Source organism: Bactrocera neohumeralis, chromosome 4, assembly GCF_024586455.1.
Source record: "Bactrocera neohumeralis isolate Rockhampton chromosome 4, APGP_CSIRO_Bneo_wtdbg2-racon-allhic-juicebox.fasta_v2, whole genome shotgun sequence".
Classification (NCBI taxonomy): domain Eukaryota; kingdom Metazoa; phylum Arthropoda; class Insecta; order Diptera; family Tephritidae; genus Bactrocera; species Bactrocera neohumeralis.
In genome coordinates, this window is record NC_065921.1 from 81,577,959 (window position 1) to 81,638,906 (window position 60,948).

Genomic DNA, 60,948 nt, shown 5'->3' on the forward strand with positions numbered 1-60,948 from the left:
TATTACGGGGAAAGGCGTGTTTCAGTAGGGGAAAGGCGAGTTTCAGTAGTGGGACCACTCGTCGGATTTTCCACATATCTAGTAGAATGGGACTAATTGAAGACCTTTCGGAGAATTAACCGTCCAGTCTAGGTGCTTGAGCATTAACAGGTTTAAGCTGTTTGAACCGATGGATTTAGACGATTTGGTCTTAATGGCTGTTACAAGATGTGAATGAATCATTTAACTGTTAAGTAATTGGTTTTACGGTTCTTTGAGCGTAACTACCACTGACTATCACAGGAAGTGTTGATCGAGATGCTAAAAAAATGGGCTGTTACGACTGAATTTTATGTACGATAAGCGGAAAGGGTGTGAGTTATAGTATAGTGTAAATTTCATTTCATCAAGCTACCACAACCGAACATTGCTAAAGCTTTATTATTTTACAAAAAAATAACTTGGCGCTTTGACAAAGTATTTCACTAGTGTTATACCAGAAAGAAGTTCCACAGCTGTGTATAACGGCTATAATGGCAATGTTGCGTGCAACTTCAGTGTATGTACATAACAAGTTATATGTATGTATACACCTACATATATAACCTAACCTAACATTTTATATATGTATGTTTGTACAACGTATGTAGGCCGTTAAAAGTTTCACTTTCTTACTGTAAAACATTGCAACCCTCACCAACAAACACATAGACGTAGCCTTTCGAGTGTACGCTGAAATACTCTGAAATACCCACGCATGGTAGCTATTAAAATGTGGTGAAAATATGAAAAGCTAATAAAGCTCTACTGTGGTGTGTTTTGTCTCGCTACCCAGCTGCTTGTGGCGTTTGCTGTCGAGGCCAACACGAAGAAAACACACACTCACACACCAATACAGAGCACGCCGTCACGTTGATAGTATTTAGTTGGTGCAAAGCTTTTACCGCGTACTTATAAAAGTGTAAAAGCACAACAAATATGTTGAAATTCTCGATCGCAGAAAACACACACCGTATGCGATCGTTGAAGAATGGTAGGAAAGAGATACATTAAGACCAACTGTATATGAAAATTGCAAGCAAGTGAAAGGGACGGTCTACTGCAACGGTTCGTTTTATATAAATATATACATATAGATAGGTTTTCATAAGTATTCGTAAAGTTTGAGTAGGTAAATATGTATGTATGAATGGGTGATAAGTTTGTGTCTATCGACCACATTTAGTAATATGTTGGAAATGTGTACTCAGTACGTGAAATGATAGTTAGTAAAACACATCTGAGAGATTCACTCTGCAGTCGTCGGATTTATTTAAGTTTAATTTTTGTATTATTTCGTAATAACACTATTGCAACAATATTGCTTTAAGCAAAGAAAAAATAATACTAATTTTACAGCAACAGCAACAACAACAATAATATTAATTATAACAAAAATAAAGCTAGAGAATATCACGTACATGAACATTGCGCAAACGGAGTAAACAAACTGTTTTTGTTTTTTTATACATAAATGTATGTATATTTTTTTGTTCTGTTCTACGCCAATTCGCGCTTTGTTCCACATAAATATCAGCTAAATTAAAAACAAAAACATAAAAACAAAAAAAGCGAAAAACATAACAAAGTTTTCACAAAACAAAAAAGTTTCAAGAAAGTGCAGTTGCAGTGCATTAAAAGTGTAGATACAAGCTTCCATGCAACGTGTGTGCCCAATGAAAATTTATGGAACTGTGTTAAGTGTGCACTAAATAGTAATATGTGTACAGCTATTCGTATATACATATAATAAAATATAGATATAACATATATGCATAAATAAATACATACATATGTACATGTGTGTATATTGTATGTGCACATACATAAATTTTTTATTGTACACCAAAAGTTTATAACACTGTTTTGGATTAAAGTATTGCAATTGCCACTTCATGCGACAGGTAAACATTAATTACGAATTTATTAATATTTAAATACTACAACAAACATTTATATTATATTAATGTATACATGCATATATACATACATAAAAATATACATATACGATAAAAAAAAATCATACACACATACTTAACAGCATGCTGCATACACGCTTTGCAAGCATTCATATAACATTATGCAAAAGTAAAGTAAGAAACGGTAAAAACATGACCAGTCTCATTATGTGAATATGTATGTAAATATATGTGTGTATGCATGCGTGTTTATTATATTTATTTCGTTGTTATTTATGATGCGAGAGTTCGAGTCAAAGACGCCTAGAAATTACGCTCTACAATAATAATGGCCATTAATGTATTAGAAAGGCTTGTACGTGTGTATGACCTTCAAGCCAAGCATATTTCCAACAATTTACACATTTTTAACGTCGTTGTCGATTTATACTTAGCCAAAGCCGTACTAATAGTAAATACATACATATGTACATATGTATGTAGCTCTAGCCGTGGCCAATATGACCAACGTTTAATGCTATTGTGTCTCAGCTTTAGCTCATTTGCCCGTTTTGTTAGTTAACTATGCATAAGAAATGCTGTAGTTAGTGGCTAAAACAAATACAACAACCACAAAAACAAAGTTAAAAACAAAATCTACGAAATACGAAATAATACAAAAACAATACAATAAAAATTGAAACGAAAAGACAAAAGTGTTTTCACTATGCGCGCTGTGCTCTCCTCTCTATGTATGCCATTTGTATGCATGTGTGTGTGTGTGTATGTGCGCTGTGCTCGGCTTGTGTTGTTTGTGAAGGAGTTGAGCTGTTTTATTAACTATGGTGAATGGATTTCATTTACATATGTACATATATACTATGTATGTATATATTTTTTACATACATACATATATACATGCATAAGCATATAAAAGCAAACAAAACTACATACATACATACATATTTATGACTATTCGTATATGCAAGAGCTTGAAGGCTTCTTGCTTTTTTGAAGAGATTAAACAATGCGCTGCAAGTTGATTTGAAACAAAAAAAAAACGAAGCAACAACTACAAAAAAGAAAATATTTACCACTACACGCTAGAGATTATGCATGTTTATCTGCATGTGTGCGTGTGTCTGTGTATTTTGTTTTTGCAACTAATGCAATCTCGCGCTTTAGCTTTTGCTACGACTTTATACGCTGCCATTTGGTAAAAACTCGAAACTCGAAAGTGATCGCGCTGGTGTGGAAAATGTTGAATTTCGTGCGCGGCGGAAAAAGTCATTGAAGTGGTCGCTCGTCTGTAAGTCGACGTCGTCGTCGGTTGGTTAGTTGGTCGCTTGGTTGGTTGGCTGGCTGGCTGACTGATCGTTGGACGAGTTGAAATACAAAAAGCAATAAAAACACAAAACACATTAAAAAAGCAACTATATGTAGCAACAACAACAACAACTAAAACAAAAATAAAAAACGCGGCTGCTGTTTGCTTAGTTGCTGGCTTGCAGCGTTTTCACTCCAACACATTGCCATTATCTCTCACGCATACACATATTTTTTAGGTCAGTAAGAAGCTTTAAAAAGTTTCATAAACTGGCAGCAGCGCTACATATAGCAAGCAACAAACGACTAAACAACTGGCGCTGGAGCTTTTTGTGAAAGGGAGTGTATTTTGTATGCTTGACTGTGTGTTTATGTGAATGTACATATGTATGTATGTAGGTTTGTAAGTATGCATATTCGTGTGTATGCTTGTATATGTATTGTACAAGGAGAAATATATTGAAAACTTACTATGATTTTCATTTCCCTTTTTGTTTATTAAAACTCCAATTCAAGTTTTGTCTTTTTTTTTTTAATTTACTGTTTTTTCTGTGTATGTGTCTGTGTGTCATGTGGCCCCATACAATTGTATCGCAGTTACGTACGACATATGTATGTATCTACGTATTAATATTTATTTATGTTGTACATACGCACTTACCTTAGTTAACTTTTATGTTATTTAGCATTTTCTTCAAACAAACAACAACAGCAACATTTATGCTGAAAAGTAACATAGTCAATATGATTTCATTATATCTGCTTGTTGAACAAGCAAAAGTATTTTTCTTAACTTTTAATAATTATGTTTTACACATACATACATATGTCTACCTGCATGTCAAATTGCTTGCATGTGTGCGTGCTTGAAATGGCACGGAAAAGGTGAATTCTGCATGTTGGCGCATATCACACGACCACTCCACTCTCCACACCAGTCTATACAACTTTATTTCATGCTTTTTGTATGTACATATGTACATATATGTTTGTATGTTCGTATGTATGCATTAAGATAGCAGTAAGCGTAAGCGAATTTTTGTGAAAGGGATATTTCTTTATAACGTCATATCTACTTACTACTTGTACTGTATTATATAGGTGAATGTAGTAACATATGTATGTATGTACATACACACATGTAGATAAACAGATATGCCTTATTTACATACATACATGTGCTTGTAAATATGCGGAGATCGTTATAAAAACGAGGTTTTCTGTCGTGTGAATGAAAAACTTAAAGATATTTGTATGTGGAAAAAAATTTCTGTGAATACTTTTAGTAAATTTATTTCAAAATAAATTTTTTTAATTTCTGTTTAAGAATAAAATATTGTAATACAGTGAAATTCCCCATTATGGACAGTACTTATGACCGGATCTCTCCCATAACCGAACAGTGCTTATGACCGGTCACCTCCCATAATCGGACAAATTTCATGTACACAATGTTTTCATTAAAATTTTCATACAAAAATAATTCCTATAACCGACATGAGAACTCTCCAACTCTCCTCCGGATATGTGCACTATTTTAGCAATATTTCGTGCAAATTATCGCTGATAAGGAAAAGTTTCATAAAATGTGTCAGAAAATGGTGTACAAATGTTCTTACCATATAATCCATAATCCATTTCCATATAGTAAGTATATACGCTAGAGCGGTTTGATCCGTAGGGAGCCAAAAAAAAGGAAAAATCGCTGGAACCCGGTATTAAAGCCATAGTTTCTTAGGCAAAGTTGTTCAGAATGATCCGTAGAACATTTTCCGCATGCCCGATGTTATAGGAAAAATTCGGTACGCTCTAGTGTACATATGTATGTACATATCTGTATTGTAATTAGACCCCAACTGTATGTATACATTTGTCTTTCCTAAACACAAATAATTTTATAAAATATGCAACATTCATAGCCCCTATAGCCGAACAAAAACACTGCGACTGTAAGTGTCCGGTTGTTTATAAAAATATGAAATCTCTTTATTGTAAGGTCGGCCGAAAGTTAAAATATACTATATAAAAGACCCCAACTTAAGCTATGTTATGTATACATATATACGAACTAGTACCTCAGTTTTTGAGAAATCGATATGGAATTTCGCAAACGTACTTTTCTCCCCGTCGAGCTGCTCATTTGTCGGAATGGCCGATAACGGATCACTATAACTTATAGCTGCCGTACAACATGAACGATCAGAATAAAGTGCTTGTATGGAAAGCTTATTCATTTGACAAGATATCTTAAAGAAACTTGGCGTGGATTATTGCCTAAGGCAATGGTGCAATCTCCGAAGTAATGATTCAGATCGGAACACTACAGCATATACCTGCCATACAAACTGAAAGAACGGAATTAAGTTCTCGTAAGGAACCTTTTGTATTTGTGAAGGGTGTTATAATTTCAGTGCAGCCAAAGTTAATGATTTTTCTAGCTTTATTTTACTATAATGCAGACTTTTCCTGATGCTTCTAATGCCATTACTTCAGAATTTTATCATTTTATTTTCAATAATATTTATATATCCCACTAATATTGGGTAAAATGACTATTTTTAGTCACTTTTATAGAAAAAATGCGCATTGTTTTTCTAAGAATTACTTCGCAGAATTCTTGATATTGCCTAAAAGTTACTTGCTGTAAAAGAGAAAGCACCATTGCTATGAATGTATATATTTTTTTAATATTTTTTCTTTATAAATCAAACATCAACCGGCGTGGAACCAAGGGAAAGGCAAGAAAAGTTCAATAAGCGGTTTCACAATAGGCTTATCAATCTAAATGTGGCCTCTTTTCTTATCAAGCGTCGCGTAACCATAACATAACCTAACTTAAAATTTTTAATTTTAATTACAATTCTTGAAAGGCTTTTCTTAGTTTCATCTAAATGTGGGCTCCTCTTATTGAGTTCAGTAATTATTTATAACCTAACCTAACTTAAAAGTTATAATTAATTTTTCAAAGACGCCTTAGATTTTTATCACATAACAAACTATGTTATACATTTTATACAATATTGGTTATTTTGGCATTTTTTAACTTCAAAAATTAAATTCAATTATATCTGCAATGTAATAAATTTATAGATCTTAGCAGAGTTTATTTATTACGGCTAATAAAAAAATATATACTGAAAGCTAGTTCCGCAATCAAATTGGAGAGTCACCCCCACACCTAACATAGCGTAGAATATTTACACAAATCTATAAAAAATTACGACATATCAGAATGCAGGTGCGTAGTGAGCTTTTTTGCATGGGGGTTGAGAACTTGTGTATAATTTGAATGCTTTTATTTAAATATTCAAATCATTTGCGATAACTATAACCCGTTGTTATATAAAAAATCTCCGATTCTGGACGAATTTGTGAGGCTGGAGAGAATCGGAAAGAATATACATGGGAATATATTTCGTATTTATCTTCTTAAGGGGTTACGTGGGTTTACGGGTTTCAAAAAATCGATTTTTTTATTGTCTTATTAATTCTACAATATCTCTAGAATATTGTCCTAAATTTTCAAGTCGATGCGAGTCATAGTTTCGGAGATACAACCTTGAGAATTTGTGCGCTCGAGGCTAAGTGCGACGTCTTTAAACGCATTTTTCTCAAAACTGTGTTTTTGAAGTCGGTTGGAAAGATTTCTCGAGAACTACTTAACTTCATGAAATTTTACATAGCTCTTTGAGGTACAATTCTTAAAGGCTTGGACAAATATTTTGTTTCCGATTGCATATTTGTAAAAGGCATAACTAGTGTGACACCACCAACTTCCGGGAATTTAAAAAAAAACTACTTTAACGATTGTTTTAAAATTTTCAGGGTATATCAAGAATATACAGTGATTTTTGGATTTTTTTTCTTTTAGTTTTATGATACTCCGACGGCGCTAAAAAGGTCCTCCACTGCTGCGCATATTCCGGCCTTCTCTGTGGAAGAAACCTAAAAATAAAAAAGTTTATTCAAACTAGAAGATATGCTCCGTACAGCGACCTAAGTTCGAAAAAAATCAAAAATCGATTTTTGATCAGATCAAAAAAATTATTCAGTCATTTTATGTAGAATTATATACTGAAAGGTAGAAAATATTTCATAATAATCGGATTATTGGAGTTATCACTGCGGTAAATTCGAAAAATTTTGTTTGCAGAAAAACGGTTTGAAAAATAAACCACTGGATTGAGTGCTACGCTTCAAAAGACTGTAACTCAAAAACTATTTGAGCTCTCGATTTTAGTATGTAATTTTTAAAAGTATAAACTTACGGAATATGAAAAAAAACATTCAAAATTTTACGCTAGGTGTGCCGCTTAAAGCTTTTTCTAGGAACCAGTCTAGAACCAGATCTTGTAATTCCCAAGAAAAAATGTTCAGGGCGTCTGTAAATTTTAATAATTTTTCTATCATGTTATTTTGAGAATACAGACCAATCACAATACTTTCTAAAATTCCAAAAATTATGTTCACAAACATACATACATACATATGTATAACATTTGCTTCTTACAAAATATGTTTTTCTTAGAATTTTAGCAGTAAACAACAATTTTTGTGGTCAAACCAATCACAAAGTGAGGTTAATTTGCGCATTTCACTCAATTTACCATACATATACTGTTTTTTTTTGTGAACTAGTTTAATATGGTAGTCGAAAAAGTCTTTTCGTATTTCTAATCAAACTCATTTTTAAACAGCTGTAATTTTTTTCAACTTCCCCGATTTTTTTTTTGTTTAAGAAGCTTAAAATATCACGTTTCCTACACTATATGGTATGTCACAATGTGATTGGTACGACTGCAACGACATCTATTGACAAAGTACGAAAAGACTTTTTCGACTACCATAATTTACAAATGAAAATACATATGTCGCATTTTCCAAAACTTTCATGCAGCAATTTAATTCTGAGAAGCTTTCATGACAGCACCAGAGCGCCAATTAAAGCGCTTGCAACGCCTACGGTCTACGCCACTGCAACAGACCTACATACATACATATGTACATACAAATGTCTACTCCTTTCTCAATTATGTATAGTATGTCTTAAAAGCTAATTCATATTAGAATTCATACAAATTTAATGTTGTGCAATAGCACTAACAACAAAAACTGTTAAAAACAACAGCGCTCAAGCGACATATGAGCAAATGCGTGTGTGTGCATGGCCTATAGTGCAGATATGAATATCTTTTTGTAAGTGCACGCACACACATACAAATATGTATATGTATATATGTTTGTATATAAAGTGTCTGTATTTTGTATGCAGCGTCATGTAATAAGCTTACATGTGTATGTATGTATGTATTGGTAAGATTGCACAAACCTTTATCTATATGTGCATGTATATATGTATGTATGTTTGAGTGTGGTTAATTTGAAAATGCCGTTGTGTGCATGCAGTTTTTCAACTAAACCGAAACTTGCTGAAAAAGTCTTAAGCTCACAGCAACGGCTCAACAAGCCGAACTTACACTTTGCACACGGTTTTTAACGCTTTTTGGAACGTCAAAAGTTTTTCTAGCGAATGCACGGCCGCCGACTGTGTTATGTGTGAAGGAAAAGATTCGAATAGTCAGAGTCAGCCAACGCGCATTTTTGGTTTTTTCCTATTTAACCAGTCCATGAACATTTGTATGCAAGCATGTGAGCTTGCGCGCGCGCTGGTGTGAGTGCGCATGTCTGTACGTATGTATGTCTGGCTGTATGTTTGTATAAAAGTATGCACGAGTAAGTCTGAAATTTCCAAATTATATAAAACTTTCATGCTGCATTGTTCAATATTTTCGTATGTATGTATGTTTCTACTATATGTATATGCGTGTATGTGTGAACGAGCTTATAAAACGCTTATACATAACAGTGAATTATACATATCTACACACTTACAAACATATACATACTTTCATATATATACTATATACAAAGTATTTCTGTCTGTTTGTATATCATATATTGTATAAAGTTAAAAAGCCTTCACTACTTTAACCACAACAATAGCAACAACACAGCAACAACAAAGTAATAGCGCAACTTTTTACGTAGCATGTTTATATGTCTGTCTGTCTATCAGTCGGTCTGTATGGCCGCCGTTCTCCACACACAGCTTGTGATCGTGGAACCTCGATCGTCGTGTGCCGTCGCTACACACTTACTGTTGCTGAACCAGTCAACCAGCCATCAGCGGCAGCAGCAGCAGCAGCAATAGCAACAGCAAGTCAGTCAGTCAGTAAAGCCAATACGTATTACCTACTAGGTAGAAAGTATAACAGCCAATGGCAATTTGCCTTAGTTGGAAAGTGCCATAAACGACGTTGGAAAAAAATCACACTTCATTAATGTAGAATGTTGGTGTGTTCAAGGTCGCAAATGTTGGATCACTTCTTTTCATCAATGTTAATGATGATGATTGCTAAATCACGGAGAGAGCTACAATCGCGCAAGCACAAGCACATTCACAGACGATGACAGACTGGCAAACACATACAAAATATATAAATACATCTGTATGTATGTATGTATGTTGTGGCAATGAGAGAGTTGTATGTGCAAGAAATTTCCATACATTCAGTTTTGAAATGTCAGTATCAAGTGAAGGGTTCAAGCAGTAGAGAGTTAAAAGTAGAAAGGCTAGGAAGTAAGAAAAAAAAAGTGGAAAAATCTTAGTGAATGTACAAATACTGGTTTCTTATTGTGCAAATACTGTAAATAATAAATTAGTTTTAGTTAAGAAAAATTAAAAAAACGCGCTACATTTGCATATTCATAATACATTGTATGTATGTGCATATGTATGTATGTTCGTGTATGCGCTTGGTTACGAATGCGAATTGTTTCTGAATTGTGTGTAGTTTGCGCATGCGTGCGGATTGGAAAAGCGGATGCTTAGTGTTATATTTTTTTGACTTTAAAATATTGCAAAGCGGTTTTTTTATAAAGAAAGCTGTAAAAATTACTAAAATTAATTTCAACAAATGTATGTGTAATGTATTTGTACAAAAGAAAATTATAAAAAAATATACATATATGCACATGGCAGAATATTGCTTATGCTAAAGAAAATTTTAAATTTTAAATTTGTACTTATATTTTTATTTTTTTTCTGTTTGCTTTTAATTAATATTTTTTCTTGCTAAAAATATACATATCTATGTATATGCAAATATATAAATCTAAAATTGTGCTAGACGTGGCAGCGGTTTATTGCTAATTCTTATTACAAACAAACAAAATTATATTTTTTTATAAATATTAAATTATATTATAATACAAAAAGATTTAAAATTTTTTTATTATTATTATTAAAAAAAGTGATCTTAAAATTTTTTTATAATTTTTTTTTATTATTTATTCTTTAATTTTTTATTATTATTATTATTTTTTTTTAATTTTTTTATTATTATAATTTAAAAATTGTTTATGTTATTTTATTTATTATTATTATTTTTTATTTAATTTTATTTTTTTATTACTTTTTAAATTATTTTATTTTCTTAACTTTGTCTTAAACTCTCATTTTTTTCTTTATAAAATGTTCAACTATAGCAAATAATAGCTACCACAGCTAGCACTATAAAAAATTAAACAAATAATAAAAAAATCAGTGTGTAACATAGAAAACTAAAATTTTGCGCCGCTCAAACGCGTAATACTTAAAAACTTGCTAACGGCTTATTGCTTGCAAAAAAATTGATTTTCTGTGCTTTTTGTGTCTTTCAAAGTTTCCTAGAATGCTGATGTTGCAGTACAGCAAGCATGGAGAGTGTATACTCAAAGAAATTGGAGCCGCATTCCGTGGAGAACACCCAGCCGATCTGACAATAGTTTGTGAAAACAGAGTTAAACTCCATGCACATAAACTTGTATTGGCAGCTGCAAGCCCACTCATAAGGTAAAAAAAAACAGTTATGCAAGCATATGCACATGTTAGGTGTGCTATGAAGAGTTAGATCAAGAATTGAAGTATGAAAAAATAATATCGATTGGCTTGCAGTGAAATGTGTAGAAAAAATAAATAAAAACTAAAATAAAATAAATTTAAATAAATAGAAAAAAACAATAACATTTTCGCAATATTTTTTTAATTTTTTTTTTTATATTTAATTTAATCTTTTTAAACCGCACTTTTTCATTGCAAATATTAACAAATAATAATGAAAAAAAATAAAAAAAATTATCAAATTTATTAAAAAAAATAATAATAATGAATAGGAAAATAATAAAAAAACTATAAAAAAATTAAAAAAAAATCATAAAAAATTAAGTTTTAAAAAATATTTCGAATATACATATGTACATACATATTTTGTAAGCCAAGGAGATCATTCGAGTTGATCTGATCACTTTAGTTTTAGCTTAAGCAATAACTTGGAATCAAATATGAAATGTAATATATAGATAAAAGAATACTAATTTTTTACTAAATATCAAAATTTTCTCTAGAAATATAAAGTTTGGCTTAAGGAGCACACCTTCAATGACAGACCAAAAAAGTAAATTTTTGGGAACTAAAAAAAATATTCTATATCTATTTTCTGTATACACAGTAAAATTTTTGAATACAAAATTTTTTTCGAATTACTCGCGATCTCCGACGGTTTAAGGAGCACACCTTCAATGACAGACCAAAAAAGTAAATTTTTGGGAACTAAAAAAATTACTATGTCATTTTTTAAGCTTTTTATGGTATATTTATTTCTATTTTCAAAATATACAGTAAAATTTTTGAAAAAAAAAAATTGAAATATTGTTTTGAGGCACGCGATCTCCGACGGCGCTAAAAAACGACAATAGGGGGCTGCAGCGATCCTTATTTTTTCGAATTCTATAAACTATTAAAAAAAAATAATTTAATTTTTAATAATTTTAAGATTTCGGTGGAGGTGATAGTTCATTATAACTAAATTTTAGAAATTAATAAAAAAATAAAAAATAAATTAAATTTTTCAAAATGTTTTTTTCATTGCATTGTAAATTTTTTTTATTAAAAAATAATAATTATAATGAATACGAAAAAAAAGTAATAACAATTATTTTGATAAAAATTAAAATATTTGGTCCAATTAAAAAATAAAATAAATTTAATAGAAAAAATGTTACATTTGTTTGTTAAACATAAAAAAATTAAGTGCAATAAAAAATAAAATAAACTAAAAATACCAGCATTCACTAACAGTACTGAATTTAATGATATTTATTTTTGTTTCTGCAACAGAACCCTATTGGAGGACACGCAACTTTCCGACTGCGCGACCACAGTTTATTTCCCAGATGTGAATGCTACATATTTTAAATTCCTGCTGGATTTTCTATATTCCGGACAAACTTGCATAACATCGCGAGATGTTAACTATTTACATGATCTATTGTTGTTGTTGCAAATTAAATCCGACAATTGGAAGACTACTGACTCAGCAATACTAAGCAGTAAGTGCAGTAATTTGCGTGAACGCTTGAACAGCGACTCCAATGGCAACGGAAATGGCAAACAGCATATGTATTGTTCAACAAAGCTAGAGCATTCCTATAGCCCCGATTTAGATGGTAGCGATGATATAAAAAAATGCTCGGATGGTTCTAAGGATTCCGATACCATAAAGGAAGATCCGGGCAGCCCTAAGTGTTCATTAGATGATAATATAAATAAAGATTTGAAAGAGGTTAGTAGCCCCTCGACCAGTGAGCAAGATGCATTTACCGATGCCCAGCTCAATACAGCCAATAAGAATAATATACCTTCATTAAATCCCGTTAATTTATCATTGGATTTACGATGTAAACATGAAAGTAGTACAAGAAAATTATCATATACGGACAAAAATATTTTCAATACGGATAGTTCATCGTTTAACGGCACGGAAAGTATAAAACGTAAAGGATTTTTCTTTGATTCCGATAAAGATGTTGCCAAATCCCTACACGATCCAGATTTGAATAATTCACCGGAAAATTATGTGGTAACACCGCATCGAAAACGAAGACCAGGCTTTCATCATTCCTCCAGTCATAATCAACCGTTTGCATCATCATATCAGCATACATTAATCGATGAATTACGTTCCGCGAAAACAGACTCATCGCCAATATCATCGTACATGTCCGATCGTAAATTGTTATCACCACTCGAGGAAGGACTTTTAGGCAGCTCAGAGGTATTGCCGAAAAACCGTAAATTCATTGAAAATCAAAGACCCCGACCACAAAGCCCCGACGCCGCACTACACATCCCTCCACAATTCGCATACCAATGGCAATCGACACAAAATCCTGCCATAACCAACTTCTCAAAGCTACAATCCGGTCTCGGTAGCATACCACAGATAGGCGTCGGTGGTGGCGGTGGCGGTGGCATAGCCGGCGGTGGCAGTGCCGTCGATGCTGGCAATCATGATACACCAGGAAGTGTTCGAGATCCCCCATCCAATAATTCGAATATATGCGGCACACATAATACGGCACGCGAATATCGTTGCGAATACTGTGGCAAACAGTTCGGTATGTCATGGAATTTGAAAACACATTTGCGCGTACATACGGGCGAGAAGCCGTTCGCTTGCCGCTTATGTGTTGCTATGTTCAAACAGAAGGCCCATCTATTGAAACATTTGTGTTCGGTTCATCGAAATGTAATAACGACGACAAATGGTGCTGAGACCGAGAATCGATTCAGTTGCTGTTTTTGTTCCATGTATTTCGAATCAGTACAAGAGTTAGTGAGGCATTTATCGGGACACCACAATAATTTGCTGCTAACGAAAAATCTACGCGAATAAAGAATGCAAGCAAAGCTTAAATTATTTTTAATAAATTTACATGCATACATACATACCTACATACTTGATTACATGAACACACACACACGCATACACATATACATAAAACAAAAACAAACACACACATAAACACATATACATATATATATACATATACATACACATGCATACTTATGAAAGTGTAATTGTACTTTGAAGACGGAAAGTGACCTGAATTTTTACTTTGTTTGCAGAATATTTCTCATTGTCAGAACCTGCAATATTTTTTATACCCTTGGGACATATGTATAATAATTCCAATTCTCTTTTTATATACGTTTTTTTCATCACAATGAGTATTTGTAAATTTTCATTCAACTTTATAAATAATAATAAAATAAATTTTGATGTGAAAACGTCTTGTAAATATATTGTTGTTTAATTTTACTTAGAAAAGGCAGCCTAAATCGATTGATTAAGGATACATATGTATGTATTGGGTGATCCATTTCGAGGTTCCTTACTTTTTTAAAGTAAAAACAAAGAAACTTAAAATTTATGGGGAAATGTTGGGTGCGGCTACGTCTTAGATGGTTCATCCGTTGAGTCCAATTTTCGATGACTCGTTCAAACATTTCGACTGGTAACTGACGAATGACACGCGTGATGATTTGCTCCAAGGCCTGAATCGAAGCGGGATTCCTCATAGACTATAGACTTTACATATCACAGGAAAAAGTCTAATGGTGTGATATCACATGATCTTGATGGCCAGTCAACCGGCCCATAACGTTAAATAAACTGCGTCAAATTAACTGCTCACCGAAGTGTTCTCTCAATAAACTCATTGATTGATGCGATGTGTAGGAAGTAACGCCGTATTGTTGAAACCAAATGTTGCCGAGATCATGAGCTTCAATTTCAGGCATCAAATAGTCGGTAATGATGGCGTGATAACGGTCGCCATTTACGGTTACGGTGATTTCACCGACCCACAAATCACACCAAACTGTGAATGGGTGAACTTTGTTTGTTTACATATTTACTGATCCAGAAATGGGTCTTATCACTGAACAAAATTTGATTCGAAAACGGGTGATCTTCTTGAAACTCCTCATGAGAACATAGAGTGATATCGATTGGGAAGGTCGAGCGGCTTTATTTCTTGCACAAGCTGTATTTTATATGCTTTCAATTTAAGATCTCGACGTAAAATGCGCCAAGTCGTTCCATACGTCAGACCGAGTTGGTACGAACGGCGCCGAATCGACTCTCCACGGTCTTCGTGTGCACTCTCAGCTACGGCTGCTATATTTTCGCTGACCGCGTGCTGGACGTAGGTTATTCAGTCTTGAGGTATTGGTATTGGGTCTTAAGATGAGTGATGGTGTTGTGAATAGTACGATTATGTTCGCTCGACTCACGCGTGATCTCTCAAACAGGCTATTGAAAAAAGTAAATCGACTTCGATCACCCGTTAGAAAACAGACTGAAGTGCATTTTTGGGAGTTTTTCTAAAACCAGAATATATGTATATAAAATTTAGGCTGCAAATTATTATCTCCTTTAAGGGTTAGATTCACTTTGAAAAATCGTATATAGATTTTATTATTATTGTTATTTTGTATCGAATGAACAGTCATTTGAAATTCTCTAAAATTTAAAATTTTATATGTTCCAACAAATAGCCCCACAGGAAATAGTCTAACGGCGTCAAATCGCACGACCGGATCGGGCTATCGTTAACACGTTCAAACTTGGTTTTCAATAAATCGATTGTGACATTCGCTGCGTGGCTTGTGGCGCCATCCGGTTGGAACCACATTTTGTCCAAGTCCATAGCATCCATTTCGGGCCAAAAATATTCGGTTATCATTGAGCGATAGCGACTCCCATTCACAGTAACTTGCCGATCTTGATCATCACGGAAGAAGTATGGTCCAATGACACCGCCGGCACCAAACCGTAATTTTTTCGGGATACAATGGTAACTCATAGAAAACATGTGGATTTCTACCTGACCAATAACGCATATTTTGCTTATTGAAGAAGCCATTCAGCCAGAAATGAGCCTCTTCGCTGATGATGATTTTTCTATGAAAATCCGGATCATTTTCAAGTTGTTGCTCAGCCCAATTCACGAGCATTTGACGATTGTGGTGGTCAAGCGGCTTCAGTTCTTGCGTCAATTTAATATTGTTAGAATGTAGGCCTTTTCGCAAAATTCGTCACAACGACGTCAGAGGCATGCCTAACGCTTGAGAAAGTCGTGTGGGAGACTGATTTGAAGACGGAAAGTTACCTGATTGGGGTCTTCCTCAATTGATGCGGTAGCGGCACTACGGGCACTTCTTTGGCTCACTGGCATGGGCACATTTTGTACTGTGCCTGTGGATTTTAATTTTTCCACTAGACGCTCAATTGTTGAACTGACGACCATAAATTGGACGTAACGCTCTGAAAGTCGAGGTCACTGACTCCGAATTTCGGTAGTAAATTTTAATAATTTCGACACGTTGTTGGATCGTGTATCTTTCCATAGTAAAATGGCAAACATTACTGAAGAGAAATGTTAAAAGAGCGGGAAAAATATGTCATCCTTTGCTGTCCTTATTGGTCTACTTTTGTAGCGTCCCTATTGAAAAGCCCTATAATTTAAAATGTAAAGTTAAGATCTAAAAGACAAATTTAGGTTATAAACATGCTATGCCTAGCTTAATGGTATGAAATTTATTTATATATTTTTTTAATTATTAATTTACTTTTTAAATTTGTTACGCTTTTCATGAATATGTTTTGGACTCCTCAGCCAAAACATATTCATGAAAAGCCCAAATTTTGTGAAATTTATAAACGTTTACAAAAAGATAGAATATCTCAATGATGTTGTGATGCTTTTCTTCCCCACGTTTCGAAAACTGTAACTCAAAATATGATTTTTAGAAGACAATACCCTACATTTGTCCCAATTGGTTTGCCAACCACTGTAATTTGGGTGTACGTGTGGTATACGTTACTTAATGCTCTTTGTTGAAAATTATAGTTAGAGTTACAATTATAACATACTCTCCTTTTATTAAACCCTGCTTTTATAAATTTTATGTAAACCAGTTGCATTTACCCAAATCTACACGTCTTCTAATGGTTTAAAGATCTCTAACAAATACAGGTGAACTTTCCTAACTCGAATCACCATAATCTTCAAACAAACTTCGAGTTAGAGAGACTTCGAATTGTGGAAAGAAATTTTTATGAAATTTGACTTCTATTGGCAATTCAAGAGTTCGACTTATGCAGAACTTCGAGTTATAAAAGTTGAGTTATGGATGTTCAATTGTATTTCCAAGAACTTCAAAATATCAGTTGAAAAGTCGTTCGCGCATGCTTAAAAAACTTTACAATTAAATTGATATGTATGTATAGTTACGTATGTACATATTGCACATTTAATACAAGTATTTTATATTTACGCACTTTCTAGTTTACAAAAGTCGGTATTTATAAATGTATGTATTGGTTGAGGTTTTAACACCCCAAATAGTTTCATTTAATTAATTGCAAAGATTTCGAACTTGATTCGGTGGCCAGCAGCGTTGACATCATGAATGGCGAGAGACATTTAGAGCTGGGTGTGAATGGATTTTGTATTTGTTTTTGTGAAAGCTCCGGTACTTTCGTGCTAATTATGTTGGCTTGTCGTTCTTGTTTTCGAAATTTCGCACGTCTATTTTGGAACCAAACCTGTAAAACATATAAAATATTATTTTTTTTTCTTGTATAAATCATGATTTGCTTTCGTAAATGGTTGCTTAAAACAATAGTACGAATATGTTGTCTATATGCTTATGAGAGCGATCCGATGAGTATGTATCTTAAAAAGCATAACCCCCTTTTACCTCGAAACTTTTGACCCAGCGCTGCCTCAAATTCTTTAACTCGCCGAATAACCTTTTTTCGACTAAAATTTGATCGGCGGGAAATTTTTTCCAGTTTGGAAACAAAAAGAAATCGACTGATCCGATTCTAAAGAATAGGGTGAATAAAAATTTGACCAATTTGGACGTGGCGATGGCAGAGATATGAGTTGGTAGCCGAATGAACACTTTTTTCTTTATAAATGGCCCCGTTTTTTCTGTAATTCAGAGTCGAAACGGTCCCATAACACGATTTGTAGCTGTGATTGCAATTTGTTTCGTCGACGGTCACGAAAAATTACTTTAGCTTGAGCTTAAATAGCGTCAAATGTTGTGAAATGATCCCACGGGGCACTTACAACCACTGTGAAACTCCTTAGTTTTAGTTTTGATTGGTCGCTATCGCAACAGAACTACCATCGTATGCCTAAACCAAATGCTTTTTGATTTCACGAATCATCGACCGATATTGCTACTTTTCATATTTCTAAAATCCACAGACAGATCCTCTACTATGGTACATTCTGTTAAAACTAAAGTATTCATTCGATTTGTCTATGAGAATGTAAGCTGTATTACAATATATTGAAATTTTTAACGCAGTAGTAGCGCCATTGGGCGGTGAGGCTAATTAATTATAGGAATACTCCAGTAGATCATATTTTTCTGTAAACTATTTTGTTTAATGACGGGACTGAATAAGGAAGCGAATCAATTGGGTCTGGTTGTGAACGATGACTAGACGAAATATCTCCTGTCATTAAACAAACAGTCGTCGCACTCGCGACTTGGCTCCCACGTCCCTGTTGACAGTCATAACTTCGAAGTCGTACATAATTTCGTCTATCTTGGAGCCAGTATTAACATCAACAACAATATCAGCTTCGATATCCAACGCAGAATAATTCTTGCCAACAAGTACTACTTCGGACAATTGAGAAATAAGTCCTCTCTCGCCGAACAAAGATGTGGTGCAGAGGCATGGACGATGACAATATCTGGTGAGTCGACTTTACGAGTTTTCAAGAGAATGGTTCTGCGGAACATTTATGGTCCTTTGTGCAATGGCCACGGCGAATATCCCATTCGATGGAACGATGACCTGAATGAGTTCTACGACGACATTGACATAGTTTAGCGCATTAAAAGACAGCGGCTACGCTGGCTAGGTCATGTCGTCCGAATGGACGAAAACACACCAGCTTTGAAAGTATCCGACGCAGTATCCAACGATGGAAGCAGAGGAAGAGGAAGACCTCCGCTCTGTTGAAGAGATTAGGTGGAGAAGGAGCTGGCTGCACTCGGTATCTCGAACTGGTGCCAAATTGCGATAAGAAGAAACGACTGGCACGCTGTTGTTAACGCGGCTATAACCGCATAGCGGTGCATACAGCAGTAAAGAAGAAGAAACGTTAGTCTCTCATTGGTCTAATTGTAGTTATAAGAAATTTCTATAGTCTATGCTATACCTAATTGGGTTAGATTCAATAATAACGACAATTTTTCTTGCTAAACTTATGAGAGCCCTTACAAATCATAGACTTAGTATTGTTTGACCGTTTCGACTTTAAGATTAATAATTCTACTCAAAACTTCTTCTTTTAACTTTCACTATAGATCTGCCACTTGCAGGCTTTCCTAATGTTACCATCGTCAAGATGGAGTACTAGCTTTGCGGAATGTTCCATGCATGTTTTCTAGGACACTCTGACTAGATCATGACGTCCGAATATACGAAAACAATCCCAGGTGGAGAAGAACCTGGCTTCGCTTGGAATTTCCAATTGGCGCCAAGCAGCTCAAAGGAAGAACGACTGGCGCGCTCTTGTAAACTCGGCTATAAACGTGTAATCGGTGTCTCCGCCAATCAAAAAGAGGAAATACCATTTTTTTAGAACACTGTATAAGCATTTCTTTTATATCATAAGACAATTATGAAAAAACTAGTATAATTGTGGGTATATTGAACTAAAGAATAACAATTAAGAAAACATACAAGTTTTGCGGTTTCAAAAAACAATTTTCACACAGCTTGTAGTTTTACCACTCTTGGGCTTAATTACATGCTCAACAGAAGAGGAGCATGTCCAAGCACTTAACTTAATTGAAAACAAAACATTGACTTACACCACCTCTCCTCATTTTTACACCCTTAAACAATAACTTTATTTACAGTTACAGTAAACAATTTCTATTGCTGGATTAGTTCATCAGTAATACTCCCCTATTTAATTGGCTGTGACTTGTTTTCAGATCTCGGCACGTGACTCCCAGTGTTTATACACACACGCACGCATGCATAGATTCAGAGTACTTAGATATGCATTTTCTAGACAGACACCTCGTAAGCGAAAATGAGAGATGATTTGTGAGCTGGGAAAAGTGAAAAATGATTCCATCTCATAATTAAAAAAAAAAGAAACAAGGAAATTCCTTTGGGATTTGCAGCCAGACAACCGAAAAGCGCAGTATGCCACTGTTGATGAGTTTTTTCTTTGAAGTTTTTGCAGTTTAGATATAAAATAATATTCGAAAATGAAATTGTGTATGAATAATGTAATTTTCGAAACAATTTAGTGTTTTTTCACTTAGTAAATAAGGTATATACACATGTAGTATATATAATTTGATAAGTGAATGTTTTTAACCAACCTGTACGCGTGCCTCTGTAAGCTCTATTTTCATAGCGATCTCTTCGCGCGTATAAATATCAGGATAATGTGTCTCTTGGAAGATCTTTTCTAGCTCCTTGAGTTGTTTGGACGTAAATGTCGTTCTAACCCGTCGTTGTTTTTGTTTATCTTTATAAAATGGTATGGGATTATAGCTGCTCGTAGACCAATCTGTAAGAGAAAGGTAGCAAATTTGTAATACGAGTAAGTTAATATGTCGAAGCGCGGCATTATTGGCGTAAACAGTTGAAAATAACAAGTTCTTCTATTACGGCCTTGTTGAACTCTACAACATTTCTCATATGTTCTGTATGAAAGTACATACATATATTATATGCCATAGGATAAAAAACGGCTTACCGACAATACTTCATGAAGCCAGAGGAAGTTTTTCAACAAACATCGTTTATTTTCCAACTGTTATCAAAATAAAATCAAAAAGGAGGAGGCAATAAGCTCTTCTTCAAAGTAGAAACTAAATTTTTTTGTATTTTGTAACATGAACTTGATGACTCAAAACCCATTTAGTTTCGAGGCCTTAAATAATCCTTTCTCTTTAAACTTTCACGTGACATATTCATGACATGCTAATAAATCAGGTTTCAGTTGACGAAATTTTAAAGATACATATTTAAGGGGTTAAATGGGTTTACGGGTTTCAAAAAATTGATTTTTTTATTGTCTTATCTCCAACACCTCTAGAATATTGTCCTAAATTTTCAAGTTGATCCGAGTAATAGTTTCGGAGATAAGGCCTTGAGAACTTGTGTGCTCGAGGCTAGCTAAACGCATTTTTCTCGAAACTGTGTTTTTGATGTCGGTTGGTAAGATTTCTCGAGAACTACTCAACCGATCTTCATGAAATTTCCCACAGGTCTTTGAGATATAATTCTTAAAGACTTGGACGAAGAATTTTTTTTGATTACAACTATTTGAAAAAAAAATCGCGAAATTTTCACAGAAATTTAATTTTTTTTGTAAGAATGTCTGCCAAAAATCCATTTTTCAGTTTTTTGCTGCGTCCAAGTTCTAAGTTTTAACTAAAGCACGTATTTTTCACTTAAGATGATCCTGTAAGAAGTTATCCTGCCAACGCGGGCGCATCTTTTTTCGAGGGGTCACCGAAAATGGCGTCGCAATGGCCAAGTTTAAAATATTTTTTCCAACAATTTTAGAATGTCTTTGAGAAAAAAAATTGTTCAAAAAAAGCGTGCCTAAAGACCTAAGTCTTTTGCAGAAACGACGTCGAGTGGATGACGCAAAATAAATGTTCGGCAACAAAGCTGAAGACCCTAGGAATATGATGTCGAAACTGTCCTACAATCAAATGAATGGTGCTTCAAAAAAGATCCAAAATCGAAAATACTCCGTCAAAACCAATCAAAAATGAAAGTGATGCTGATCGCTTTACTTGATAACCGTGGTGGGGTTTATTATGAATTCATTCCACAGAGTTAAACGGTCAATAAGGAATACTACTTAGCGGTTTTGATAAATTTGTCGAAAACGACCGCATTTTTGTTCAGAAAATTTATGGATTTTCACTATGATAATAGGCCTCACAGTTGATAAAAGTGATCAGATGGTACGAACATGCTGCAGATTTCATTTGGCTTGTATCCTAAGCACTTGTAATGACGCTGTGATCCTAAGTAATGGTTACAAAAGGTAATATATGCAGTTTCAAAAATGGGCGTTGTGGAAAAGTTGTAAATGATATCTCTACAGGCGTATACGTACATATTTTCATTTATGGAAGTGATACTGGAGTATAAAAGTAGACTAGCATCAGCGACGGCGAATAGCACAATTTACCAGACGTTCTTTTAAAACGAGTGCTTTGCACTATAAAGCATTGCATACCGTCGGCAGATACTAAGAAAATTTAAAGTTCAGGCGGACATATAGACCCCGAATAGTTTTGTGCCAAAGACTATAACGGCCTTTGTGCTGGCCTGCTCCACATACTTACGTTGACCCCTAAACACTTTTGTAATTTTTCAAAACTCACTCACCTAAACCGCGCTCATAATCATCTGAATTATAGCCGAAATATAGTAACGAGCCACTTATTTCCGATTTTGAACTCGCGCTCGTGTCATGTTTAGGCGGCGCTGTGCGATATTTTTCACTTTTCGGATGGCACAAAGTTGTCGGACAGTCTGTAATTTTATTATTTTCAATAGAGATTCTGTCAAAAGACCGCAAATAATTCTCTGTATTTAAAAAGAAATTCGTCTGAGGGTTCATTTTATTTTCCAAACCACTATTATATTTCACAAACATTTGGGTGCTTCTTAAGATTTTATGAAATATACCTTTCATTGATTAATTATTGATATATTGTATATTTATCATATAAATACGTATGTTGTTGTTTATGTTCATTTATTATTATTATTATCATTTTTTGTTATTGTTTTTTTTCACAATAAATGAAAAATATTATTAGCGTAAGATCATTTAAGAAAATATGATAAAGTGCTCTTGTCTAAATTGATACAAAATATTAGCCAACTTGTATACGTGGAAGTAGTTAAACAATTACTGTGATGTATAATAAAAGTGATTCTGTGATAACGCCACACATACACATACCCAATCAAATAAAACACTTTTGTGGGTGTTAACGAATTTAGCTACGAACTTTAGGGGTGAAAGTTGAAAGTCGTCCTTGTACGCTACATCAAGTCGACTAAGACTTTATTCAAGTTCAATTAAGTGAGAAAATGTTCAAACTTAATAGAGGCCGTTCTTCATATTCTCGTATATACTAACTTTTTCAGTTATTTTGATACAAATACATACGTATTATCGCCTTCAAAATACGTTTTTGGGCCAATACACTTGTTAATCACGGGTGGGAAAGTTTTCAGTACCTTTTTCGGTTTCGGCTCATTTTTGGATCGCCGTTCGCTCCAGGATCGTCACTTAATCAGCCATGACATCGCTAAGGAACTTAACATTCATCATGAAACAGTTTTGAACCATTTAAAAAATGCTGGCTACAAAAAGAAGCCCTATGTTTGGGTACCACATGAATTCACTGTGAAAAATTTAATGAACCGATTTAGCATCTGCGATGCTTTGCTGAAATGAAATGAAATCGAACCATTTCTGCAACGAATGGTAACAGGAGACGAATAGATCATGGTCCAAGCGTGGTGAAGCTCAACAAATGGTCGCAAAGCATGGGTTGACGTCTCGATATGCTGAGTGTTTGGTAGGATTGGAAAGGAATCATCCTGATCGAACGATTAATTCCACATTTTACTGTCAACAACTGATGAGATTGAACCAGAACTGATCAACAGAAAGGGCTTCATTTTCCATCTGGACAACGCTAGACCACACACATCTTTGATGACTCGGTAAAAACTGGGAGAGCTTGGCTGGGAAGTTTTGATGCATCCACCATATAGCCCTGACCTTGTATCATCGGACCACCATTTGTTTCGGTGAATGCAGAACTTCCTTAATGAAGTATAGTTGTCTTCAAGAGAAGCCTGTGAAAATTACTTGTCGCAGTTTTTCGCCGAGAAACCAGAAAACTTTACACTGATGGGGTAATGTCTCTAGCGGAAAAATGGCGGAAAAATGATACGTTTTTGGTTCATTAAAGTTCATTATAAATACATAAAAAAATAAGTTGATGTTTGATTAGAAATACGAAAAGACTTTTTCGACTACTCTATATGTATGTATATTTATAAATTATATGGTTCCACTGGAGAAATATACTCGTATTATACAAATATCTGTCTAACCTATTGCCGGTTAGGAAATTTGTAAATTCTACTATTTTTAATGCCTTCGAAGTTATCAATCATTCTTAGAGAAGCGTTTTCATATCAACAATAAAGAGATTATATTCATATTTAAGCACTATGTTAATAATTTCATAATTTTTGTTTTTTTGAAATTTAATAAGTTTTTTAAGGCAAACATGTAGGGCACAAAGCCATCATATATGCCCAACAAATTAAATTTTATCTCTATTTTATGGGAGGCGCTACTGCTTTTTGCATTACGTATACAGTCCAGCTATGCACTGGCATCAACATACAAACATACATACATATATAGTACATAAATATGTGCAATACATACATATGTATGTACATATGTATAAACAAATTCATAGCTTCCGTATCGTTATATGTACATTTATTACCATCGCAAATTAAATCCTACCTTTTTCCGCTCACTACCACAAAAAGTCACAAATACAACCGTATGCAATGCAGGCGACAAACCAATGTTAAATATGCTTCATTAAACATTGTTTACATACAAGTGTTTGTGTATACATTATCGGGGGAAGTCTGTGTTTGCTGTTAATTAAGGAACAAAGGATAATCACAGTGTTGTTATAAAATAAATATAAAAAATCGGTACATACATACATACATACATACTTACACTTCTAGCAGTTATACATATATGTATGTATGTATGTATGTACATATTGGGTATTTAATTTTGATGATAGTTCCTTATTTGATGATGTAAATATGTTAACTGTAGTTATGTGTTTTATGAAAATACATACATACATACATACACACATACATAAATGATAAGATATGTATGTATGTACATAAGTATTTAACCAGTATGTACTAACCCTATTTTATACTTATAATCGCATTTTATAAAATTTTTATACATATACATATGTATGTACATACATACCTATTTCTTTAGTACATTATACAAACAAGTACATATGAATAAATAGAAATAATTATGTATAAATTTTTTCAATACATGCATGAGTGTATGAGAAAATAATAAGCAAATCCTAGCACTTCTGATATTAATATTATTATGAGGGGTTGATAGTGTCTGGTGTTAAAAATAATTATACGGTTTATGTACATACATGCACACATACATATGTACATATAATATTTGAATTATATAAATCAAAATTTAAATGAAACCATGTCTATTTACTTCTATGTGTCCACCTGAAAATCATGAATAAAAAAGGCATTAGAAAAAGCAGGAATTAATTAATTTATGGTGCTCTAACTGTATTATAGGAGTCTTAAATTCCTCAGTGTCCTTTCTCGAAAAAATTAAACTTTTAACATAACCTAACTTAAAATAAATATTTGATGTTGTATCGAACTGCTGAAATATCGATAACAGTGCTATGTACAGAAATATCATTATTTTGAAATACTCTAAACAAGGCGGATAAATAAACAAAATCAGCTGCTTTGGGGCTACCAATTGCAATTTGTCGTGCTACCACCCAGCGCGCAGCATTCCTCACATAGGCGCCCACAGCTGTGTTATTTTCAAATATTTTTCCAATGAGAAGACAAATCGTATGCAGTGGCAACACTCTAATATTGTCATCTTGTGAATTGCGCGAAATGTGTTGAGCAGCCGCAATTATTCGATTTATACAAGTTTTGTGAAATTTTATAAATTAACAACGATATCTTTTATTGATTGGGCTTAAAATATATTTTAAAATGGCGCTACAATGTCCTGGTTCAGTGGATGTAACCGTGAGTATAACACATATAAATATAATGTTTATATGCAGACTTAACAAATTCAGCGGTTTTGCAAAATTTATTGATTGCAATTTCATTTCTTAATACAAATTAGGATATACAATTTAAGTTACAAAGTAAACATAAAATTTTTGTTGGAAATTCTAAATTGCGCGATCACGTTAATTTATTAGCATGTGCCAGCAATTATGGTCTACTATTTGTCGGCAATCCAAATGCGCCGGAATTACAAGGTAAGTGGTTGGGAACTAAAGTTGTTGGAACGAATGTAAATGTATTTTCTTATTTAGCTTATATTCTTCCTGATGTTATATATGCGAAGTCAAAAGGGCAACCTGTGCACTTGAGAACCACGAAACTTCCTAATGTGCCTAATTCAATTGCATGCAATGCAGATGGGTCTATGTTGGCAGTGAATTACACGTTACAAGGTTATGGTGTTTTGGATATTTATCATGTACCATCATACGCGACTTCTGTACGTAAATATGTAACATATATTACAAGTTTCGGAAATAACAATTACTTTCTTTGCAGGATGTAAAAACATTATATAGCATACGCTTGCCCGATCAAAACGTATATGCTTTACATTTATTATGGAACCCTGTATTGTCAAATATCATTGGTGTAGTGCTTAGCAATGGTAATTTTGCATTGTATACACTTAAAGATGGTGGCGCAATGGAAATGCGTTCTCTTCAAAATCAGCAAATACAATCCGGTTGTTGGTCGCCAAAAGGTAAACAACTTGTGTTCGGTTATCCAAATGGAAAATTGCAGCAATATAAACCCGACCTTACGATGGTTAAAAGTATCATATGCCCACCGAATGTACATCCTGGGCCATTCGATACCATAGCATTACATTGGTTATCCACTTTTCAGTTTGTTGCTAGTTTTTTGCAGCATGGGGAGGAGGCTATGCCCAATATGTATATTATAAATGCGCCGAAAGGCGGCACACCAGTTTATATAAACTACAATGATGTATGCTACAGTGGTTCTGAACCGAGAAAACAACAAGTTACATTCATGCATATTGCACAGTGGAACTTATTACTAGTTACGTCCGCAAATGGTGTTGAAATAGGGCTATTGGGCACTAAAGATGCTAATGATCAACCACAATGGGTGCATTATATGTTGTTGGATGAAGCACGCATTGAAATGCCACTTACCGAGGGCAGTGATGAAACATATCCCATTGGATTAGCATTGGATATTTCGCCAACGCATGAGTTGGTAGTGGGCGAAAAAAAGTTGCAACCCATGCCGGTCATTCATGTACTTTCTACACACGGTCATTTGCTATGTTTTAATTTTTTGAATTTGTCAACAAATGTAAATATCTGTTCGCCACCAGCGCCAATTCAATACGCAATGGCTAAGTTTACCATTTTGGCTGAAAGCAGTTTCACTGATGCGGATGCCGCAGAAAAGGTAATAATTATTTTAACTCCAAACTTAAATTGTTTTGATTGTTTTTTATTTTTTCACAATAGGAAGAGAATGAAAATTTGCCTGTCCCATCAATTGAACCACCACCGCCACCGCCGGCATCTACATTAACCTTCAATGCACAACCGCAATTGAATGTTGCTAATCAAAATATGTCCGCCTTTGGTGTGCCGGCAAACAAGAATTTATTCTCAGGTAGTTTTGAACAAAAACCGCAAAATTTAAAATTTGGAATGGCGCCGGCTAATACCGAAACAATGCCTAATACATTAAGTAAGTAATTTTTTGTTTAACGAAATATAGGTTTCTGAAACTTAAAACTTTCGATTTTTAATAGATAAACCAACAGCACAAGCTGCGCCCTTGTCAGCTCCGTTAAACACATTAAAGCCTGCGCCACCTACAGAAGTTTTTAAGCCCTTGTATACGGTTTCACCGGAATTTGCGCCACCACCAGTACAACCCACGCAACAAGCTCCAGGAAAAACAAAAACGCACACACTAAATTTAAATGAAACGAATACAGTGATACAACAAATGATTGTGATGCAAATTACGGCATTTGACAAAGAAATTAAGCAATTAGCACAAAAGTCAAAATTAGCACTTGTGAGCAACATTTATCAGTGTGTTTCTGTTTTAACAAATTTTTTTAATTAAAAATATTTTTATAGAACGACGATCCAGGTATAATGAAGAGTTATAGCAAACGCTTAATTAACCTACAAGAAATTATTGAACAAGCAAATGAGCGCGATTTTATAAAGGATGTGCAAGATCTACGACACTCACTGACAGAATCATATGAAATGTTAAATGAATGCCGCTCTAAACTGGAAACTTTTAAAAATCCTGAGTAAGTTTTGAATACTTCTACGGTTTTTTGTTTTTTTTTTTTTATTTTTTTTTTTTTTTTTTTTTTTTTTTTTTTATTTTGTTTTTCAAAAAATATTCAATATAATATGCGTGTTTTATTTTCCAGCGAACCAGGTGCAAAGTATTTATCATTGTATGATTGTGTTAGTCAACGTCAACTGAAAGGCCTTCAAAGCTATCTTACCATTAATCAAAGTATAATGAAGCGCCTGGAGGAACAAATGGACATACAATGGTCGTATTATCAAGATTTGGTGCGTCGTAATTCAAAATCTCAAATGCGTATACCATGCCTTGATGGCATATACCAACAAATGACCAAATTGAAAAATCTCATCACACAACAGCAGACAAAATTGCATTATATTAAAAATATTATGAAGCAAAAAGATTTGGGTAGTGGCAGAAAAGGCAACGATTGTCGCAAGGAAAGCAATCAATTGATAAAATCGGATGCGTAAGTAATTAAATAACAAATAATTATGCGTGTATATATATATTTATTTTATAAACGACCTAGTCTCTAGTTTTTGAGATATCTAATGGAAATTTTGCAAACGTCCTTTTATCCCCAAGTTGCTGCTTATTTGTCATCGGCGGTTACGACGCATATAGCATATAGCCATACTAACCGAACGATAGCAAAGTCTTCTATGAAAAACTTCTGTATTTGAAAAGACATTTTCATGAAATGCGCCATAGATTATTGTTCAAGGCAGTGCTATAATATTTGTACGACTGGCTCAGTTCGGTCAACTATTGCATATAGCTGCAATACAAAATTACCGTTTAGAATCAAGTGTCTGTATGGAAAGCTTTTTTATTTGAAAACTTCTCGGCATGAAATTTGGCATATATAAATTTCCAAGGTAACGCTAGAATTTCTGCATCAATTGTTCAGATTGGACCACTATAGCATATAGCCGCCAAAATGAAAATAAATATTAACACTTAACACTTACCGATCCAATCGGGGTTAGATCGCCGAAAAAAAATAAAGATCTTTTTTATAAACTTTTCTAATATATGCACACGTGAAGGGTATTACAGCTTCGGTGTAGTCGATTTTTTTTTTACTTTAGAAAACTTTAATTTATTATAATAATAACTTACCGCCAAAATATACTTAATTTACTTGAATTTTTTTTTGATCAAAAACACTTTGCTTACAACCAAAATATTTTGACAAAAAATATTTTTGATTATCATTTCTGAATTTAGGGGAATTGTGTCATTGGCAGATTCTATACTCTCCATGACTATACACAACATTACAGATGCCAAAAGCAATAAATTATCTGAGAGAAAATTGAGTGCTTTGAGAAATTTTACAAATCAACAAGCGAAGGTAAAAATAATCAAGCCACAGCGTCCTAACCGCATTGAGCTGACGTCAGAGGTTATTTTGGAAACCAAGCAACTTATCAAAAAGAAAGAAACTAAAGACGTCAAAGCTACTAAAGTGGCTGAGAAAATAAATGTTGCGACAACAAAGGAAGTGCAACAACAAGCGCCATTTAAGCAAATACAAGCGGCCACTAAACAAAATATAGAGCTACAAGTGCCAAAGCCGCAACAACAACAACCAGAACAACAGTCATTACAATTCTCAAAACCAACACCAACAGCTGGATATTTCAGTAACGCACAAACTTCAGCACAAACAGCTGCAGCTGCCCCACTTAAGCCACAAACTAGCACACCATTTTCGACACTCGGTTTCGGTAGTGGCAACAATTTTCTGCCGAAAGCTGAACCACTTAAATTCGACAGCGGAAATGAAATGCCTAAATTTAACGCAAATACAAATGCATTTAAAACCGATGTTATTGAAAACAAAGCAAACACACTAACTGCACCCAACAATAACGCTTTACCAAAAACCGAGACTGCTGATAAATCATCAACACCTGCAATGAACTTCTCATACACATCGAAAGCCGATGCAGCCGATATTGGCAAGTCCTCGTTAAATTTTAATGCCCCTTCGAAAGCCTTTACCGGTTTTGGCCAACAATCGTCGAATACAATACCACAAACCAACATATTCAACGCAAATAAGACAGCAGTTAATGCGAATGCCAATCAAACGAGCGATGCGCCAAAAGCGTTCAGTTTTGGCAGCACATTTAGTGCGCTAACTGATTTGAATAATGCTAACAAACAGAGTGCTGTGCAAAATCAATCAAATTTACCGGCTAATACAAGTGCCACGGCAACAACACAACCATTATTTGGCACAACAACAATGCAACCCACGATTTTCAATAAACAAAACGAGAACCAATATTTTGCACCACCAACAGCACCCTTCTCAGCTGCGAGGTATATTTAAATTGTCTCTATTCTAAGCAAAGATCTATTTTTCAAACATATTTCTATGTTTTAGTACAATTGGAAAAGAAAAAACATCCACTGCTGAAACACAAGCGAAGAGTACGCCTTTGGTAAATGCTTTAAACCAAGACACAACGGACCGTAATGTTGACGGTAATGTTGGTGCAACACAAACTAAGAGTGAGGCGGATGACATGTATTTGAAATCTTTGAATATCTGCAAACCAACACCGAAAGGTATTTGAAAACAAATAATTCACCGTTTTATATTAATAATTAAATTTGACTTCTAAATTTTCTCAGAAGCTGTGAAACCTAAAGATGGCAGCATGTTCTCGTTCAGTTTAAATACAGAGAATAATCCACCAGGCGCTTTTCAGAGCATGCAACCGGATTTGTCTATTTCCAAAGTTAATACAATAGCAACAAACACACAAGCAACAGCAGCACCAACACCAACAATTTTTGGCAAGCTCGCCACAACAGAACAGTCACCTTCACCATTCAATGTCGCCAATACAAATGTATCGGCATTTGGTGGTACTTTAGGCTCCACCATACCATCTACATTATCTATACCGACCACTAGCAGTATTGGTGGCGCAGGCGCATCTGCGTTTTCGTTTACGAACCCGGCGCTCTTCAAACAGCTGCCCACTTTCCAAAGTCAAACTCTTGCAAGTACCACTACCACTACTACTACTACTACTACTGCGGTGAGCGTTACATCAACATCGACAACTATAAGCGCACCGACCGCAACTAAACCAGCGTCAGCAGAAGCAGCTGCTTTTACCAAAACAACTACAGCCGCACCCACAGCTTCATTAGCGCCTACTACTGCAATAACCGTTGCTGCCGCCACAACAATCCTCACACCAACGCCGTCACCTACAATAGTTGCACCCACCGCTGTCTCGGCGGCACCTGTTAGCGGCGCAACCAGTCCATTCTTTTCAACGATTGCAGCAACGAAAGCGCCAGGCGAATCGCTGTTTGGCAATTTAGGGCAGTCAACTCAAGCTGTCAGTCCTGTGAGCTCTATGACAAAAACTGAAAATGCTGCGCAACCGGCAGCGACCACAGGTGTTTCGCCATTTGGTGGCTTATCATTGGGTAGTCAAGCGCCAGCTGCCAGTGGTGGTAGCATCTTTGGTAACTCTGGTAGCGTAGGATTTGGCGCTGCAACGGGTGGCATATTCGCCGCTGCCGCAGCTGCCAGCATGCCAGCAAGCCCCGCAGCGCCTGGCGCCAATACCTCTGCCGGTTCCATATTTGGTAACAGTGCCGTTAAGAGTCCTGACAGTACTGGTGGGTCGATTTTCGGAAATGCTGCAGCGAAACCGGCTGAAAATACTGGTTCTATATTTGGTAATGCGGCAGTTAAGAGCGCTGATAATACAGGTGGTTCTATATTTGGTGGTACACCTGCTAAAAATCCTGACACTGTCAATGTTTTCGGTTCACCAACCTCAGCCAATGCAGCCGCCAGTAGTGGTTCGATTTTCGGTCAATCGTCTGGTAACATTTTTGCTTCTGCTGCCGCTGCCAACAAGCCGGATTCAACATCCACAGCATCTGGTTTCAGTTTTGTTGGTTCGGCTTTTGGCGCTGCACCGAATAATACCGCTGCATCTGGCGGCTCTATATTTGGTGGCGCTGCAGCTGTTTCAGGTCCACAGCAACAACAGCAAGCAAATATATTTAGTTCACCCGCCAGTGGTTTTGGTGCAACAGCTAATTCACCGTTCAGTTCATTCTCACAAGGTGGCTCGTCAATAGCAAGTACAGGTTTTGGTTCACCTTCCCAGCAACAACAAGCGGGTGCATTTCCGCGACCAGTTTTCGGTGGTGCGCCAACATTCGGTAGTCCACCGGGTTTCGGTGCACAACCTAGTTTTGGTGGCGCACCGACTTTTGGTAGTCCCAAAGGTTTCGGCTCCTTTGCCACGCCCACAACCACCGCCTTCAGTGCGCCTACAACGCAGAGCAGCAATATTTTTGATGCTTTGGGCTCGACAGATACAGGCTTGTCCTTTGGCAATCTAGCACAGACGACGAATACCCCGCCAGATGCTCCGAAGCCTATATTTGGCGGGTAAGTTATAACACAACAATCGTAAACAAAATGTAATTGACTTTCTCTTTTATACTCTAGCTCCTCATTCATGAATTATCGCGCATAAGCGTGCCACAGTGTCTAGGTTAAAGCGAACCAGATAACAGGTTACGATTTCAAATGATTCTATTTAAGTTACTGAAATTATACTATGAAAAAATGCATATTAAGCAAAAATACAACAACTATAATTTCAAAATACAAGAAATTTCATTATCAAATGAATACGTTTTCGAAGTTAATACAAAAGCTTCGAATTTATTAATTGGGACATATTAGTCATGCCTAAATAGTAGTTTTAGCACCTTCAAATTATTTTTTACTTATATTTTTCAATATTAATTTTTATTATTATTATTATTTTTAATTAATTTTTTTTACATTAAAATTATTTTTAGTTTTTAATTAATTTAATTTGTAATTAATTGGCATTTTTTTGTAAATAATTGTATTTTATTTTTTTTTGTAATAATTTGCTTTTTAGTTTTTTGTAATTAATTGTTTTTTTTTTGTTTGAATTAATTGCTTTTATTTTTTTTGTAGTTGCTTTTTATTTTTTTTGTAATTAATTGTTTTTTATTTGTTTTTGTAATTAATTGTTTTTTTTATTCTGTAATTTCTTTTGTCATTTTTAAATTTTTACTATATTTTCATTTTAATATAATTAATTTTTCTTATATTTAATTATTTTTTAGCTTTTAATTATTTATTAGCTATTTTATTTAACTTTTAATTAATCCTCTTTTTAATTTTTAGATCTTCATCCAGTATTTTGTGCTCTCATTTATATTAGTTTTTAAACTTGATGAAAACAAATTATTATTTTTAATTCTAATTTTCGATTTTTTTAGATTTTCAGTCAAAACAGAAACTTTCAAATATTTTTTTTATAACTTTTTAATGCCATATATCTTCTATATATATGTATGTATATGCTTGTATATTTTTTAATAACTAACTTCTATTACTTTCTTAGACCAACTTGGAACTCCCCAAGGAAATTTATAACAAAAACAACTTTTTTATTGTTAAGTAGTATTGTATTTTTATATTTACAATAACTTATAAGTAATAATTCGCTACTTAATCGTAAAACTATGTATAGTTTTATTAGAATTTTGTAATTCTGCCGCTGACTCTGTACCCAGAATTGCATTTAGCTGTATTAGATCATATTTTGTGTACAACACAGTAATGCTCATCGAATCGTCCAAGCCATCTGCCGCATTCTGATTGCTTTCATTCATCATATTGACCATCTCTGAATACAACTGCGGCCACATTGGCGGCTGATACATAATCAAATGGCGTATACCCTTTATGCGTGTACGCTGATAGAAGTGATATCGTTCTGAGTAAAGTAAAAAGTGCACACCGCTGTGATAGAACATGTCTCGCGCACGCGCCACCTTCTCCTTTTTGGTGTATTCACAAATTTGCGCAAAGCTTATAGATTCGGCTTTCAAATAGTTACGCAAACGTACATAATCGAAGTAACTCGGTACATATATCATACAATGTGCAAAAGAAGGCTTTCTATAACGTGGTAGTATTTCTTTGATGAAATAGCGGAAGCGTGTATCGAAAACCGAGTCCAAACTTGTGGTATCTATTAAATTAAATATTTGCGGTGTGGTAACAAAGACGTTGCTTATGTCACCTTGTCGAATCGGATTCGAAATAGACACTTTACCACAGTAGTTGAAGCATTTATTGAAGAAAAGTGAACGTATTTCGGGTAGTTCATGCGAGGACAGCACCACTGTTTGCCGATAAAAACGACATAAGCCATTCAAACACCATGGGCGTACACGTTGTAAGTTAACATTAGTTAAAGATTGTGGCTGCAGGTGCAAGTGATCTATTACATGTAGTAGATTTTCCCAATTCTGTGCTAAAAACATTTCCGCCTTGTCCAATATCAGTAGTTCAATCGAATTTAAAAAATCAAAGGCGCCAGTCTCTTTGCTGTTTGATGCTATGCCCAAACGTAGACCCAATGGTGATGCAATAATAATATCGGATGCATTGAAGTCCGTGTAAAGTTTTAAGTTCTTCTTGGTTATAGAAATACCAATTTTAAAATTGTCATCTATATTGCCTTTAAACGTTTCTACGTAGTCTTCCGGTTTCGGTTTGTTTTGCGGGAAACGCAAGCTGTCACCCGTATATTCGTCAGTGAAACGCGAGAAGTTCATTAATTTTGTTTCTAAAAAGATAAAAAATTTAATGAAATTAAAATTTGAATTATATTATATTATTTATTTATATACCCATATTTTTGCCGTACAATAGCCGACCCATATTTGTCACAATTTGATAGGCACATTTCCTGAATGGCAAAATGACAAGTACTTTGGGTCGCGCCAATCCTTGATCTCGATAACTGTCCGGTATGGTCACTATATTTGGTGTAGCTGCCAATTTCATATTATGTTTTAGTATGCGATTACGCGTCTTTAGCATATGATTCAAAATGTGCGCACTGTAACATAAACGTAATTCATCTATTTTGTCCTTCTGCACGTTGGGATGACAGAAATCATTATAGTGATTGAGTATTTGAAAAACTTCTGCTTGCAAGGGTGTGATTTCTTTTGTAAAGTTGTCTAGTATAGCTGATCTAATATTCATTGTATGTAAATGTTCCGTGCCAAGTAGTTTGTAATTGTTATTCCAATTAAGTTCATTTTTAGATAGTTCTTCACATACAAATTGTGGTATTTGCATTTTGATGGAACCCAAATGTGGCCAAGTAAGTACGCTTCTCTTAACTTCACTCTGTGCGGTCCATAAGTTATCCACACTTTCAAGCGGCAAATCGAAATCAAAATGCTGCGCAAATGTGTCATTGGACTCTACTGCTTCTAATTCCTCAACTTCTTGTGCAGCTTCCTCAACCACATCTTCCTCAGCAGGTTTCGCTTCAGGAGCAACAGATAATTCATCATCCGTATCGTCACCAAGGGAATCATCCGCGGAGATATAATCTTGTTCTGTTTAGTACATTGTGATAACTCTAGTGTGGAAATTGATGGGCTTCAATGCTTACCTTTTGCGGAGAGGGTATCCATAAGTTCGTTGAATGTATTAGTTTCGGCATTATCATCTTCCTCATCCTTTATGAATTCAAATATTTTGCCTTCGGCTTCGTCTATTTTGATTTCCTCCTTTTCTCTGTAGGATTTTTCCAAAAGTGCCTGTTTCCGGTGCTGTTCCATCATTTCCTTCGCTTTTCGTTTAAATTTAAGATTTTTAGTTGTTTTATTCAGGTGAGGATTACGCTCCGCGGTTTTTGGCTTTTTCTTCGCTCCCATATTATCGGACAATGTTTTGGAATTCCTTTATAGAAATATAAAATATCAAAATACGCGTGAGGATGTGTGGTGTACAACTTTTGTTTTTATTTCAACCACGCTTCTTCTGAAGTGTTGCCGTATTAATAGGTTTATTCTTATATTCTTAAAAATATTTATTTTAATTTTCATAACAATAAAAATAATAGAATAAATACATAACACATTCCTAGTGTGTACGTTTATGTTTTTGTATTATAACTTGGTATAAATTATTTTAAATTAAATGACTGATCATTTATATATTTTAAATTTAATCAAATCTATGGCAATGTCAATAAAATGACATACAATGTACACCCTGTGTTGATTTCACCATTCAAGTTGAAACGTTGCCGACAAATTCGCAAGTATTTACAATTTTTCTCAGGCGGAATAACAACACATTTAAAATAAGAAAAATATGGCACAAAGATCAATTACGTTAGTTATAAATACTTTAAAAGATTCCTTGGTTAAAGTTAATAGCACAAATACATTTGTTTTTAGGTCATTTTTTAAGCCAGCATCTAGTGCGGGCACTGAGGAAGCATCAAGCGCGAAACGCAGCAGGTGAGGAACATAAAGCGCGCTAAAGGTTTGTGTATTAATTAAGAAACATTTAATTTAAGACAGGAAAGTCCTCAGTCTAATGAAAAGATTGGGGAACCGGAGAAGAAAATTCAGAGAAAATCTGAAGAAGCGGACAAAAGAGACGCAAAGCAAAATGTACAGACAAATGGAAAAAATAGAGATACAAAGAAGGCATCACCGAAGGCGGCAAAAACATCACCTAAGAACAAAAATACATCCAGTCCTTTCAAAAAGCAAATAAGTGATGTTAAAAAAGAGATCGCAAATGAAAAGGAAACCCTAGACAGCAAACTTAATATTACGTCCAGTCCATTCAAAAAGCAAATAAATGATGTCGAAAAAGATATCCCAAATGAAAAATCAGACAGCAAACCTGCGGAAGTAAAGTCTGAGCCAAAATCAAGTAAAGATGATGATGCTTTGAAACAAAACTCAGGTAAAGATGATAGTGCGAATGTTAAAAAACTTTCAGTGGAAGCCAATCAGTGTGGTGCCGAATACAACCCAGCTTCTGCGAGATATCATCCCATAAAAGATGCTTATTGGAAAGCGAAACAAAGGCAAGGCAAGCTTTTTTACTCTAAATAATTTTATAACAAATATTTTTTTGGGAGCAGCACACCATATTTGGCTTTAGCAAGAACTTTTGAAATGATCGAGGATACCAAGGGACGTTATAAGATGGTAGAAATACTAGCAAATTTCTTAAGCTCTGTGTTATTATTAAACCCAGACGATTTATTATCATGTATTTATTTAAGTATAAATCAATTGGCACCGGCATACGAAGGTAAAGTAAAAAATATTATGTTTTTGAACTAAATAAAATCAAATAAATTTGCAGGCGTAGAGCTTGGTGTGGCGGAAACCACCTTGATGAAAGTCATAGCTGTCTCCACTGGACGTGAATTGAAATTTATTAAAACACAAACGCAGGAAATTGGTGATTTAGGCATTGTTGCTGAGCGTTCAAGAGTTTCGCAGCGTATGATGTTTACGCCGAAACCACTCACCGTACAAACTGTCTATCAAAAATTGCGAACAATAGCAAAAAGTTCGGGTAAGGCTAAATCTCCAATTATACATGATCTCTTTGTGGCATCGCGTTACTCCGAAGCTAGATATATCATACGTTCACTGATCGGCAAGATGCGTATAGGTATTGCGGAAAAAAGTTTATTTCAGGCTTTAGCCACAGCGTTAGTGAGCAGTAGACCCTATGATGATAACTATAAAAAGAAAAAACAATCTGAAGCTGATATAAAAAAGGATATTGAGGATATAACATTTCTACTTAAAACTGCTTATTGGTAAAGTCGTATATAAGTAGGAATCTCTTTTTATAATCTTGTAATATTTTTTTAAACAATAATTTCAGTCAATGTCCAAACTTCGATAAAATCGTATCGACCTTACTTACGCACGGCATTGATGATTTGCTAAAATATTGCACCATGGAACCCGGTGTGCCATTGAAACCTATGTTGGCACATCCAACACGCGGTGTATCCGAGGTGATGGATCGTTTGAAGGGCAATATCACGTGCGAATGGAAATACGATGGCGAACGTGCGCAAATTCATGGCGACAACAATGGCACCGTTAATATATATTCACGTAATCAAGAGAATAACACAACTAAATACCCGGATGTAATAAATCGCATCGATCATTTCAAAAAGGACACGGTACAATCGTATATAGTAGACAGCGAAGTGGTAGCTTGGGATATTGAGCAGAAACAAATTCTACCCTTCCAAGTGCTTAGTACCCGAAAAAGAAAGAATGTAGATGTAGAGGAGATTAAAGTGCAGGTCTGCGTATACGCATTCGATCTATTATATTTGAATGGCGAGGCGTTGACGTCGAAAAATTTCGAAGACAGAAGACAATTGTTGCGAGATAATTTTAATGAAGTTGAGGGTGAATTTCAATTCGCAACTTCATGTGACACCAATGATCCGGACGACATACAAGGCTTTTTGGAAAACTCTATTAAAGGTCGGTATGCAGTCTGTTTGCACATATAAATACATTTCTAATAAATATAATGATTTTAGGTAATTGTGAGGGTTTGATGATCAAGTCGCTGGATAACGATGCAACCTATGAAATTGCGAAACGTTCACACAAGTGGCTGAAACTGAAAAAGGATTATCTGACTGGTGTGGGCGACTCATTAGATCTGGTTGTTATTGGCGGTTACATAGGCAAAGGCAAACGCACCGGTGTGTTTGGCGGATTCTTGCTCGCTTGCTATGACGACGAAAATGAGGAATATCAAAGTATATGCAAAATAGGCACAGGTAAGCAAATTAAAAACAAAATATAAAATAATAAATAAAAAATAAATAACATCAATTAAATTTTACATTTGTCAGGTCTGAACGATGAGGATTTGAGCACACATGCAAAATTCTTTAAAGAACACACAATACCAGCACCAAAATCATATTACCGATTTGATGCCAGCTTGGCGCCCGACACTTGGTTTGAAGCCGTGCAAGTGTGGGAGGTCAAATGTGCGGATCTTTCATTGAGTCCGGTGCATAAAGCCGCAATCGGTATTATCGATCCTGAAAAGGGCATCTCACTAAGATTTCCACGTTTTATACGGATACGTGATGATAAATCTACAGAGGATGCAACCGGTGCACAACAAGTGGCTTATATGTACCGCAATCAGGATCAAGTTAAGAATCAAAAAAGCAATGCTGCAGAGTTCGATGATGATTTCTACTAACTATATATATATAAGAAATTATTATTATTGTTTAGGGTAGCTCTATTTGATACACAATGTTTGTTGCAAGTCAAGAAAATTTTTAGTAAAGTTTGTATGTGCTTAGACGTGGATAGTAGAATTCACGTTTGTTTATTATGCACTGTAATTTTTTTTTGTTTGAAATCAAAATTAATTATTTAAAAGTGTAAGTTTCTGTTTACGTTGTAGTTTTTCTTTTTCATTGTATTTATCTAGAAATATACAAAAGTTGTTAGTACTCAAAAATGTCAAATTTAGCTATTATATAAAAAATTTCAAAATACGAATTTGTACAGTCAAAGCTTCAATCTATTGGCACACAAAATTTCATACGTATATCACCAAATTTAAGCAAGTTATATTAAAATTTGTTTATAAGATTAAAAATATATGTATAACTTACAATCTGAATTGTTTTTTAAGAAAATTTAATAAAACAACGCTGGAAACTGAAACAAAATAAGATTCACGCCGTCATTCCAGAAATAAATGACAGGAGAACTCAATAAACGCAAAGTACTGTTATCAAGCAACGTTGCATGGTGACTTGGGCTTTGTTTGTCCCTATTATTTCTGCCAGCAGTGTACATATATGCCGATTGAAGTGATTCCCTGCCTAGAAGCGCAGTAAATGGCAATTTTGAGGTTCTAATACGTTTGAATTGTAACTAGTACGCGTTTATTCCAATTTCTGTGCAAGTAACTGGCGGTAAACCAAATATACATGCGCCTATATTCCATTTTTAAATAATTTGCAAGAGTATTAAGCCGTTAAATCATAACTTGCTCGCTTTGTGCACCTGTTTTCAACATATCGAAGGTTTATCTATTTGAAAACAGAAGTAGGGATGCAATTCTTTCGACAGGATCCGAAATAACGGTAAAAAATATGGTAGTGAGCGGAAATTAATTATTATTCGAAGCAAAAATGGCAAAAAAACGGTTCTGATTATATTTAAATTTATTTTTGGTGTTAATTTTTATTTTTTTGCCTGTTTTATTTCTGTTTTTTTAGTGTACTTTTTTTTTACATCTCTAATTTTTTTGTTATTTGTTCATTTCTGTGTTTTTATTTTCTTTTGTATTTTTATTTATTTCTCATTTTTTCTATATTTGCTTTTATATTTACTTTTCTTTTTCATACATAGCATGCATTTTTATCTTATATATATTTTTCTTCTTCTTTATCATATATTCCAGTTTAACTTTACTTTTATTTCATGTACAACTGCATGTTTCATGTTGTGACTGTCTGCATTGTCATATATACATATTTTATTATATCATTGTTGTTATTATTACATTTTTAATAATTTACCTGTGAGTGAAACTATTTGTTTGAAAATTACCTGATATACATTTGCTCCAAGCCGGACTCGAACCTTCAACCTTCGTAACGCCAAGCTGTAAGTCTTACCATTACACCACAGTCGCTTTATGTTGGAGTAGTGACTTTTTCACATAAGTACTGCATGTCCTGTTAATACAACAGAGTGCTGTAATGTAAATGCAACAGGATTTGCAGTGAACTCACTACCATAACACTAGCAATGTTGGAGTAGTGACTGTTTTACATATGTACTACATGTCCTGTTAAAACAACAGAGTGCTGTAATGTAAATGCAACAGGATTTGCAGTGAACTCACTACCATTATACGTACTAGCGATGGTGAATATTTTTTGTTTTTATAAACAAAAAAAAACTAAATAAATAAATTTATAAAATTACATTTATTAAAAAATTATTTTCATTACAAATTAGTGTTTTTATTTATTATTGTAAATGCATGGGTAATTTTATTAGTAAATGTGCAGTTAAAAATCTTTCGCTGACAGTTTGACTATCTGTGTATTAAATGCATACTTATCTATATGCATGGCTGGTGGGCAATTGTAAGGTGTTATTTGGATTCCATCATTCCATTCTGTGCCGCCAGAAAATTTCGCATTTTCCAGTGATTATTTAAGAATTATTGGTTTATATTTCCGAATTTTCATCAAAAAATCCCAACATTAGCATCTCCTTCTCAGAAAAATTATAAGGGAAATGTAGGCTAGTTGGCACGAAAATTTCACCGCTAATATTACTAAAATGGAATTAGATATGGAATTAGAATTAAAAAAATGTTTATAGAAATTAGAGATAATATATGTATGTATGTAAGTATTTATTTGTTTATCCTCAGCAGTATAATTCGTTATTTGTAAATGTTTTTATTAAGAAAATTGTATATACATAATATTCAGCATTAGGATAGAAGAAAAATTTGTTATTTTTTTACGTAGCAATAACAAAAATAAATAAATAAAAACAAAAAAGGAGTATATTAAGTAATATTCTTTAATCAAAATGCAACAAATAAAAAAATAAATAAATAAAAAAAGTTTATATTAATATTTTTTACCGAAATACATATTTTTTAAAACGTGCGAAAATTTTCTTTACAAAATCGAATTTTCAATTTAATGTCAATGAAATTGTTAGGTATATGTACATATATATATTTTATATGTATGTATATTTGAAAAAGTAAATTAGAAATGAAATATAAAAATATTTCGAAATTTTCAAAATTAATTATAGTTTTTTTTTTATTTTTTCTTTATAAAATAAACGAATTTTCGAAAAATTTCCGGATTTTATTTAATTTTTTGTGATTTCAGGGTTCTTTTTCAGAAAATTTTAATACTTATTGTACTGTACTCTTAAAATTATTATTATTTTTTCCTTTTTGATTCGTTAGATTTTCGATCTTTATGTATTTTCTTTCTTCATAAATAGGTTGGTTAGAGTCATTAAGCATTTAAAATTATCGAGTATTGTTCAGTTATAATTAAAATAATTATACATAAATACTTTCTAAACTTTTCTGAATTTCATTTTAATGGGTACGTAGAAAGTTAATTGTAGCCAATTGCAGTTGAATGACAAAATTTCGCCAAAACAATATTTTTTGTTATAGTCTACACTATACTTCTACATCGGTGTATAATTATATGTATGCATGTATGTATATGTATGTAGAATTATTTTTTTAAAAGTTCCACAAATACGAATACTTACGAATCAGGCGTCTCATTGTATCCAATCGTGTATTTGTACGGTATATTTGTGGCGGCCCGCTTTGAAGCACACCATGTTGGTTCATATTGCATCGCATAGAAGGGATAATCGAAGGCATTTATATATATTTGTACGCATAAACCATGACTGCTGTAGTAGGGTTGACTGGAGGCAGCTGGTTGGTAGTGGCCACAGCTACCCAATCTGACATTCTGATGGCAAGTGTAGATTTGTGTGCCCTTATCGCGACTAGAGTGCAAGCACTGTACGTGACGAGCAGCCTCACGATGATCGATGTTAATGAAGACATCGAAACCGGGACCAGCCATGTCACAAGCTGAAATTTAAATAAAAAATAATTATAATAATTACAATAAATATTTTTTTTTTATACAAAGGAAGGTAGAACGTTATCCTGGAAATAAATAACTCTTTGATTTACTTACTATCAATGCTGCGAAAGAGATATCGTTCACTCAAACTACGTCCAATTGCCGATGCCAGCTGTCCGCCGAAACTAAAACCGAACATATAACCATTATCGGGATTGAAGCCTTCGTTAATTAGAAGCAACATTCGTTTTGTAATTATATTGGAAATGCGTCGAAAGCTTCTATATAACCACATATAAGAGTCCTTGGCGAAGACTTCATAGTCTATGCACACAATGCAACCGCCACGATGATACGTGAGACCTGGAATTAATTACATAAATTATAGATTTCTATATGCAAATTTTTAATATAGAGAAGAATTTATATTATATATTCAAAATTTTACTCACGTTCAATAAGGGTGAGCACCCATTCCGTTTCGCAGCTTTGCCGCCAACCATGCAAAATAAATGCAAATTTATCATCAGGCGAACAGCCAGATTTGGTCAAGGCTTTGGGATCATCGCTGGCGCTTTCGTAAACCTTTTCACCATCACTAACATTTATATATACATATGTACACATATGATTACATTTTGCATTGGTTGACATTTTAGTTTACATATATGTATACGTACCGATAGTATTTAAAACGTATACCCTTGCGAAATTCTTTTTCATTTTCCCAACGCCTATTAATTCTCAAGGTCTTCAACTGTTTAATAAGGCCTGTAGACTGCAGTTTCCCGACGCAACGACGGCAAGTACGCGCACCGCGAGCCACTTCCAATTTTATCGGACTTTCATCTTCATTGGCAGTAATCAATTGGAGGAGCGTTAAAATTATTAGAATGTGTAGATAAAAAAATTTCGAGGTCATTTTTGTAATGCGGCGTGCAACACTATAAACACTGTTTGGTTTAGAACCTGTTGGTACTACTTTTTCGTATAATTTATTTGTGGGTAATAAGCGGTTGCGGTTGATCGGTTTTACATTTGAAGTTGAGAAACGAATTCCCACAAACAAATTTTGTCAACAAGAGTAATATAAAGATATGCGAATATAGAAAATGTTGGTAAAGCAAATATTACGGAATTTGAAAGTTTTGAATGAAAAAATTAATATAAAGTTTTAGATAAGAAAAAAAAAATTAAAGAAAATTATAAATTATAAAAAAAAATTATAAAAAAAAGTTTTAAATTAAAAAAATCCAAAAAAAAATATAAAGAAAAAGCAACTAAAAATAAAATTTATTGAAAAAATTAAAATGCTGTCGAAAATTATTAATATAAAGTAAGTTTTAGATAAAAAAAAAAATTAATTAAAAAAAATTGAACTAAAAAAAACATATAACAACCTTTTTAATTAAAAGAAAAACTAAAAAAAGTAATTAAAGACTATAAACGAAATTTCAAATTAAAAACTATATCTGCATATAGAGAAAATTATAAATTACAAAAAAAAAACTAAATTATAAAGAAAAGATTTAAATTAAAAAAAATTAAACAAAAAATATATTAAGAAAATAGAAATTAAAAACTAGATTTATTTAAAAAACTTAAAATGCTGTCGAAGAGTGTGTATCAGGTTTCAACATAAATATGTATGTATGTATGTATGTAAATATAAAGTAAGTTTTAAATAAAATAAAATAAATTAAAAAATATAAAGAAAATTGTGAACAAAAAAAAATAAATAATTTCAATTAAAAAAAAAACAAAAACAACTAAATAAAAAATAAAAAGAATATTTTAAATTAGAAACAATATCTGCATATAAATTAAATTATAAATTATAAAAAATAATATAAATTTAAATTTTAAACTAAAAAAATAAATAAAAAAATATAAAGGAATTCTTAGCCTTAGAAAAACTAAATTTATTAAAAAAAAAAATAAAAATGCTGTCGAGGAGTGTGTACCAGGTTTTAACATCAATACCGCCCGCTAACGGAATTTACGAAAAGTTCTTTTCTGAAATATGATCAGCCGATTCCTGGCCGAATTTTTTTCGAAATTGGTCGAAAGTGGTCTATAATTTGCTTCATTTAATTTTGTTTAGAATACATACAAACTAGTAGCTGTTTGGAGACAACTTAAAACTTGTAACACCTTCCATTTATCGGGCAGCATTAAGAAGTAAACCACAGGAGCGGAAGAGGAGTCCGTCCAACGATAAAATTAAAGCGTATTTTCTCATTTTAGAATCTTTTGTTACTAGTTTTTATATGCTACTTCTCTTTTATTCTATGTTGAAACATCTAAACAACAATTGGATTTACTTTCATTTGTTTTTGTTGGCGTTTCTGCAAAGAAGAAACAACTGGCGTGTGGCGAATGGTGGACTCGGCCACAAATTAAGTGAACACAAAATAATATAAGCAACCTTAACTAGAAATTGGCTTTATATTGCTAAAATGGAATCGTATTTTTTCGACCAAAGACTGTTGTTTCGACAATCTAAATCTGTTTGGAGTAAATAGTAGTAAAAAAATTGATGTAGACTCATCTCTTAGACTGTTTGGATCGGTAAAATAGTAAAAATTAATAGAGGCTCATCCCACAAGCAAAATAAGGGATTTTTAAACTTGCTTAGCTTGAAGATTTATATACTTTTGTTTCGGTCAACTCAGTAGAAAAACTAATTGATTCGTTAATCTTCTAGGTAAGTAGGTAGAATGGCTCTCTGACGACGCACCTAGCCCTTTTTAAGACCGATTTTAAAATATTTTCGGGAATATTATTTATAAAGCTTCCTTCTTGTATCACATTCTGCATACATCAGTTTAGTGAAGATTTATTCCATTGATGTTTCATCTTCATAGGAATCCTTAACAACTGGTCCGGACTTAAGAATGCACATACTGCTTTGTCCAAGAGCTCTGTACGTTCGATACAAAATTTATTGTATGTGAAGTCACATAAGTGACAGTGTATAAATACGGGTAGTTCCACTGTTCCACGACAGTCGGGTTTACGTAAAGGTCTCCGAGCCTGATTTTTATCCGGCTAAGGATCGTCATCTGCGTAGTATTCCTCAAAATTATTTCGGGAATGTTTTCTGATACTACTACAACAACAATAACAACAAACAAATTTATATTGATCTGTTTGGCTTGAACACATAGACTATTTTCCGATGAGATTCTGTTGTTATTTATAAAACATTCCAACTTTAGTACCATAACTAGTTTTAAAATATTATTTTTCTTCCTATATACAAAATTAAAATTAAAAATAAAATATAGTTAATGAATTAGATTTAATAAATATAAGCACTTACCGTTAGAATAACACTTTTATTATTATATTTTGTTTTTTTTTTTTTTTTATTAGCGTTGGATTTCTTTTAGAAATAAAAAATGGTGTATCTGTCTTTGATCAAACATGGTATTTTTATTTAATTGTTCTTAAAGAATTTTGTTTTTTATTTGCATATTTTTATTTCCACTGACACTAAAAATAAACCTATAACAACTCATATTGGCGAAGATGCATTCTTTGAATTATATCTCGACAATCATTAAACACTCTTTTGATATTTTCTGTATCAACTGCACATGTAAAGTGCGGATAACAGTAGTGTTTGCCATCGCCACTAGCAGTTGAAATACGCTGTAATGAGCCAGAAAAACGTACAAGGGGGGAAATGTATTTTTGAATTTTTATTATTATTTTTCTTTTTATTTTCTTTAGTGCTTATTTGGTGCAGCAGTGTGTATGTACATATGTATGCGTGTGCATATTAATGGGTAATGATTTTTACGAATATAACATATTAATTATGAGTGTCGTTTTAGGACGTGTACACATTACACCGCAACGAAAACCAGTAGGATAGGTATGAAAAATGGAATAATGATGGGTAAAAAATCAAAAAAGGCGTAGTGTTAAAATACATTTTATTATGAAAAAATGTTTTGATATTACGTTTTTTTTTTAAAGCAGGAAAATAATTATTAATTTTGTTATAAAAATTGCTATAAAACTGATTTCTTTTGCTATAAAAACTGAATATTTTTTATGGATATACAGATAAATTTTGTTCATGACATCAGTGTTGCATTGCATCTATTGAAATATACTTCTATACTAACATTTAATAAACAAAAACAATTAAACAAATTTATTTATCAAGTATTGAATAATTATCAAAAATAAATTCTTTTATTTATTTATTTAATTTAATATGACCCTTTTATTTTTTTATACGCTGAACAGGATATATTATATGCCACGAATTTTGTAACAATCAGAAAAAAACATGAGAGACAGTCGAGTCTAGGTAACCGGAACGCACCCGGATTTTTTTTCCGGTCAAGGCCTCTACAACAACAACAACAAGTATATTATATAAATGAAAAACGCGATCTATTCCCGCAATCTAAGAGATATCAATATGAAATTTCGCACCTCAAATAGAATACCACAATAGAATATAGTCGCCTTACTGTAGCAGGTTATACTACTACTAAAATAACTTCTCGAAATTCGGCAAGGAAGCTAATGGTAGAATTTCCAAACAAATAGTTCAGAACGGTCCGCTATAGTATATAACTGTCACACAAACTGACCAGAGCAACCGAAGTTAACGTTTTTTCTAGCTTCAGATCAGCTGACTTCTACTTCTCTCGGGTGAACGTTTTTTTTTCTATTTGAAGCTCGGTAACAAAAATGTAGTCCATTTTAATCTGAAATAAAGTATCTGTCGATGGTTTTAGTTATTTCTCTTCTTTATTGCGAATAAAAAACTCTTCCCGATTCCCACGACAGTCGGTTCTACGTACCGGAATTGACCCGGATTTCATCGGGCCAAGGGCTGTTATTTCGGCGAACTAACCCCGTTTGGATCGGTAAGTTTTAGAATAAGTCGTTTCTTCTTTCATAAACGCCCACCAACAACTAGTATTAACGGGGTTGATTGATATATTGAGACAATGTAGATTCCTTAACGACCTCGGCAGCTGGAGTTTGTCGATTTAAAGTATTTTTAAACCATCAAACGATAAATATTATATGTATTTCAATGAATTATATCCTACTTTTTTTTACAAATATGTTGCTATACGAGCACTAAGCAAAGTTCCCACGACAGTCGGGTCGACGTAGCCGGAACGGACCCGGATTTTTATCCGACCAAAGACTGTCAACTCGGTAGAACTCTACCGCTACAACAACAACAACAGCAAGGTTTAAAAAAGTGATACTTTTCTTTTTTTTGAAGACCAAGCGACATAGTGGGATATTCGTTTATGAAAATGGCATATTTGCATAGGTTAGTCAATTTGTAATACATGCAATAATTCGGATGGGTAAATTTCTCTAAGTATGATGAAGCATAGGGTGTAGGATAATTTAATGTTACTAAAATTATAATAAAAGTGCGTGATTTTATGTGTATGCTTTTGATGTTGAGAAAAATTACCGAAATCATGGTTGCAATTGCTACTTATAAAGTGAAATTGTGTTAGTCATAGCAATAAAAAAAGCATAATTAATTAAATTGTTTCCATTATTTTTCTCAACAGTGTATGTGTGCGTATAAATCAAAGTGTTTTCGATTGGCTTACCAAAAATTCATCTCGTATGAAATATTTTGCTCTGATCACTTCTGGGTCATCACCAGATTCTGTTACAGCATCACCTGAATGAATAAAGAGAGTATTAATTATTGAGCGCTGTGAAAATGTAATAAATAATATATTTAATTTCATAATTTGATTGAATAAATATTTCATACATGTGCTGCAATTACTTGTAGCGCAAAAGAGTTAACATTTAAATAATTTTGTTAACGGAAAGTGCTAACAAATGAAATAACAAAATAACCAACTCAAGATTATTGCGTGTAAACCGCTTTTAGCAAGTTACTTTAATTCCATTTTAGAATTTCAGTCGGAATTTAGGTTTTTAGCTAAATTGTTAATATAATTACAACTTTCACAGTGCTTCCGTTTAATTAATTATAATTAAGTAAGAAATATTGAGTCGTATTTTTAAAATCCCACAATTGTGCGATCATCTGTGTAGGATGTTACAACAACAACAGAAACATTATTTTTATTTCTATTAACTGTTAATACAACATTTTTACGAATACATTCACTTTTATATATGTATTTTAATCACACTTACTTGGTGTTTGATACTTGTTAAACTCGGAAAAGTACTCCGACAGTTTACTCTTTCCAGCTTTAATTTTTTCAGCTAATAAATCTTGCTTATTTAAAAATAAAATTACAGAAATTGTGCGTAGCCATCTGAAAATATGAGAAATGAAATGTTAATTTACATGCATAAATCGTATCGATTTGCTCGAAATAAAAACTCAGAATATAGTACATACCTGTTATTCCAAATGCTTTTGAACAAGTCCAATGATTCACGGAGACGGTTTTGCGTTGGATCCTCTCGCAATACCATATTGTAGCTGGAACATGCAGTTACAAAAATTATAGCTGTAACATCATTGAAACATTGAATCCATTTACGCCGCTCATCACGTTGGCCTCCAACATCGAACATGCTGTACAGTAAAATTCACATTTGTTTTGTAGTAAATAAAAAGCGATTAATAAAGTGTAAATAGATATTGAAACTTACTGAAAATTAACTTTGTCTACTTGAAATCGTGTTTCGAAAATGCCTGAAGTCAAGACACGGCATCTTAAAATATCTTGCTCGCTTGGTGTATAATCTGGTTTCTTTATTATGCTTACTCGATCCAAAAAACTTTAAAACACAAAAACAGAATGTGAATGAAAATGAGTTTGATGTATAAAAAAAATAAATATATAATATGATAAACAAATATTTTGATAGAATAAATATATTATTCAATAAACTCATAATATAAAATTTAGCAATTGAATTAAAATTTTAGCATTAAACATTTTATTTTCTCATTTTGTTCCCCATTTTAAACATTTATTTTATGGTATAAATTAAAGCACACTCACTATTTTGCGCAGTCAATCAGTTGATATTCATTTGATCTTTCAAATGTTTGCAATACTCCTCGATCTTTCCATAGTTCCTCTGTATGCTCATAAAATTCCGGAGGATAGTTAAAATCGGGACCTAAAATAAAATTTCCAAAAGCATGATTAATGCATATAGACAAATATATAGTATGCATATATTTTTATACACATTTTTTACTATACATATAAATCCTTTTCAAGGTCGAAAAGGTCATCGTTTGGTATTTTTAAAATAATTTATTTACATGCGACTAATTTAAAATATATTTATTTTGAAAAGTATGTCGTGATTCAAACTAAAATTCGCATAGAATACACACTTATTTTCTTTATAGACAGTTGAATAAATTTCTTCCATAAGGTTTATTTTAAGAGTTTTCTAAAAATAGATTCCGGAAATACAAAGTTAATCTGCGTACAGTTTAGACATTAGCAGAGTTCAAATATAACTTTTAATTGTATTAATGGAACGATCCCATGTTTATTGAAAGCAATAAAATGTATATAAAAGATTCAAGAAATCTCTAAATGGTTGACTCAAAACTAATGAAGATTTTTTAACTGCTGACAGTAAACAAAACAAGTTCATATGTATAGATGTATCTTGTAATCCTATATAAAAATTAGATTTCTTACTGGAAGCGTAATCCTGGATGTATTCAACCCTTGCCTCATTATCCTTCTTTTCTAATGATACAGGTGGATTTAATGTGCTCATTGCACCAGTAATTGTCTGAAAGTAAGAAATTAAAACGGTTAATCGATTTTATTTTCATGAAAACACAAAATACCTGTATGTATGTATATTTGCCAGGTAAAAAAATATATGTATATGTTTACCCTTAGGTAATTGTCATTGCTTACCAGGATTGCATCGCGTATATTTTTCTTAATATCATCGACTTTTTGCTTTTTCTCTGGCTCGGAAAATCCATCAACATGCAAAATACGCATTTGCTTGACAATAGTCGATTTGCCCGACTCTCCAGCTCCTAGCAATAGTAGTCGATGGGTAGCACGATATAGTTGCTTATCCTTTTGGAGCTGCTTTGATATTGCATCACTGCGACGCTTTTGACTTTTGGAGTCTTCTGAATTTACATCCGTTTGTTTGGAACTGGGTGACCCGAAGCAACCCATTGCCGTCCAAGGTGTCCACCAACACGCTGCTCTGTTCTCTTGCGCCCCGTCGGGAGACTCCGCCTCCCTATTACCTCCGTTTTGAGCCAGTCTAATTAGCTCAAAGATCAAGAAGCGCCTTTAAGATATGTGCGTCGCTGTTACTGCTTTATTTGAGTGTTATATTTCCAAAAATTTGTGCTTTTATGCGTTACGTATTTTGAACTCTTTTTTGTTAAGTTTTGTGTACAATAATGTGCGTGCAGTTCCCAACCTATTGCGTTTCTATAAAATGTCCAAAAAATCGTATTCAATATTATGTATGTTTTTTAATTAATTTGTGGATAAAATTTTGATTAATTTTGTTTAAAATACTAACTAATAAGAAAGTAAAGTAAAATTGAGAAAAAATCACCTGTTGGTCGATTGAACAATAAATATGCTTTGAATATGTACATAGAGCCATTAGTTAAAAACTTTTTATTAGGCTGAGAAGTAATATGTAAAATAGACTTTTTATGCAAGAAACGGCAACGCTGGTCCAACTATACCTAATAACAAAACTGTTGGTCTTATTAGAACGTGTCATAATGGATTTTATATAGGTCAATATTTCCAAGCAATTTAACATGATTTTTTTGATATGAAAATAGTTGTGTTTTTTTATGCTAATAGTTACATACATACACATAGAGTTTGAAATTTTGTTGCTAATCTTCAGAAATTCAATTTATCCATTTTATTTTATAGTATTTTTATCATAGGACATATGTATGTATGTGTATGTTTGTTTTTCACACACACATAGCTGCTTATATTTTTATGTATATATGTAAATACATACATATAATTTATTTATATTATTAACCTGTCTTTGAAATCTTGATATCAGCTGTGACTATCGTTCACTCTTCTACTTAATTTACTTCTCTTTATTTTGTGCACCAAACTAAAAAACTTCTTTCCACTTCATAATCTCTACCTCTTCTCTTGCTCATCCCTTGCGAATGTGTTTTTCTTCTCACTACTGTATATAAAAAACTTATGTCTGCGGCGCAGCATACTTTTGGAATATACATACATACATATGTATACTTTTGTTTTCCATATATGTTTTTAGAATCTCGGAAAAGTTGCGATTACGAATAAAAAATTTTGCGAAAATTATTTTTTCACATTCGAAATAAAACATTTTGACTCAACAAGTTTTTTCACCCTTTTACACTTGAATAAAAGTATAATATAAAGCAGCTAGGATGAAGCTAATGAATTTTTAGCGAGGAGCACTGTGTCTCATATTAAAACTTATATGTATGCATGTATATAAATATGTATATAAAAAAGTGATCTGCTCATATTGTACTTTCTTTGGATACCTAAAATATGTAGTTTTAGAAAAAGATGCCACATTCATTAAATCAATTCGCTATCGTACAATGTATTTTCACGCACTTAAAAAAATTATATATATTTATAAATTTAGAGTACGACTCCCAAGAATACGGTTTTTTGCACAAATGCTGAAAATCTAGGCGTGGTATGCAAAATTTCACCCTCGAGCAAGTTTCGAGTATATCCCATCGAAAAAATCAACATACGGTTTATATTTTCACTTTCGCGCATGTAATATGCACATTGCAAAACACTTTTTCCATTTATATAGGAGTTATTACTGACATTGTCCAATTTTATGTATCGTATAAGAAAATATATACGCGAATATCTACTACACTGGCATTCATACATACAATTATGTGTATTTCCAGCAAATAAACGCTCTGTACAATTACTATGTGTTACATTACAAAATATAGTTTTCACTTTTTATAGCTATGCAGCTGAAATATACCTAAAGCTGATTTTTTTATCAGTATAATTTTATCACTTTTAAGAACTCACTTTGCACTATTTTAGTGATGTGCGATACTTGATTATCGAAAAGCTAACACTAATTCAAGTAGTTACTCCAAAAGAAAAAATGAGATGCCAGACAATTAGACCAATACATTTTTATTGAGGAAAATTCTAATTGGATTTTCACATAATGTTGAGATTAGTTGTGGAAAATGTAAAATTTACAAATTTGTAGTTTTAAGAAGTTTTAAATGAAATAATTTAACAAATTTTATTTAATTCCTTACAGTTTTTGTGCGGTTAGAATTACATCATAATATAACTTTTGTGTCTATACTGACAAAATTTATAAATAATATACTATATTACCGCATTCCAAATACTATAAGCTATTATAAATGCAGATTGGTGTGTTCAATTTCGAACCATTCAAACGTTTTACATACTCACCGCTACCAAACTACTGTTTTCATAAGATATAAAATCTACAAATTTTAATACAACAACACCCTTTATTTCCTAAAATATTTTGATTTGAGAACATTCCTATTAATTACATACATAAAGTCATATATAATTAATTAAATATTATTATCTAAAGTTTTCTTTTTTGATAGTACAACTACAATATCTACTAGCCAATAAAATGATTGCCTTAAATCGCCTTCACAGAGATAAGGTGCTTTAGTCCAAGCTTCAACGCGAAATCCCATACTCTCTAATAACTGAAAAAACTCAACAGCTTCTGCTTCAAAACTCAATTGTTGTGATCTCTCTGGCCAGTGTTTAAGTAAAGGACGTAGTGGCATATGGGACGAATTCATTTCTACATAATGTACATAAGGTAAAACAAGAGCTAAAATCACACGTCCATTTGGCGCCAATGCTTTATAAATATCTTCCAACAGATCTATTGGATCAATACAGCGATCTAATACGTTTAAGCATGATATCAGTTGGGCATTTTGTAATTCGTTAATGCGTTCTAGAATACTAAAGTTTCTACTTTTTAGTCGTTCACGCATTGTCCAACTAGTCTCTGTGGCAAATGTATGAATTTTACACTGCGGATGCAAGTTCTGCATAGATTTAATCAAACGAACGGTTATTTCACCATCCCCAGCACCAATATCCAAACAATGTACCTATAAAAGTAATTACCATATTTAAAGTTAGGTCAAAACTATTTAAGCAAAGCAATATTTACAGTATCATAAGACTCAACGTCGAAGCCGCCAGCAATAAGTAGTCTTCCAAACTGCTGTTCCGATAGTATAAACATGGAACCACGATTCAAATACCCATTTATGTCAGTCTGTGTCATAAAAAATTGTAAAACTACTCGTGCCACAGCGTGCCAGATGTGAAGCCAAATGTTTGTCGAAAGAACTTTGGCACGTTCCAGCCAACGCATGGTGGATTCATCAGGTTGAAGCAGTGGTACAAATTTGTTTTGGAATTTCGGAGGTAGTTCATGATTAGTTGTATACCACTAAAATGACAATATATACATATATTTTAAATCGAGTATATATTTGCATTTTGAATAATAAACTGCATATAGAATGAAAATAGAAACCAATCCAAGTGTATCTTTATCTTTATCACATTTTGTTTTGTTGTTATAACTTATCTCTCTTGATATCTTATTACAACATTTTGCTTATATAAGCACAATTCGGCAAAAGTATAACATGAACTGGTAAACAAATGTTATAGCATACGCTGTGGAACTCATTTACCATAATTCAATATTTTAAAACCAAAGGTTTTCATTTCGAAAATAGTACGAGAAAATAATGCCGGTTTGAGCATAAATTGACTTAAATATTGTACATGTTTTCTTTAAGCTTTTTACTGATATAAATATTATTTTAAACAAATTCTATAGTAACACATACTTATATTATTGCATATGTACATTTCCATTCCTGCCAACATTTTTGACTAAACAAATTGTTTAGGTCTCACATTTTTTTACTTACAAGTCTGGTGTCAAGTTCTTCCAAAGAGCGATCATTATGATATTTTTGAAAGATGGCCCGTGCTAGGGTTCCCCGTGGACGATAACAGCTCATTATAAAATAAATTCGTGTTAAGTTAATTAAATGAGTGATGCGATGACCGGAAATATGTGCGACGTTCTGCGTTTGTTAGTATTGATTTTTTTCAGGAACAATTTTCTGCCATTTCAAGCCAATTATTAATATTTCTCGCTGACCCACATCCTATACACCTACTTAGTGTTCATTATACTAAACTGTGCTATATTTTAAACATTTATAAAAATAAATGGTTAGACTGCTAAAGAAATGATAACACAGTTTTTAAATAATTGTAGGAACAAGTTAAGAACATTAACGATAGGGTGACACAAATAAATTAAAAAGATGACTATTTCAAGAACGGTCTCCCATGCTCAATTCATACATATCTTAACGAATACTTTTTTTAAAATCACGAAAAGACAATTTTTGAATTGTAAAATTTCAATAGATATATTTTTGAAAATTTTATTAAAAAATATATGGTAATTATTTTTATACAAATCATAAACTATAAAACAAGGTACGCTGCGTCTGCTACATAAAGTAATGCTGCGCTTCTGAAGGCAAGTAAAAGTAATTTCAGAACGAAAAGCTCAACAACTTAGCGCCGGGTGTTGTAAAAATATAGGTGAAAAAACCTAACCACCCAAAAACTTAAAAAAATGTATGTAATTAAAACGAAGTAAGTATTTACACATGTACACAATTAGTATTATATTTACATATATATTTTCGCTATAATCTTATAAAAATATTTACAAAACCAACAAATAAGTTACAGTAGTTAGTAAGCGTTAGAATTTTTAAAATCTAATAACTAAATTTTTCATAAGTAACAAGTGCTATTAAAACAGTTAATAAAAGATGGGTCCATTCAGGTCTTCTAGAGGACACACTACCTGAAATTATATTCGTTGTTAAGTTAAATGATAAGCCGTTAAACATAGAAACGCATTGGTATTCGTCGGTGCTATCGTCATCTGTTCTTATAACGGCAGTTGCGCTTGCTTGGAATTTACCATCATCCAGCAAATTTACATCGCTTGCAATAATTTGAATTTGCTCGCCATTGAAGGTCCTGCGAAAAAAAAATTACATTGTTTAATTTAAAAATAGAAAGTAAACTAATTGTCACTCACTGAATAGCCAATGTTGGTTTGGGATAAACATTCTCGATTTCACATTCCAAATGTGTTTCATTTTGGATGCGCTTATGCTGGAGTGTGTGTGTATAATTTTGTATATCAATTATATGCAATTCTTTATCCATGGATATTGTCTTTTTATCCGTTTGAATATTGCACTTGTATGTACCAGATGTCTCAATCGATGGTTTTAGCAGTAGTATGCCACTTTCTTCATCATTCGGATCGGATGATAAGGGGTCTACTTCACCTCTAAATTCTGGCTATAATTTTGTTTAATAAAGATATTACGTTAATTATGAATTTAAAAAATAATAATTATATTGTATCTTACGATAACATTTGCGCCATGTCCTTTGATGTATTGGAAAACCACTTTATTATCTTTAGTCCATTTGACAACGAGCGAATTACTTTCTTCCTCCACTTTAAAGTGACAATTCATAGGTATCGGTTCAACATTTTCATCTTCGATAACAACTAGTGAGGGTCCTTCGATTTCGGTTAATACTAGACAGTTGACTTCTGTAAAATGCAAGTTAAAACATTTTGAAGACATATACATTTTTTGGAAAGCGGCGAAAGGCAAGGAGTTCCTAAACAATTACATGAAAAGGCTCTAATTGGAAATTCAAAGAAATTATCGCTCCATCTTTTTGAGTGTAACAAAATCATATCCTCTGATTGCAAAAATATCAATATTTTAAAGAATTTACAACTGCTTAGTGCTTCAAAATGTAATTACAAGTATGGTCGTTAAAGTTGCAATAGGTTAGGTATTTGTCTAAGATTTTGTTAACCCAAAGTTAAAAAGTTGTTACCGGCGAAAAATATAATAAAAATTTAAAAAGGTTTGTTCGTGTGTCTATTTGTTTATAATAATGTATATATGTATGTACATATCTCTGTCTATCTCTTTTTATGTTCACAATTTGGGAACGGCCGAACCGTGGACGAAAGTATTCGACGCTGTCGCCTTCTCTATTAGCAATAAAGTCGTCAAATAATTGAGTGAGCTAAAATGTATACATACATACATACATACATATGTACATATATTTAAATCTGATCGAATTGAAATCTTGAACACATAAAAAATATATATGTGTAGATCAATAATGTAGGAAATTGTTGTACATATAGAAAAGTGGGGAAATTCGAACAAACAATATTATTATTATTTTATATGTCGACCAACTGCCTGCATAGTGTGGGCGCTCATACATATCTATATGGCATACAAATATTATTTTCATTATTATTTATTTACTGAAAATTTTAAGTTACAAAAGTGGTATTGACTAATAATTAAAATAAGAGTATAAATTTAATTTATTTATTATAGTAAATATTAAAATTTTAAATGCCAAAAAAATGGTCATAAGCAAACAAAAATATTATATTATAATTAAAAAAAAATATGTATTAATGAAAATAATTTTTTTTTTATAAAAGTTAAAGAGCATTCTTGAAAATTAAAGTTTGAAATAAAAATATGTCATACACAGATAAAGTATGGCAAACATTCACATTTAATTTAAAGTTCGCATAAAACGCGTAAAAATATAATATTTTGGACTGAAACCAATTGTTGAAAAAAATAAATAATAATAATTAAATTCCAACGCACAAAAAATGTTATAATTTTTTATTATTTACATATGTTTAATCATACATTTTCTTTTTTTTTATTTAATTTTTAAGCAGCATTATCACCCTGTGTTTGAAAATAGTTTGTTTATTGTCTAATTTATCAATAATATTTTAGTGTATAAAATATTTTGGTGTATTCTATACAAACGTGCATAAATAAATAAACGCGTCATTTCTAAAACTGTCTGTTTTGAAAAAAAAAAAAAACAAAAACAAAAAAGAAATGACCTCGCGAACATTTCGACTGGACATTGATGGCTTTTGAGTTTTAGCACTTTTGTGCCATTATAAATGCTTTTAACGTTTTTTTTTAATTGAAGAAGTTTTTTAGTTGCAGTAATTTTAGGCTTAAAACTTGTCTAACTGTATGAAATTATATATAGTTTTATCCAGGCATATAAAAATATTTTTGCGTTTCTTTTAACTCAATAGCAAATTTATTGGCATATAATATTTAAGGCACTATCACGATGTGTTTAGAATTTAATTTTCGCCATTCACAGAGGCGACATGGAACTTTCTTGGTGACCTTGAGCTACAATTTTTAAAAATAGTTTCCAAGCGGCACACACTTTGCACATACATACATATGTATGTACATAAAATATGTATATACTGTATATTTATATATAAATTTCCATACATATGTACAAATGTCACATTTCACTCATTCACAACACTTTCGTCAAATTATATCCTTTGTAACACACGTAATCCTGCGCCTGTTTGCTTACCTTTAAACAACGCAACCGTTAAGACCGTTATAACCGACACAAGTAACCAATTCATTTTGCCTTTTTTCTATATTTATTTTAATGTTTAAATGTATTAACAACAAGAAGGTTTCTTAAGGAACGACAAAAGTTCTTTTTTTTTATTTTTAAGTTGTTGTGGAGAAATTATAATAAAAACGAAAAGTGACTTAAAGGAAGGCGAGAACCCACCACCATACGTAAATTTATTACGTATTTCCCGCTAGTAAAGCAAAATTAAACTGAGCGACTAGATATACCGAAATAAAAATTATGCGCGTATGGAAAGTATATCGTATGCAATATAGTCTAGATAGTCGCAAAGGAATGAGTACGTATGAGCTATATAGCCAAATTACAAAAACAAACAATAAAAAAACAACTGTTTTATAAACATAGAGAGAGTCAGTCAGTTGGACGGGCAGTGTGTCCGTTCCGTTTGGCTGCTCAACTGTTGAAACTGTTGAATACAAACATACATACATATGTACGAGTATGCGAGTGCGAGTGCATATTGTACCCCAAGCGATCGTGGTGTGCGCCAACCTGAGGCATATGCCACAGCAAAGCGAGCGTGCGCCGCTCGTCATACCTACTAATAACTAAATGGTAGAGAGGATAATACAGAATGTACATGTATTTTGTAGGCGAAGAATATCAAGTCGTTAGTGGTTCCGTTTACATCGAGTCTTGCAATATGCGAGCGATACATTTAGTATTTTGTCAAATACATAACCATACACAAAGAAAAAAAAAAAAACAAATATATGTAGTACTACCGGACGCATGCTAAGAGCAAAGGCGTTTAGGAGGAAGCAAGTGTGAAGAAGCTGATTTTTGTATGCTTGTAAATATATGTATATAAATATTTGCTATTATATTCTTCAAGCATTCTATTTTATTTGCTATTAGCCCGTTAGAAAATACAAACAGACATTTTATTTTGATACCCATGTATGTATGTATTTTAAATTTACCACGAAATTTGTAAACTCGTAAGGCAACGTCGGAGACTCTTAAAGTTGATCAGTTTTTTAGTTATCGATCAGAAATTTTGTACGCGTCCTTTTCTACCCAAAAAAAAACTGCGCATCTGGCGGAATCGCCAATATCGGACAACTATAGCATATACATAGCTGCCATACAAACTGAACGGTCAAAATTAACTTGTTTGGAAAATCATTTTAATTGACAAGATACCTTCACGAAGTTTGACATGGATTATTGTCTAAAGCAGTGCTATAATATCAGAATAAATTGTTCAGATCGGGCCATTATATCATATAGTTGCCATGCAAACTGACCGATCAAACCTAAGATAAAGATCTTTTTGAAACCAAGAAATGCAACTGTGCAGGGTATTGTAGCTACGGTGCAGCCGAAGTTAGGTTTCGTCTTGGCAGCAGCTCTCAAGCAATACAAAAGATCGCAAATGAAAAGTTTTGCAGAAAACACTTGTTTCTTGTTTGTATGTATGTACGTGCTTTGTGTATAAGAAATGAAAATGAAATGCGAATATCAAAGATATAAAAAAAGAACTAACGCAAAACATCGGAAACAAATGGCAAGAAAATTCTACATATGATTCATAGACTGGCACCACTTCGTATTTGCATATGAAAAACACAAACTGCTTAAAATTTAGCACAATCGGATACTCAATTTTTTTTATTTCGTCAAATATTTAAATATAATTAATAGAATTTATTGAATATACTTTTTCATATTTTTTATAAATTTATTATTAAATTTTTTTTTTTATAGATTTATATGATGAGCACTTATTCAGACAAAATACATTTTTAGACATAAACATATGTATGTATGTATGTATGTACATACATTCATATTCATATGTATGTACATACATACATATGTGCATGTACTGCCTATAACTGTGCTAATTTGACACGAGAGCACCAAAGACAATACCCGAAGTCCAAAGAAAAACTGTTAGGTATGAAAATATAAAAAAAATACCCAAAATGATTTTGTATGACCGAATTAAGTTAACAAAAATAGTAGACACTGTAAAGATATCAAAGAAACATGCTGAATATCCCGTTCATGAATGTTTGAGCATGTGAAGACTCTCTGCACAATAAGCTTTAAATCAAGGAGCATATGATCAAATTTGACCCGGATTAACAAAAAAAAGCAGACTCCTCGAGACGCTTCTACGGCATTTCCATACGGTACCGTATCCATGACTTTTTTCAAATTAGTTTTTCTCGAGCGGAAATCTCGTCGTAAAAGCATCTGATCAAATTTGACCCGGATTAACAAAAACAAAAATTAAACTCCTCGAAACATTTCTACGACATTTTAAACGGTAACGTATCCATGATTCTTT

The 60,948-nt window shown here is 33.0% G+C and overlaps 9 protein-coding genes across 19 annotated transcripts; 3 read left to right on the forward strand and 6 right to left on the reverse strand.

Moving 5' to 3' along the window:
* Window positions 1–1,244: 1,244 nt before the first annotated feature.
* On the forward strand, window positions 1,245–14,423 carry LOC126756976 (transcription factor Ken). Of its 3 annotated transcripts, none has more exons than XM_050470513.1 (3): window positions 1,245–1,922; window positions 10,967–11,136; window positions 12,460–14,423. In XM_050470513.1, exons 1-3 carry the CDS (start codon window positions 1,914–1,916, stop codon window positions 14,015–14,017), a joined length of 1,737 nt encoding a protein of 578 aa, XP_050326470.1. In that variant the 5' UTR covers window positions 1,245–1,913; the 3' UTR covers window positions 14,018–14,423. The 3 variants fall into 3 exon arrangements, with proteins under 3 accessions (XP_050326470.1, XP_050326472.1, XP_050326471.1); XM_050470515.1 differs by lacking the exon at window positions 1,245–1,922 and adding an exon at window positions 3,205–3,225; XM_050470514.1 differs by lacking the exon at window positions 1,245–1,922 and adding an exon at window positions 9,760–9,882.
* Window positions 14,424–17,414: 2,991 nt separating this feature from the next.
* LOC126756987 (ALX homeobox protein 1) lies at window positions 17,415–23,025 on the reverse strand. Its single transcript, XM_050470531.1, has 3 exons — window positions 22,598–23,025; window positions 20,563–20,753; window positions 17,415–17,737 (listed from the first exon to the last, which is right to left on the reverse strand). Exons 1-3 carry the CDS (start codon window positions 22,905–22,907, stop codon window positions 17,540–17,542), a joined length of 699 nt encoding a protein of 232 aa, XP_050326488.1. The 5' UTR covers window positions 22,908–23,025; the 3' UTR covers window positions 17,415–17,539.
* A 2,919-nt stretch (window positions 23,026–25,944) lies between these two features.
* On the forward strand, window positions 25,945–33,134 carry LOC126755117 (nuclear pore complex protein Nup214). Of its 2 annotated transcripts, none has more exons than XM_050467452.1 (12): window positions 25,945–26,107; window positions 26,211–26,349; window positions 26,407–26,594; window positions 26,654–27,559; window positions 27,622–27,850; window positions 27,915–28,186; window positions 28,252–28,433; window positions 28,560–28,910; window positions 29,675–30,778; window positions 30,843–31,027; window positions 31,094–32,888; window positions 32,949–33,134. In XM_050467452.1, exons 1-12 carry the CDS (start codon window positions 26,072–26,074, stop codon window positions 32,974–32,976), a joined length of 5,415 nt encoding a protein of 1,804 aa, XP_050323409.1. In that variant the 5' UTR covers window positions 25,945–26,071; the 3' UTR covers window positions 32,977–33,134. The 2 variants fall into 2 exon arrangements, with proteins under 2 accessions (XP_050323409.1, XP_050323410.1); XM_050467453.1 differs by having other exon boundaries at window positions 31,097–32,888.
* Window positions 33,135–33,598: 464 nt separating this feature from the next.
* Window positions 33,599–36,328, reverse strand: LOC126755955 (U3 small nucleolar RNA-associated protein 25 homolog). 2 transcript variants are annotated; one of them, XM_050468696.1, is made up of 3 exons: window positions 35,962–36,328; window positions 35,183–35,899; window positions 33,599–35,118 (listed from the first exon to the last, which is right to left on the reverse strand). In XM_050468696.1, exons 1-3 carry the CDS (start codon window positions 36,224–36,226, stop codon window positions 33,989–33,991), a joined length of 2,112 nt encoding a protein of 703 aa, XP_050324653.1. In that variant the 5' UTR covers window positions 36,227–36,328; the 3' UTR covers window positions 33,599–33,988. The 2 variants fall into 2 exon arrangements, with proteins under 2 accessions (XP_050324653.1, XP_050324652.1); XM_050468695.1 differs by having other exon boundaries at window positions 35,183–35,905.
* A 248-nt stretch (window positions 36,329–36,576) lies between these two features.
* On the forward strand, window positions 36,577–40,013 carry LOC126757627 (DNA ligase 1). 3 transcript variants are annotated; one of them, XM_050471677.1, is made up of 9 exons: window positions 36,578–36,688; window positions 36,755–36,817; window positions 36,877–37,241; window positions 37,275–37,398; window positions 37,456–37,628; window positions 37,683–38,148; window positions 38,217–38,839; window positions 38,899–39,144; window positions 39,220–40,013. In XM_050471677.1, the coding sequence occupies exons 1-9, from the start codon at window positions 36,669–36,671 to the stop codon at window positions 39,579–39,581; spliced, it is 2,442 nt and encodes an 813-aa protein (XP_050327634.1). In that variant the 5' UTR covers window positions 36,578–36,668; the 3' UTR covers window positions 39,582–40,013. The 3 variants fall into 3 exon arrangements, with proteins under 3 accessions (XP_050327632.1, XP_050327634.1, XP_050327633.1); XM_050471676.1 differs by having other exon boundaries at window positions 36,877–37,398; XM_050471675.1 differs by having other exon boundaries at window positions 36,577–36,817; window positions 36,877–37,398.
* A 1,302-nt stretch (window positions 40,014–41,315) lies between these two features.
* LOC126757629 (uncharacterized) lies at window positions 41,316–46,371 on the reverse strand. The gene is made up of 6 exons (XM_050471684.1): window positions 46,325–46,371; window positions 43,680–43,977; window positions 43,452–43,597; window positions 43,114–43,362; window positions 42,668–43,004; window positions 41,316–41,690 (listed from the first exon to the last, which is right to left on the reverse strand). Exons 2-6 carry the CDS (start codon window positions 43,919–43,921, stop codon window positions 41,582–41,584), a joined length of 1,083 nt encoding a protein of 360 aa, XP_050327641.1. The 5' UTR covers window positions 43,922–43,977; window positions 46,325–46,371; the 3' UTR covers window positions 41,316–41,581.
* Window positions 46,372–46,413: 42 nt separating this feature from the next.
* On the reverse strand, window positions 46,414–53,085 carry LOC126757628 (guanine nucleotide-binding protein G(s) subunit alpha). 5 transcript variants are annotated; one of them, XM_050471680.1, is made up of 10 exons: window positions 52,993–53,058; window positions 51,559–51,706; window positions 50,889–51,428; window positions 50,661–50,757; window positions 50,001–50,121; window positions 49,645–49,773; window positions 49,388–49,567; window positions 49,177–49,301; window positions 48,612–48,685; window positions 46,414–46,656 (listed from the first exon to the last, which is right to left on the reverse strand). In XM_050471680.1, exons 3-10 carry the CDS (start codon window positions 51,162–51,164, stop codon window positions 46,510–46,512), a joined length of 1,149 nt encoding a protein of 382 aa, XP_050327637.1. In that variant the 5' UTR covers window positions 51,165–51,428; window positions 51,559–51,706; window positions 52,993–53,058; the 3' UTR covers window positions 46,414–46,509. The 5 variants fall into 5 exon arrangements, with proteins under 5 accessions (XP_050327637.1, XP_050327635.1, XP_050327638.1 ...); XM_050471678.1 differs by having other exon boundaries at window positions 52,892–53,036; XM_050471681.1 differs by lacking the exon at window positions 51,559–51,706 and having other exon boundaries at window positions 52,993–53,085.
* A 404-nt stretch (window positions 53,086–53,489) lies between these two features.
* On the reverse strand, window positions 53,490–55,345 carry LOC126756074 (protein-L-histidine N-pros-methyltransferase). Its single transcript, XM_050468899.1, has 3 exons — window positions 54,983–55,345; window positions 54,205–54,489; window positions 53,490–54,142 (listed from the first exon to the last, which is right to left on the reverse strand). The coding sequence occupies exons 1-3, from the start codon at window positions 55,073–55,075 to the stop codon at window positions 53,579–53,581; spliced, it is 942 nt and encodes a 313-aa protein (XP_050324856.1). The 5' UTR covers window positions 55,076–55,345; the 3' UTR covers window positions 53,490–53,578.
* Window positions 55,346–55,732: 387 nt separating this feature from the next.
* On the reverse strand, window positions 55,733–58,856 carry LOC126757598 (butyrophilin subfamily 1 member A1). Its single transcript, XM_050471614.1, has 4 exons — window positions 58,578–58,856; window positions 56,525–56,715; window positions 56,185–56,453; window positions 55,733–56,123 (listed from the first exon to the last, which is right to left on the reverse strand). Exons 1-4 carry the CDS (start codon window positions 58,630–58,632, stop codon window positions 55,856–55,858), a joined length of 783 nt encoding a protein of 260 aa, XP_050327571.1. The 5' UTR covers window positions 58,633–58,856; the 3' UTR covers window positions 55,733–55,855.
* Between the last annotated feature and the right edge of the window lie 2,092 nt (window positions 58,857–60,948).

Coding starts and splice junctions, on each gene's coding strand:
- LOC126756976 (XM_050470513.1), top strand. Junction 11,137..12,459: donor GCTGCAAGCCCACTCATAAG/GTAAAAAAAAAC, acceptor TTTCTGCAACAG/AACCCTATTGGAGGACACGC.
- LOC126756987 (XM_050470531.1), bottom strand. CDS start 22,907: ATGAAAGGTATATTTCATAAAATCTTAAGAAGCACCCAAATGTTTGTG. Junction 20,754..22,597: donor TGATTATGAGCGCGGTTTAG/GTGAGTGAGTTT, acceptor TTTCTCTTACAG/ATTGGTCTACGAGCAGCTAT. Junction 17,738..20,562: donor TTACAGAGGCACGCGTACAG/GTTGGTTAAAAA, acceptor TATGTTTTACAG/GTTTGGTTCCAAAATAGACG.
- LOC126755117 (XM_050467452.1), top strand. CDS start 26,072: ATGGCGCTACAATGTCCTGGTTCAGTGGATGTAACC. Junction 27,560..27,621: donor ATGCGGATGCCGCAGAAAAG/GTAATAATTATT, acceptor TTTTCACAATAG/GAAGAGAATGAAAATTTGCC. Junction 28,187..28,251: donor AAAAGTCAAAATTAGCACTT/GTGAGCAACATT, acceptor ATATTTTTATAG/AACGACGATCCAGGTATAAT.
- LOC126755955 (XM_050468695.1), bottom strand. CDS start 36,226: ATGGGAGCGAAGAAAAAGCCAAAAACCGCGGAGCGTAATCCTCACCTG. Junction 35,906..35,961: donor GGATACCCTCTCCGCAAAAG/GTAAGCATTGAA, acceptor TGTACTAAACAG/AACAAGATTATATCTCCGCG. Junction 35,119..35,182: donor ATTGTACGGCAAAAATATGG/GTATATAAATAA, acceptor TTATCTTTTTAG/AAACAAAATTAATGAACTTC.
- LOC126757627 (XM_050471675.1), top strand. CDS start 36,669: ATGGCACAAAGATCAATTACGTTAGTTATAAATACTTTAAAAGATTCC. Junction 37,629..37,682: donor ATTGGCACCGGCATACGAAG/GTAAAGTAAAAA, acceptor ATAAATTTGCAG/GCGTAGAGCTTGGTGTGGCG. Junction 38,840..38,898: donor TTTGGAAAACTCTATTAAAG/GTCGGTATGCAG, acceptor TAATGATTTTAG/GTAATTGTGAGGGTTTGATG.
- LOC126757629 (XM_050471684.1), bottom strand. CDS start 43,921: ATGACCTCGAAATTTTTTTATCTACACATTCTAATAATTTTAACGCTC. Junction 43,598..43,679: donor ATACGTTTTAAATACTATCG/GTACGTATACAT, acceptor TATAAATGTTAG/TGATGGTGAAAAGGTTTACG. Junction 43,005..43,113: donor TCTCTTTCGCAGCATTGATA/GTAAGTAAATCA, acceptor TTTAAATTTCAG/CTTGTGACATGGCTGGTCCC.
- LOC126757628 (XM_050471681.1), bottom strand. CDS start 51,164: ATGGGTTGCTTCGGGTCACCCAGTTCCAAACAAACGGATGTAAATTCA. Junction 48,686..49,176: donor TAACAAGTATCAAACACCAA/GTAAGTGTGATT, acceptor TTATTCATTCAG/GTGATGCTGTAACAGAATCT. Junction 46,657..48,611: donor TCATACGAGATGAATTTTTG/GTAAGCCAATCG, acceptor GGCTCATTACAG/CGTATTTCAACTGCTAGTGG.
- LOC126756074 (XM_050468899.1), bottom strand. CDS start 55,075: ATGAGCTGTTATCGTCCACGGGGAACCCTAGCACGGGCCATCTTTCAA. Junction 54,490..54,982: donor AAGAACTTGACACCAGACTT/GTAAGTAAAAAA, acceptor TTGTCATTTTAG/TGGTATACAACTAATCATGA. Junction 54,143..54,204: donor ACGTTGAGTCTTATGATACT/GTAAATATTGCT, acceptor TTACTTTTATAG/GTACATTGTTTGGATATTGG.
- LOC126757598 (XM_050471614.1), bottom strand. CDS start 58,632: ATGAATTGGTTACTTGTGTCGGTTATAACGGTCTTAACGGTTGCGTTG. Junction 56,716..58,577: donor AACGGTTGCGTTGTTTAAAG/GTAAGCAAACAG, acceptor TGCATTTTACAG/AAGTCAACTGTCTAGTATTA. Junction 56,454..56,524: donor GACATGGCGCAAATGTTATC/GTAAGATACAAT, acceptor ACAAAATTATAG/CCAGAATTTAGAGGTGAAGT.